This window comes from Nesoenas mayeri (genome assembly GCF_963082525.1).
Source record: "Nesoenas mayeri genome assembly, chromosome: 2".
NCBI lineage: Eukaryota > Metazoa > Chordata > Aves > Columbiformes > Columbidae > Nesoenas > Nesoenas mayeri.
This window is the reverse complement of record NC_137543.1, coordinates 117,209,834-117,281,922: the sequence shown is the minus strand read 5'-3', so window position 1 is coordinate 117,281,922 and position 72,089 is coordinate 117,209,834. Positions and strand designations below refer to the sequence as shown.

The 72,089-nt window shown below is 43.2% G+C and overlaps 1 protein-coding gene across 1 annotated transcript; it reads left to right on the top strand.

Annotated features, from left to right (window-relative positions):
- Positions 1–29,084: 29,084 nt before the first annotated feature.
- Positions 29,085–56,390, top strand: CDCP1 (CUB domain containing protein 1; the record flags this gene model as incomplete). The annotated part of the gene is made up of 9 exons (XM_080339601.1): positions 29,085–29,160; positions 43,175–43,378; positions 44,710–45,066; positions 46,396–46,764; positions 51,015–51,242; positions 51,972–52,352; positions 52,795–53,160; positions 54,417–54,498; positions 55,692–56,390. The coding sequence occupies 9 exons, from the start codon at positions 29,085–29,087 to the stop codon at positions 56,137–56,139; spliced, it is 2,511 nt and encodes an 836-aa protein (XP_080195727.1). The 3' UTR covers positions 56,140–56,390.
- Positions 56,391–72,089: the final 15,699 nt, after the last annotated feature.

The following is a 72,089-nucleotide window of genomic DNA, read 5'->3' as shown; positions in this document are numbered from 1 at the left end:
CATTTTGGACTGACCCAAAATCAAACACCAAAATTAGAAGCTGTGAAATGGTATTTCAGGTTAAATGAAATAATTTATAGAGCATTTCACAGAGGCTTTCAGCAGCTTCTGCTGCAGCCTGAGCAAGAGGAGGTAGAACACAGCTGAGAGGGAGCAAAGAGTAAAGGTGACATTCCTGTTTCTTTAAAAAGTTCCAAAATTATTTATATCCAGGAACAGCATCACACTGTTTGTTCTGGATGCTGAAGACTGACATAGTCATGGTCTTTCTTACCCCTTCCCACAAAAGCCCAGTATTTGAGGGATACACCCCAGATGTGGGAGGACAAAGTTGGACTTCCTCATCTCTGAGGTGAATGCTGTAGCTCCAGAACACATTTCTTTGAAAATACTCAAAACTACTTAAAATTACACTGAGCCAGCAACTCCATAACCTGGTGGTGACAGGCTCAGCAAGTGAAGGGCAGCTGGGTTCTAGTTCCCAGCTCACTAAGCAGTAAGATGTGGATTTTCCCACACCAGTGCCCAGTCTAGTGGGGGAGTTGATGCCACCAAGTGTTTTCCTCTGTTTACAATACTATGGCAGAATGAAACACCAAAAACTCAAAGTAAAATGATCTGACATTTTCTAAATATTTGTTTCTGGCTGAACTATTCAATAAATTCAGCGTGAAACTTTAATAAGCACAGAGGCTCTGAAAATGTCTCTCACTGACAAAAAAAATCATTTGCTGCAAAAATTAATTTAGGTACTTACTAACATTGAATGAGGCATGAAAAGTCTGTTACATTATCATACTGGAATCAGAATTTTTCAAAAAAAAAAAATCAGCATTACATGGTAATTTTTAAAAATAAAATTCTACCTGCAGGGCTAAAAGGAAATACAGGAGTTTTGAAATGTGAGAATCCTCAACCACAACCCCACTTCCAGCTTTTTTAGCTGAGCCCTGACTATTCCCCCAACCCCAGGGCAAGCAGTTCCCCCACTCATCGAACTGTTCTGTGCAGTCTCCTTCCCTGGCTGTGTCTGCCTGATGAAGCTGTGCAGAGCTAGATGCGGCAGGGACCCAGGTGGTCCTGGCTTGCCCAGAAGCTGGTTGGCTGAGATTATAGAAAACCAGGATGAAATAATACGCACAAAACTTTTGATTTCAATTATCAAAACATTTTTCATCTGTCTTTCCCCCCGCGTCCCCAATGACCTTTTTAAATGAATTCAACCTTCTTGGTACATTTAGTATCTGTGAGAAAACATCCTTACCTTTAAGCCTACCCATGACCTTTTCCTTCCTTTTTATGCTTTCTCTGCTTTACTCTCTCTTTCAAACCTTAGCAACCCTCCTATCTTTCTCCCTCTGTTGCAGTAAATCCCAAATCTGAACAGAAATGTGCCTCATTGCGTTGGTACAACTAGGGATCCCATCATTTACATAGACATAATCTACGGTGTCATTCAACACTGACACTCCTTTCAGATTAAAAAGTGATGCAAGGGGGGATGGGTTTCAGACCTTTCTGCGTTGCTATTTCAAATGATGTACATTAGGTTGGATGCATTTGCTTTCTGTTTAAAAATTCAGTATCCTTGCTTAATCCTAAAAATTACTGTCCAAACCTCCTTTCTACTTGAGAAAATTAAAAGCTGTGACTCAGGCTCATTTCTATCAACATCTCAAATCAGCCTGTAATGAAGAGAACAAGGATCTTGTCTCTGTTTTCACACAGGCTTCAGTTCAAAGTCACTTCCTTGAGGACAGCATTTAATTGACCTCAGTGATGGAGCACTTGCAGGATGCCTCTTGCCTAGCAACAACCTCCAGGTAGCAAAGCTTTAGTAACTGCTGGGATTTAGAAACCAGAGAGTGCAATTGTGCAGGAATGGTGGCTTCTGAGCAGCCCAAAAGTGAGCCATCAGTACAGGTTGGCTCCATTAATACAACCTTAGACCAAGGAAGCTGGTTCGTAGGTCATGATCTCCAGCATCTCACTGGCTACCCAAGCATAGTCCTGGTCCCAGGCCCCAGCAGCAGGGTCATCCCCATGCAGGGGTGCATTACTGGCTGTGTGAAGGAAGGTTGCTGCAAACATCAACAGGTTACCCCCAGATCTAATAGCATAGAATCATAGAATCATAGAATGATTTGGGTTTGAAGGCACCTTCAAAGATCATTGAGTCCAACTCCCCTGCAATGAGCAGGGACATCTTCAACTAGATCAGGTTGCTCAAAGCCCTGTCCAGCCTGGTCTTGAATGTCTCCAGGGATGGGGCATCTACCACCTCTCTGGACAACCTAGGCCAGTGTTTTACAACCCTCATTGTAAAAAAAATTCTTCCTCATGTCTAACCTGAATCCCCCCTCTTCTAGTTTAAAACCATTACCCCTTGGCCTGTCATAACAGGCCCTTCTAAAAAGTCTGTTGCCATCTATCCTATAGCTCTCTTTTAATTACTGAAAGGCTGCAATAAGGTCTCCCTGGGGGCCTTCTCTTCTCCAGGCTGAACAACCCCAACTTCCTCAGCCTGTCCTCATAGCAGAGGTGTTCCATCCCTCTGATCATTTTTGCACCATCCTCTGGACCCTCTCCAACAGGTCCATGTCTTTCATGTACTGAGAGATCCAGAGCTGGATGCAGGACTCAAAGCTGGGCCACACAAGAGCAAAGGAGCAGAATCACCTCCCTCGACTTGCTGGCCACGGTCTTTTTGATGCAACCCAAGTTATGATTGGCCTTCTGGGCTGCAAGAGCACATTGCTGGATCTTGTCTGACCTTTCACCCACCACCCAAGTCCTTCTCTGCATGGTTGCTTTCAGTCCCTTCATACCCCAGCCTGTACTGATATGAGAGATTGCCCTGACCCAGGTGCCAGACTTTGCACTTGGCCTTGTTGAACCTCATGAGGTTTGCATGGGCCCACTTCTCAAGCTTGTCCACGTCCTTCTGTCTGGCATCCTGTCCCTCACACATGTAACTGCACCACTCAGCTTGGTGTCATCTGCAAACTTACTTAGGGTGCACTCAATCCCACTGTCTATGTCATTGGTGAAGATATTAAAGAACACTGGTCCCAGTATGGACCCCTGAGGGGCACCACTTGTCACTGGTGTCCATCCAGATGTTGTCCCATTGACCACTACTCTCTGGGTACAACCATCCAGTCAGTTATTCATTCACCAAACAGTCCATCCATCAAATCCATACCTCTGCAATTTAGAGAAGGATGTTGTTGGAGACCGTGTCAAAAGCTTTACGGAAGTCCAGATAGACGACATCTGTAGCTCTTCCTTTGTCCACTGATGTAGTTACTCCATCACAGAAGGCCACTAGGTTGATCAGGCAGGACTTGCCCTTGGTGAAGCTGTGCTGGCTGTCTGGAATCACTCCCTGTCTTTCATGTGCCTTAGCATAGCTTCTAGGAGGATCTGTTCCACGATCTTGCAAGGCAAAGAGGTGAGGGTGACAGGTCAGTACTTCCTGGGGTCGTCCTTTCTACCCTTTTTAAAAATGGGTGTGAAATCTCCCTTTTTCCAGTCACCATAGAATTCACCTGACTGCTATGACTTCTCAAATATCACAGAGAGCGTCTCGGCAATTACATCAGCCAATTCCATCAGGACTTTGGGATCCATCTCATCGTGTCCCACAGATTTATGTATGATCAGGTTTCTCAAGTGGTAACGAACGTGATCTTCACTTATAGTGGAGGGACTTTGCTCCCCCAGACTCCCTCTTGCAGTTTATCCACTCTCTTCAGGTGTGGGAAGAGATCTTGCCCATGAAGACTGAGGCAAAGGAGTTGTTGAGCACCTTCAGCCTTCTCCTTATCTGTTCTTACCAGTTTACCAGTCTTTCTCATCAGTGGGGGTACACTTTCTTTGACCTTCCTTTTCTGATTGATATACCTGTAGAACCTATTCCTTAAGGAAAACAAAGGCAGTTCCCTTAATCTGAAGTTCATAATGTTTGCAGTAATTCAGCTACCCAAAACCAACTCCCCTCCCAAGTAAACTCAGTTAGAAAGGCAGAAAACAAGAGTCTTTTCCTAGTACTTTGCTATTTGATGACAAGTGCCAGCTCCATTTTCTTCAGGAGAAGACACAGAGGCTATAGTATGTGCATACCTTGCCAAGAAGGGATGGCTGAAAGGAAGGCTGGACTTGGGCTGAGGGCATTCAATCCCCGTTCTTGCATGGGCTGCCTGGTTGAACTCGAGCATCGCTTTGCTTCCATTCGCCATATGTCAGATGGGATTGTTGCTCCACTCAGGCACTGCAGGGGTGGGGTTGGACAGGAGCCTGTAGCAAGAGGAAGGCTCTCTGATCTTGCATATCCTGACATTTGTGCCTACACTGGTAATAAAAAGGCCACTGGTGTAGGTGGCTTTTTGATGTGGGAACGGGGACGAGACCTGAAATGAACTGAGGCCACATGCTTCTTCGCCTTAACGAAAGCAACTGAACAAAGAGTGGAGCCTCTTTATTTCTAACAGGTTTGATCTATGAATAAGAAGCCTTGTTCTATGAAGGACTGGGATTATCACTTCCCATTAACATTCATGCTGCTCCCCAATAATGCCTTCCTTTGTCTTTTGCTTGTGTCCTCCATTTTCCTCTCAATTCCCTGTTTCTCTCCCACTGCTCCTGCTTTTACTTTCTTCCTTTCCCTTCTTCAGTTCTCAGAGTTTTTTCAAAGCAAGCCTAACCAGTAGAATCACACCCTTCTTTCACAAACTGCGACTCAGGCTCTGTGCTCACACTTTAACCCAGATTTATTTTTCCCATTCTACCTCTAGGTGGTTGAAATTATCAGAATCCATAAACACACCGAGGAGCACATTTATAATGGGTAAGGGTGGGAGATTAAGGAAAATCAATAGCCCTGAGACTCCCAGGCATACTGGGAGTGGGCACTGCTCCTTTCCCACAGCACTGCAGGTACTGAACTGCCTAGTCCCTAATCCGGCAACTGGGCTCACACTGATGTGATGGTGTCTATATTCACACTGTAATCAGCATCCACCTCCTGGCTATATTTTAAGTTGAGTTAGGGTGTGAGTTTCCTTCTCACTTTACAATCAACATGAGCAAATGCTTTCTTCGTCAAAGCAATATGAGCAATGCATAATGGAAAGCACTGGATTTGTCTGGAACAATTATAACAATGGAATAGATGCATTACAATAATGGGAAATCTATTATGCTAAAAGCTTCCTTCAGGATCATTATCTAGAGACCTCCTAAACCTGTAATTGTTCCCTCAGCACAAGGATCCTCTTCAGGAAAAAATAAAGACCACAGCGGTCTGGTTCAGAGTATGAACAGTCTGGCTTGCTGGTGCTCTGATGCAGGCAGCTCCCCATGTGAACACAATGCTTCCCTCCCCTGGATGAGAAAATACAAATGAAGCACTTTGCACGGGGATTCTTTACTAGTGCAAATCCTTCTTGCTTAAAAACATTGAGGGAAAGATTACCTCCATGTCAAACAGTCTCTTTGATTTCTTTTTAACTAAAGGGAAGAGTTTTATCTAAATTAATCCCGAAGGTACATTTCTGAAGAATGAGAGACTGATTTCTATGTACAAATCAATAGCATCCATTTGTACAAAGCCAAGTATTTACTGTGATGTTTTCATAAAACTGTTGGAAAAAAAAAGTTGCTTGCTTTCTTCTCAAGGATGTTTACTTGTTTTATATATGGACAAGAAGTATTACAAATTAATTTTTGAATGAATTTTTCCTGGGCTTATCAAACAGTTCCCCTATAATCCCAGTTTTTACAATGTTTATGATTTTTTATTTGTCTGACTGATTTTGCTATTTAGAAAATGATTTGTATCAAGACACCTTATCCTCAAACTTCTTCACAAACTTGTTGCTATGACTGTCACCACATGCCTGGTGAAACAGACCCGTTCAGCCTAGCAGCAGACCTGGCTTGGTCTGAGCAGAGTAGGGACTGAGCCCTTGCTTTGTCTACTGCTGGTTGGAGGCTCTGCCTTGGGCTCAGTCTACCTAGGTTACCATGGAGGTTTGTCCTGCCTCTGCACAAGGTTACTCCTGGTCTGTCTTGGCTGCCAACTGGACCGTTAAAACTCTCGATACCTGAATATTATCACAGAAACCTCCTTTAGTTTATGTACTTACATACTTAAACAAGCATTAAGCCTTTCTTGTTAGAGCTTTGGCTCTCACAACAACACATGCAAAAATAATAATGAACCAAAATGAAAAAAAAAAAGAACAAATAACAGCAAGACAGTCAGACTTGCAAAGGAGATGATGAAGAGCCTTGCAAGGTTGTGCTGCTTATCTCCCATGATTAATCCCAGGAGGCACCTCAGTTAAATTGGATACCCTTGGAAAGGCAGCGTTGGGTGAATAACAGTTGGAGGAGGTGGAATCAGAGGGGAAACACTTTATCAAGCGGATATTTGAGTGTGTTAGATATAGAAGGGAAAACAAAGGCTGGGCAGGTGAGTAATATCTGTGGCAAAGCAAAAATCTGCAGAGAATGAAAAGCAGAGACGAGGCCAGGAGAGAGCTCTGCAGTGGTAGGAAAGGAGAAGCTGAAGTCTGGGTGAGAGCTCAGCAACCTGTGGCTCTTGCTTAAAATCCTGGCTTGAACACAAAGTGCCTGTGTGACACTGAGCTGGTTGTTTTGGGCAGTAGATTGCACTAACCATGGCAACCCACGAATCAGGGCAAAATCATCATTCTTTGAATGTCTGCCAGCCAGTGTAACGTCTCCTGGTGTATTGCTCCTCTGTTAGAACCTGTTCCAGCTGTCCTCAAGCCTACACCTGTAAATCAATGAAACTGAACTAATTTTGTAGCTGTCCTAGCTCTTTCAGAGTGGCAAAGCTTCCCACCACATCAGTAATATGTAGCATTCACAACAGGGAAATATATGGCATTGTTCTGGGCATGCTTTTGAGGAGATACTTCTTGGGCAAAGAACGTTTTAGTGTGTGGAGGGAGAGCTTTCGCCATCCACAGTACCTGTAGATTTCACACCAAAAATAGCTTTTTTGGTGGTATAGTTTTTAAAATTTCATTATATTATATGACATGACATGACATGACATGACATGATATTGATTGCATTATTATTGTATTATATTGGGTTGTATACATTATTTTTAGTAACATTAAGCATCTAAATGATTTAAAATCACACTTGAAATTCTCACAAAGATCAAGGGCTAATCGTAGTAATGATGTTTCTGCTTTTTGGAAATCCTAACCCTTAGGTTTCAAGGCACTGAGAAGGGATTTTATTGAGGACCGATACAACACTAAAAAGCTACTGTCTCTTAAAGACAGCAGAGACCTTGGGGAGCTGGGTACCCTTCTTCCTCTGATAAAGGCTGCACGCTGCTGCTAAAGAAATGTTGATTTTCCGAGCAAAGTAACCACCTGCTAAAATGAGCCAGGACTAGATCCATCTGCCTCTGAAGTCAAAATAAAAGCTCACATTAAAGCAGGTCATTATGGTCTGGCCACACAACATCAGGAACATAATTTTTATTTCTATTACATACTTTTTGCTGCTGGGAACTGAATAAAGAAGCTCTTCAATGCCTATCAGCAGGACAAAAGCATGTTGTTCATCTGCTGGGAATGCGTTAGAGAGACGAAGACGCCAGAATTTGGAGCGAATAATGTCTTTTATGTAGCAGTCTGATGCTGAGACCTGCATGCATCAGCTGCACTTGAAGGACTGGAAGAAGATGTACGAATAAAAAAACCACAAGCCAATATCCATTTGAATTTTAAATACATTCACTCTAGTTGTGCTGTCACGTCTTTTGTGTTCTTTTTCTCACAGATATGGGGGAAATGGTGGTTTCCAAATTCAAATAAACTCAGAAGAAAATTTTTAAAATTTTTGTGTTTGACTATTAAAATAACTAAGCATTACATTCATGTTTATGAACATTTGTACTGGAAGTGACTGCAGATTTATTCCACCAGGGAATAAAAATGACACTGCTTGATTTATCCGACCAGCCACTAGAAAACATTGTGCATATTAATAAATGTGAATAATTACTTAAAATTAACATTCAATCTACAGAGCAGTAGGATCATTAAGATGTATCAAATAAACTTAACTAAGGAATAAATTCAAAAGAAATTTGTGATCTTCTAACAGTTATTACATAAATGGGTGAAAAGACTGCATTAAATGTATAAATTATTCATTTTTAATTATTTCCTTGGCTGCAGTAAGTATTGATAATATTCTATCCCAGGGAGGGAAGAATAATGACAAACAAGTTTTGCTTATTCTACTCGCAATGGCAAAGTAAACAAAACTGAGGAACAAATTGAAAAGTCTAGGAGTGTTTTTATGTGCATTGGGGAGATCTTGTTCATTGTTTTGCCTTCTTTCTGTCCTCTTTCTATGCTTCCGCACAGCAGCAGTAAGCCCTCCTTCCAGACCTATATTTTGAAAACTTGACTGATTAAAATGTTGTTTGGAAGAAGAATTACACAAAATAAAGCAAGTTTTGATCCGTGGAAAGGTCAGATGATCCATGGCAAATATACTCTCTACAGAAAGCACACATATGCTTGGCTGCAAATTAAACTTGCAACAGCCTGGTGAGCCATTTTGATCCTCAGTGCTGTGCAGGTAGAAACTTTGTGTGCTTTGGGGATCCATGAGCATGCAGTAAAAATAAATTAAGATTTTTCTACTTCTCAATGTGTAACCTCCAGCTTTCCACAGCTGCCAATACGCAGTGGTGGTCCCCGAGCTCCTGAGACCTGTTTCCTGGAGCTGGTGTTGGGTGCAGAGGGCAGCAGGGATGGTGCTCATAGAAGTGCCAGCAGATCATCCTCCTGCTTTCTCCCCACTGAGATGGGCAAAACTGTGCGCCGTCCTTGCCGGGGAGGATGCTGGAGACAGGGCTGCAGACGTCCTCTGGGGATTTTCTCTGCTATTTGCTTCGGGATCTGGATGGATGGAATTTTCAGATAAGACAAACTTTTGCCAAAAGTGTTTGTTCTGCTGCTTTAGCCTGAGACACCGTTAGAAACGTCTTACCATGACTTACAACAGGACTGCCATGTCTCCTCCCTCTTTGCCTTTCACACATTATCTCTAGAGCTTGTTGCCACAAGCTTGTTGGCTCAGCAAACTGGGGCACCTGAAAACTACACGGCAGCAGCAACAGAAGCCAAGGAGCTTTCAGACTGCTGGAAATCTTGGAAAACTCCAGACAGACATGCTACCTCCACACTATTTCTAGTTCTTGCTACAAAGTGTGTGAACTGCAGAACTTTTTAGAGAAAAAAAAAAAAAGGCAAAAAAATGCTCATCTTTTACAGGTAATAAAATGATGATTTTATTGAATCAGTTCAATCAATTTGTCTAGAATGCATGCAAAGAATCCAGGTTGAAATACAAAGTTGGCATGAAAAATTTCAGCATGGAGAGTATGGTAAGCTTACAAACAATCAAAATCAATTCTAGAGGGGGAAGCATCAAGCAGTCTTAACCAAAGGTGCCATTTCCAGTCTATAATGGGTGAATATCATATACTCCATCAAATGCCATGTATGATATTATGGGTACCTCCTATGGTATTGAGTTGTTTACGATGAGGGTGATGATGATGATTATTATTATTTCCTTGCTGTACAGTTATACCTTCAGGTATTCAGCAAGCACTTTTATTAAAGAAGCACTGTTCCCCCATGCAGGAAATATGACCTTGGCAGATCCAGTATAAGTTTAAAGTACTGGTATAAGACTTTTGACTCTGCAAAGAAACGTATGTCCCAGTGAACTGTTGGGCACTAATTCTTTTTCTGCTTGCAGCTGTTATCAAGTGAGAAATAAGAAACTGGCTTTGCATTTAGCATAGTGTCCCTCCAAAATGATCAAGCCATCACTTTAGGTAAGTAATCACTCTGCTGACATAACCTGAGGGCCACTCAGCCTCCACACAGTGAATGTGGCATTAGGCAGAGCAATCAGTCTGAATCACCCCACCAATCTCTGTTCCCTTCCAGGAAACCTGCTGGCCTCACCGTTTTCCTGGAGACAGCGTATAAGAAATTACTGCATGATCAGGAGGCACCGCTGGCATAAAAGGATGCTGTAAGCTGTGACATCTTGTGTAGCACACAAAAAGGACATCCGACAGCACGAAGGTGTTCAAGAATATTTCAGGAGGCAGTTAGCATCTGTGCATCTCATACTCTCAAGTGGTTAAGCTTTAGGAACACTCACTAGGATTTTCAGCTGAGTGTGCATCCCAGCTCTAAACCTGGAGAGTTTTTTTTGCATTTGCTGCATACTGCTGGGAAGGAGGGGACAGAAAAGGTGTCTCATCTCCTTGTTCGTCCCTACAAACCTGCACTGAAAGCCTCTCCTGATCTGATCTGTGCATAGCTGGCTACCCCATTGTTCCCTCTGAGGACTCAAGGATGCAGCACCTTCTTCTGGGGCTCTTGCTACAGAACCTGGTGCCCCTCCACGGGACATCAGCTGTAACCTCTCTTTTGAACGCCTTGCAGAACCACATGTGCAGAAAGCCAGGAAAGTTTAAGCAGCTAAGCAGGGGATAAGTATAGATGTCATGCCAGGATGTGCCCCTACTCACTTCCATGAATGTGAAATTCCCCGACATAAAAAGCTGTCAGAGGGGTAAACGTGCCAGCAGGGAATAGGTTTGTGCATGATCTCTTGGCAGCAGTGACATTTGCACTCAGCTGCCTCTACCTGTGTCGAACAGCAGGAATGTTTGACAGCACAAAGGAAAAGTCAAATGAAACCACGCAAGGAAAATAATATAATTTAAAACATACAGCAAGGGCTTAGGTTTTGTCCTGTTACAGAATTAAATGGAGACATTTCGCACCTACTTTTCTCAAAATATTTCTCTGAGGTAGAAGATGTGAATTCATGTTTTAACAAAAGTAGAGTGAGAGCCAACTGATTTTTACAATTAATTTGTGGTACGGATGCAGCGTCCTAGAGAATGTGCTCTCTCTCCTGTTTTCTGTACAGCTTTGTTAGGAAGAAGGAAGCAGGCTCAGCCCATAAGGGCTCATTTGAGAGGGCTCGGTGCCCTCTGCTGAGCTTGAATGCACAGGCAGTGATCAGGAAAGAAAAAGACGTTAAGGGTTTTCAGGAAGGATCTTAAATTGTCTGCCACCACCAGTGCCTTCTCCATGTTCAATAAACTAGAGATTTGTAGAATAATTTTTCACCTAGACTGTGTTTCCCCTAGTGATTTGGTAAGCCTTTTTAGTATAAAGTAGATGTTTTCTGAAATCCAGTTCTAAAATCCTAGGAGAGAAGTTCTCCTTACTGTAGATATTATTTGCTCTTGAAAACGCTAGTGTCTGTTCCAGGTAAATGCATTCTGACTTGCAGATACAATGGTATTTGTAAAATCATCATAAGTAATGTGTGGCAATTACCTTCTGAGAAATGCTGATTTTCCTGTAATGACTGCTATCATGCCTTTCACCTGAGTTTTGGTCTTTCATGTACAAGTGTTGTGGCTTAACCCAGGCTAGCAATACAACCATGATAGGCACTCACTCACCCACCTCCTCACCCCCTCCCCAAAGAGGGGAGAGAATCAAAACAGCAGGAAGAAACTTGGATTGAGATAAACACAGTTTAATAAAGTAACAAAATAGCAATATACAACTAGTAAATACATATCTAAAATAGAAAGAGAATATAAAATAAAAGATACTCAAGGGAGTTCCTCAGGAATGATGCTAAAGGGATGGAATACTCTTATTGACTAATCTGGATGTCAGTCAAGCTCTACCTCATCTCTGCCCCCCTTCCTTGATGCCTCACACCTGTGGGCAGAGTGCTCAGAGTGTCCTTGGCTCTCAGGCCAGAGCAATTCAAAACATTCACTCTATCCTGGGGTGTTATCTCTTGTTCTCAAACTAAGTCCAAATAATGATCATGCTAGTTATGAAAAAGAAAGGTGTCTAACTACATGAAGAAGATGAACTCATTTTCAGCCAAACCAGCACAACAAACCTGGGGATTCATGAATGTATTGTCTCTGTGGCAGAAGTACAGCAGCATGCATTAAAAAGTCAGTACCCAAGAGAGCAGCAGATGATCTGTGGACACAAAAATAGAGCTAGACCTCACCCCAGGACTGTTTGTTCTTGGTATTAACAGGTTCTACAGAAATTTTCTGCTGATCTGTGCCCTTTCAGCACCCAGACTATCTGTCTTCTAGAAGGGGTTCAGCTCTTCTGAAACCCAACTCCTCTGCCCAGAGGGCAAAGCAGCCTCTTCTCCAGCTGCTTTTGAAAACAAGAGACCCACTGAAGTCTGACAGTAGAATTTCTCACACTTATACAATGTCCATTTCCACAGAGTCAGAGAACAGCCGCCTCCCCCCTGCCCCACCTTTTAAATGTATTTAATCTTTCTAAACACTGATGACAAAGGTGCTGCTATTTTTCCTTGTTAAGCATTAGCCAGCTGAGGCACAAGAGGGGCTAAAACTACAATGGTAGGACATAAGGCAGTTTTCAAACAGCAGAATCTAAAGAAGGTGACACAAAACCCAGTACAGCCCAGGAAGTTCTCCACATAGTTTGCTCACCCCTCTGGGAAACTTGGTGGAGCAGGGCTAATGAGGTGCAGAGCGAGGCTGGGTGGGAGATGATGGACAGATGTCTAATTATTGCCACGTGTAAGGACTGACTGCTGTGCTCCCATTCCCGAGCAGGTTTTTTAATATCACACTTTGCTCCTACAAACCTGAGTTAGGGTGCTGGACCTACACACCACGGATTCCTGGAAAAGTGAATTCAAATCTGAATGGCAGCTTCTTAGTTTGGCATCCTGTAGCCTGCAGAAATCGTTATAGTAACATCAGCAGCTGCTTGAACAACCAAGGTGTAAATGCCACATCATGGGAGCATCATGTCCAGCTCTTCCAGGCTTTGGTGACAACTAGATCTAACCACAAAATTTTCAGTTCAGACAAAAAAACTTTAACACTTCACATTGCCCTGTTGGGCTGAATTTTGCTTTTTTGATACATTCCATATAAGTTAAAATAGCCTCAGCATATGCTCGCTTCTTTCTCATTAAACATTTCCAGGAAAGTCTTAGCAATTTTACGAGTGGAATAAGAACTTTACTTCAGTTTCCTGGACAACCTGCTACAATTGCACATACATCATTACCACAAAATCTCATTGAAGTCCACAATTGTCTTTAATCACTGACATAGTCCTTTTTTTTTTTTCACCTTGTCCACGTGAGATGGCAAATATTTTGCCAGAATGGAACGAGGTATGAGTGACAAAAAAAAATCCTGGGATGCAAACCCCCCTGCTTGGGAATCTTTATACATCTGTGATGGAAAGACTGTCAGTGCCAGGCATAATTTTGTCTGTGTGAACTGGATCATTTCAATACCTAAACCAGCCCATTTAAGGGCAGAATATTATACAGGAGGCACCTGAATCACTTTCCTGATGAAGCTGTAGACCTTTACACAGGCACAGGAATGGTAGACCACAGGGAGGAAACCTCAATGTGTCAAGCTCTTTCCAAATTTCCTGTTTTAATCAGAAAAGCTAATAGTGCAGGCACATCATTAATAGCTCCCATATATTAAGGACCTATTACAAATATATCAGTGTGAGAGCCATGGGGAAGTGCTGGTCTTTCCCTGGAGTCCCTTACGTGACTCACACTGTCCTTGGAGTTGCTAACTACACATATAGGCACACATGTTATTTGGTTGTGGCATCCTATTCTACAAGATGTTTACCACACATACTATTTATATCTTTTGTTATCAGGGCCTGAACATCCGTATCAGAGATGTCTGTATAAACTGACAAAGAGATACATACAGTATGCAGTAAATAACCAATCCTTACGCATTAAGGAATGTTCCTGCTGTTAAGCTGGTTTGTTATGATTTCCCTTAGCAACAGATAAAGATGATGGAATATGACTTCTCCCTGACAAAAAATTGGGTTTCTTCCCAGAGGCTCAAAAATGCCTGAGCCTCAAGACTCTCTTTGCCTGTCTGTGTGATGTATGATGAGTGCTTCCTTCCTATACAAGCAGGTTACCCCTTTGAGGCCACGGTGTCGCATCTGGCAAGGCAATATGTTTTATGCCGAACCACCATATGGAAGCAGAGGGATACAAACCAACCAAACATCCACTCTTGTGTTCTGATGTGTTTTCTTCCCCTGCATTTTGCATAGCACAAAGCAGAAGAGGGGCAGGCAGGCCATCATAATGTCCTGCTTCTATTTCTTTTCCTGGTTAAACTTCCTTTAAAATATAAGCATGAAGAAAACAATAACTTTATACCAAAGAGAAATGAAATGCACCGGAGGCAGCAATTTCTCTCCCATGCTACTGTAACAGCACCACATTCTTTACACCCAGTTTCACAGGAAAATTGCAAGCTATCTGTTTATTGAAGCATGCTCGGGGATCAATCCTTGTCTTCTTTATGTGAATGAGTAACTCCAATCTGAATGAGCTGTTTGGCCAGGGGCAGAGTTACCATGCAGTTGGTGACCCACCCCCTCCTTTGCTCAGAGGGCAGCTTTTTGGATCCCCTCACTGCTTTGCCACTCCATCCTGCCCCTCTTGTGAAGTCTCAGGCAAAGGGCAAAAAAATTGAAGAATAAGACCTTTCACATGTAACTTGGCATCTTTAAGGTAAGCCTGTTTGTCTAATGACAAGCTACAATCCAGAATTTCCCCACTTCTATGATGAGAAAACCCCCACACACTAACTAATTGTCTGAAGGGTAACTCCAGTCAGCTCAGAGCGGCTTCTTTTGCAGCATAAAATCGTTGAACAAGCTGTAACAAATGTTTCTGTACTCACTGTGCCATGTACCTGCCAAGTCAAATCAGAGATATCAACAAGAGCATTATAAATGTTTTGGCGAGAGAAAACTTCCTTTAGGCTATTGGGGTACTTTGTGGGTGTATTTTCAGGTAACAGGCCTTGGCTCAAAGACCTGCATCCAAGCATCACTGAATCTCACTCATATTCAAAAACTAATCAGAATCTGTATTCAAGTGCTTCAAGCGGTCCCTGTGCTTCCTGCAATTAATCTAACCACCATGAATAACTTTGAAATAATTAAGCTTTTGACCAAAATTATGTTCTGCATGACTTAAGTCTATGGAGGACTGATTTGTTGACTCCAAAATATCCCACCCATCATTATTATAGCTGGGTCTAGTTCTTTCCTCCATTTTTTATGATCAGGGGTGTATATATTATGACAGATGATGCAGAGCTCTATTGCTTATTCAACATCACGTGTCCTTGCTAAACACTGTGATAGAGTAACTCCCAACTAGAGCGAACATGTTACAGCTGTAGCACAGATACACTTCAACCCAGGAAACTCTTTATTTCAAGAAAAGCCTTAAGCAAGTGCCTAACTTGAAAGTAATGGCATTTAAATACATGCAAATAATAGTATTTTATTGGGAAATTCTATTCTACCCTGCAGAGATGGGCTTAGCCCTTTGTCTAGAGGGCTGAGTGAACTAGAGCCAGTGTCAATATGGCATTGATCATGCTGACTACCAAATTATCTGACTACCTACCTACATTTATCAGAACGGCCCTGACTTTAATGCATGTTGGTATTTATGTTTACTCCCTTCCCTTGCTCCTCCTGAGTCATCTGCTTCCCCTGAGAAGTGACTCACCCAACCTGGTCAGGGGCACTGGGGCAGACTTACCCTGTGGAATCACTTTAGGGGAAGAATTTCTCTAGTAGAAGAACTGCTTTAGGAAGTTATCAAAGGAATGGAAATGTGCTCATACGGCTCTCACCTTCACAAACATGTAGAAAACTGCATGGGGCTGTAAGCCCTGAAGGCAATAAAAATCCCATCTCCTTCCATATTTGATGAGGTAGTCATGATACTCTAACTCCTCCTTCTCCACACAGCTGCCACACACACAGCAGAGAGGTGTCGCATCCCATGAGTGCCATGACAAATGTGCCGTATTACTCTAGCTGGATATTCCTGCTAGGATTGAAGGAGAGGTAACAGTGACTTTGATTCTCTTGAACAGAGACAAGGGAACATAGGGAAGACATTGAAGTGCTGGAGAGAGTTCAGAGAAGGGCAACAAAGCTGGTGAGGGGTCTGGAGCACAAGTCTGATGAGGAGCAGCTGAGCGACCTGGGGCTGTTCAGCCTGGAGAAAAGGAGGCTGAGGGGAGACCTTATCGCTGTCTACAACTATCTGAAAGGAGGTTGGAGCATGGTGGGTGTTGGTCTCTTCTCCCAAGTAGCAACTGGTAGGACGAGAGGAAATGGCCTCAAGTTGAACGAAGGGAGGTTTAGATTGGATATGAGGAAAAGGTTTTTCACAGAAAGGATTGTAAGGTGCTGGAACAGGCTGCCCAGGGAAGTGGTGCAGTCATAATCCCTGGAAGTGTTTAAAAGGCATGTAGATGAGGTTCTTAGGGACATGGTTTAGTGCCAGTGTTGGGTTAACAACTGTTAACCCAATGATCCTGAGGGTCTCTTCCAAGCTAAATGATTCTATGATTCTTGAGAAAGGATTCCAAGGGCAGACCTGTAGGGTCAGTGTACCTAAGCCAGACAGGTTACTGGGATCCAAGGAAGAGCTGGCTAGGCCTTCTCCTGAGCAACACTCACAGACATCCCTCTAGCAGGCTGAAGCACAGCACCACTGGTTTGTGATCCTTCTCTTCCCAGACACAACTCCAAAAGTCCCACCAGACTGCTGCAAGAGAAATAAGTACATGTGGGTCATTGCAAAGCCACCCATCTGGTGTGGGTCCAGTCCACTCCCCCTGCGTGTATGGACCCTGCAGAAATAGAAGCACACATAGCTGTAGGGGAAACTATCTCGCATGACGGTGACATGAAGAAAACCATACAGAGTAAGTATGAAAATTAAGACACAATTCAGAGCCCTCCTGACTGATCTGGGTCTTGCTTCCAACAATCTCAAACTTGTTACACAAGCATTTAGATGAAGATCTTAGGGACATGGTTTAGCAGTGGACTTGGCAGTGTTAGGTTAATAGTTGGACTCAAAAATTTTAAAGGTCATTTGCAACCTAACGCATTCTAGATTCTATGGAGGATGCTGGGCAGAGGAGCAGCAGGTGTTGCTGCGGTGGGCAAGGCTGCACATGAGGGGCTCTGTCATTCCCCTGTCACAGGACCACCACCTGGCAATGCAGAGGTGACAGTGCCCTGGGGCAGGATAAACAGGAGCAGCCTCCCATGTTCACTTCTAGAGCTGGTCTAGGGGTAGCCTAAGAACATCTGAGAGGAAGTACTTGAGGAGCCGTTGGAATCACTTGGTAGGGGCTGAAGGAGGAAGATCTGGATGAGGCTGCTGGATGTTCTCTGCTGCAAGGCCAGCTCCCAGCAGGGCCACCTTCCAAGCTCATTTGATGGACAGAAATTGTTTCCAGCTGGATAGCAGTGGCAAGATCAACTGAATGACTTCTTGAGGAGCACTGCTGAGCTCACCATTCTCATCCCTTGTGGATCAAGGAGCAGGGGCTGTAAGAACCGGGTTGCAGAGTGGTTGCGAGGAGGCCCAGTGCTTTGAAGCACACACTGGAGTCCTGTCAGACACGGGAAGGATCCTTGCCCCCAAGGTCAAGCATGCCAGGGCCATTTGGGCACTCTCATAAGGCCCTGAGATGGCTCCAAGTTAATGAAGAATACATATTCAGGATCTGATGAGCAAGACTGGTAAACTGGTAATAACAGAGAAATAGAAGGTTGAGGAACTCAAGAGCTGAGGCACACAAGTGAAAACACCATCACTGCAGAGCTCAGTCCTTCCAGGAAGCTCTACGAGCATGGTGGCTTTGCCTGTGTATTAGAGGTTCATGCGGACACAGTATAACACACTCATTTGATCTTTGCCTGCAGCAGAACAAGAATTTCAAAGGTGTTTGATAAGGTGCTTTTAAGACTTTCACAGGCCTATGTTGTCTGAAGACAGAGGTTCTACTTGTGAAGCACACAAGCCTGACTTTCTCCTAGCAGCCCTCTGGACAGGACCAGCCCAGGCAAGGGAATCCATCTCTAGCCTCACTCTGCCTGACGATCCATCAGAACCACAGCTGGAGATGTGAGAGGGTCTGTAGCTTCACATGGAGCTGGCACCAGAACACTGAGATTCTTTAATGGAACAGACGTAGGCTGGCAGCTTCCTCCACCCATTGCAGCTTTGCAGATGGATTCATTACGGGCATGTGCTAGAGGATTGGTTTTCACCTTTTATTTTGGTAACTTAAAAGGAAAAGATAAGAAGCTCCTTTGTAGCTGAACATCCTCCTCCATAATTTCATGCCACCACCATTCCCAGGTGGTTTCAGCCATGCCCAGTGCATGGCCACCAAGAGCAGGAACAGCCCCCTGACCTCCCTGGCACAGGGACAGCCTCAGGGCCAGCAGCACCCCAAAGGCTTCCTCCAAAGAGTGCTGGGTGGAGCGGCAGTGGGCGGAGTGTCACCTCCATGTCACAATGCGACCACCGGGCAATGCTGAGGTCACAATGCCCCGGGGCAGTATAAAAGGGAGCAGCGTCCCGTGTCTGCTGCCAGAGCTGGCCTGGAGGCAGCCTCGGGGCCAGCAACACCCCAAAGTCCTTCCTCCAAGGACTGTTGGGTGGATGGGCAGCAGATGGGGTTGGGACACTGGGGGCCCATGTCACCTCCATGTCACAGTGTGACCAGCCAGCAATGCTGAGGTCACAATGCCCGGGACAGTATAAAAGGGAGCAGCGTCCCGTGTCTGCTGCCAGAGCTGGCCTGGAGGCAGCCCGAAGACATGGGAGAGGAAGTCCTTGAGGAGCCGGTGGAATCCCTTGACAGGGGCTGAAGGAGGAGGACCTGGATGAGGCAGCTGGAGTTTCTCGGCTGCAAGGCCATCTCCCAGCAGGGCCACGTTCCAAGTTCATCTGATGGATGACCATCCTTTTGAGCTGGACAGCAGTAGCAAAATCAAGAGAACGCCTTCTTGAGGAGCACTGCAGAGCTCACCGTCCTCATGGACTGGGGAGCTAGGGTAAGCAGCTGTAGGAAGTGGAATGCAGAGTAGTTTGAAGGGGGCCCAGTGCTCTCACGGCCACCAGAAGGTACATGCGTCCTTCCCACAAGGTGATGGAGCGAATGGCTAAGCTGGGCAAGGTTGCAAGTGTTTGTCAGGGATTTCCTCAGCATGTACTGCTAGTGAAAGTAGGGGAAAGGAACAGAAGGAGACGGAAGAGGAAGAGGGAGAGGGAGAGGGAGAGGGAAGAGGCGAAGAAAGAGAAAGAGAAGAGAGAGAAAGAGGAGAGGAGAGGAGAGGAGAGGAGAGGAGAGGAGAGGAGAGGAGAGGAGAGGAGAGGAGAGGAGAGGAGGGGAGGGGAGAGGAGGGGAGAGGAGAGGAGGGGAGAGAAAGAAGAGAAGAGAAGAGAAGAGAAGAGAAGAGAAGAGAAGAGAAGAGAAGAGAAGAGAGAGAGAAGAGGAGAGAGAGAGAAGAGGAGAGAGAGAGAAGAGAAGAGGAGAAGAGAAGAGAAAAGAGAAGAGAAGAGAAGAGAAGAGAAGAGAAGAGAAGAGAAGAGAAGAGAAGAGAAGAGAAGAGGAGAGAAGAGAAAAGAGAAGAGAAGAGAGGAGAGGAGAGGAGAGGAGAGGAGAGGAGAGGAGAAGAGAGGAGAAAAGAGAAGAGAAGAGAAGAGAAGAGAAGAGAAGAGAAGAGAAGAGAAGAGAAGAGAAGAGAAGAGAAGAGAAGAGAAGAGAAGAAGAGGAGTTCAGGCAAGACATGAGGAAGAAATTTCTTACAATGAGGGTGGAGAAAGTCTTGAACAGGTTGCCCAGAGAGGTGGCAGATGCCCCAGCACTGAAGACATTCAAGGCCAAGATGGACAGGGCCCGGAGCAACCTGACCTAGTTGAGGATGTCCATGCTCATTGCAGCGGGGTTAGACTAGATAGTCTCTTTCAACCCAAACTATTCTATCATTCTATCATTCTATCATTCTATCATTCTATCATTCTATCATTCTCCTGGAGGCATGACCAGCCTGTGGACCAAGGAGTCAGGTCTTGCTCATATGCTCAGGGAACAGCCGATCGCCAGTGTTGGGTTCAGGAAGGAATTTTCCCCCGGGGCGGATTGGCCCTGGTCCCCGGGGTTTTTTTGCCTTCCTCTGCAGCATCGAGCATGACCACTTGCCAGAGCTCCTCTGTGCCCTTCAGCTCAGTTCATGCCCACTGCTCTTGCCCTCCAAGGCACCACTCATGCCCTGGCTCTCTCGGGCTTTCTTGCCCAGAGCAAGTTTGCAGCAGGAGCCAGCTCTGCTCTTCCCTGGGCTCCATTTCCCCAGGGGTTCTTGCTTGTACAGAACAACTCATGCTTGGAAGGGATCCAGGCTCATTGCACCATCTGCAGCTGCCACTTATCTGCTCTCCCTGCGTGCAACACAAGCACTGGGCGGGCAAGATAGTGCTGCTGCTTCTTCCTCTTCCTCTTTTTCTTCTTCTTCTTCTTCTTCTTCCTCTTCTCACACAACAGAACACCAAACATACATCACACAAAACACACTACACACAGCATAGAACATAACAGAATACACCACACAACACAGAACCTACACCACACAACACAACACACTATACACTAGAGCGTATAAAACACCACACACCACACCACAGAAAACACATAAAGGAACACAACACAATTCACGTAACACCACACAATACCAAATATAGCACAACACAAAACACCCCACCACACACCACAGCACACAACACAAAGCAGCACACAGCACCTCACACACCACAACACAGCACACCATAGCAAACATAAAATACACCACACACCACCACACAATACACAACACAGCACATGACACAAAGCACCACTTCATGCCACACACCACACCAGATTCAAAAACACCAGGAAGCACACCATTCAACACACAACCCAACAAACTGAATACAGCACTAAACACAAGTGCACATAAGACACCACACAGAACACAACACAGCACAGCATACAACAAAACGGCACAACATAACACACCACATACCACACCCCACACAACTCCAAACACATCACACACCACACAACATGACACACAGCACACCCCACACCACAGCACACATCAAACCACAAAACACAGAACACACCACGTAACAGACCACAACACAGATGACACACAACATGCCTCACAGTACACAACTCAACACACCACACAGGACAGGACAGACAACACACCACACAACACATACCACACAACACTCCACTTCAGCTACATTGAAGAATTCATCAGCCTGCTCCTGGCTACACACGGACATTGTGTTAAGGCTTGTGAGCTTTGGCTCTGAAACAGACTTGGAAAAATGAAATAACACAACACACAATGCAAGATGGGACACAACACACAAGATGGAAGACACCACACAACGCAACACAAAACATAACCACACAGCACACACCACAGCACACTACACAGCACACCATTCAACACACACCACACACACTAAAATACAACACACCACATAACACAACATATAACACACAACTCCACACCATACAACACAATGCAGCACACCACACACTAGAACACTCACAACAACATTCAACACAGTACACACATCACCACACAAGAAACCACACCACATGCCACATCACAACTCGACACACACAAAAACCCCACACCACAACACACCACATAAGGTAACACACACCACACCACACATCACACACTGCATCACACACCATACCACACACACCACACTACACAACATGCCACAAGACAAATCCACACCACAGCACAACAGATACCCCACCATACTTCACCCACCACAACATACACAACATACACAACATACACAACCAAACAGAAAACATTCCACACAGCACAGACACACACCAGGGCAACACACATCACGCAATGCACGATGCAACCCACAACATGCCACTCACCAAACAACACACAACACAGCACAATGATAATAAAATTAAAAAAAAGAAAAAAAAAGTTTAGAAAAAGATAAAAAATAAAGAAAAAAAAATTAAATCCTGCTTCCACTTGTTTAATTTGTGATATGTGTCCGTGAAATAGGTTTTGGATCTAAATTGTCTCTGGCATTTCAGTCAAATAGTCACATCTTTATTGGACTCGTGAGTGTACAGCACAGAATAGTGTACTACCGCACAGCATTGTTGTGCGACAAGTTGTGCATGGCGAGCTCTAAGGAGAGCCACTCCAGGAGATGGGGCAGACACAGGCACACACACCTACAACATGGCTCAGGCAGGACCGCAGGCCCCAGGCTGAGCTGAGACACGTCCCCTGGGCTCTTGGAGAGAGATGGTGGGGGTGAGGGTCCCAGGGGAGGCCGGTCCCAGCCACTGAGGCCTGTGAGAAGCCCCAGGACCCTGGCAGAAGAAGACTGGCACTGCTCATGTGCTCTCCTGTACACATGCATGGTTGGCAACCTTGGAGACTGAGTATTGGGCCAGATGGACCTTCCCTCTGATCAGTACTCTTGTTCTCAGACTCTTCTGTTTAAGTACATTTTTTTTCAAGGGAAAGAGCTCAAGCATTTCTAGAAATGAGCACAACAAGAAAAAAAAATCTCAGGGGAAATGAACAGTTATTGCTCATCTGAAAAGGATTTGCAATCATTTAGCTCAGCAGCATGTGCTGCTCCAGACTGAGGGCTTGATCTGTGGGGCTGGCTAGTGTGAGAGATGTGGGGATTTGCCATCCAGTGGAAACCCAGCTGAACCAGTTGAACAGAGACAACTTTCCAAAATCACTCCTCACACTTACTTTTTGCACATTTGTGCAGATTATGGCCATCCTGAGTGCCATCACTCAGGTCCTGCAGGCAGGTCCTGCTTGACTAACCTGATCTCCTTCTATGACAAGTTGACCCACTTATTGGATAAAGAAAGGCTGTGGATGTTGCCTACCTAGACTTCAGTAAAGCCTTTGACACTGTTTCCCTCAGCATTCTCTTGGAGAAGCTGGCAGCTCATGGCCTGGATGGCTGTACTCTTAGCTGGCTAAAGAACTAGCTGGATGGCCAGACCCAAAGAGTTGCGGTGACTGGAGCCAAGTGCAGTCAACAGCCGGTCACAAGTAGTGTTCCCCAGGGCTCAGTATTGGGGCCAGTTCCGTTTAATCTCTTTACCAATGATCTAGACAAGGGGACCAAGTGCACCCTTACTAAGTTTGCAGATGACACCAAGCTGGGTGGAAGTGTTGACCCACTGGAGGGTAGGAAGGCCATACAGAGGGATCTGGACCAGCTGGATCATTGGCCTGAGGCCAGTTGTATGAGGTTTAACAAGGTCAAGTGCCGGGTCCTGCATTTGGGTCACAACCACTCCAGGCCGAGCTACAGGCTTGGGGAAGAGTGTCTGGAAAGCTGCCTGGGGGAAAAGGACCAGGGGGTGTTCATTGACTACCAGCTGAACATGAGCCAGCAGTGTGCCCAGGTGGCCAAAAAGGCCAAGAGCATTCTGGTTTGTGTGAAGAACAGTGTGGCCAGCAGGACTAGAGAAGTGATTGTGCCACTGTACTTGGTGCTGGTGAGCCCTCATCTCAAGCCTCGTGTCAGTTTTGGGCCCCTTACTACAGGAAAGACACTGAGGTACTGGAGAGAGTTCAGAGAAGGTCAGTGAAGCTGGTGAAGGGACTGGAGCACAAGTCTGATGAGGAGCACTTGAGGGAGCCTGGGCTGCTTAGCCTGGAGAAACGGAGTCTGAGGGAAGACCTCATCGCTGTCTACAACTACCTTAAAGGAGGTTGTAGCATGGAGAGTGTTGGTCTCTTCTCCCAAGTAGCAAATGATAGGGCAAGAGGAAATGGCCTCAAGTTGTGCCAGGGGAAGTTCAGATTGGATATTAGGAGAAACTTCTTCATAGAAAGAGTTGTGAAGCACTGAAACAGACTGCCCAGGGAAGTGGTGAATTCACCATCCCTGGAGGTGTTTAAAAGATGCATAGATGAGGTTCTTAGGGACATGATTTAGTACCAGAATTAGGTTAATGGTTGGACTTGATGATCTTGAGGGTCTCTTCTAACCAAAATGATTCTACGATTCTAAGTTCTTTGGATTTTCCTTAATATTAACCTGCTCTGCCTTAATTAGTCTGCTAGGATGATGCAACTACTGTACAAGGGAAATAGATCACTTTCATAAAGCTTGGTAAGTAAAACCAGCTTTAAAAATATGTGCTATTACATTTTCCCATGCGTACCTCAGTCAGGAGATAGCACATTCAGTATATTCCAGTAACAGGCTTGAGATAATGAAAAAAAATATGCCCGGAATTTGCTAGGGTTGAAAAATGCAGTATTTCCTGTGCTCTTGCAAGAAATACTGTATTTCTCACCATTCTCCTACCACACTGATCTGAGCTTCCAGCATGGGGAAGCAGATGCTGTGTATCGTTTCTATTCTCAGCTGCAGCAGAACTGGAGAGCTAGCGCATAGCAATTACCCCAGTATGTCAGATCCCAGTAAAGCGAAGCTACACTCACCCCAGTCCACTGCACACAGACACCAACAGCCCTGGGCTCTGCTCCATCTAACACATCCTCTTCTCTGTTATGGGCTTCTGCCACCTTTTGCTTATGTATTTGCAAGCTCTGTGGCGCACAGCTCGCTCTCAGCGTTGGCTTGGTGCCTAAGCTGTCACTGGTAGGTATGGTCTCTAGGCATCACAACAGTATATAGCCATAAAGCAGCTACTCAGTCTGATCTTTTTAATAACAGAGAGATGAAATACTTGTAAAGTCAGCTAGAATACCCAGTGAGTGCCATATTTCCTACCAGCGCTGAGTACTCTAGTACCCTTTGGGCAGCTGGATGAGTGACACATAGCTGGCTGAAAGCTGCTTGGGCTTACACAGTGAAAGCAAATGGTATCTCATACAGCAGCTGTGTTTCAAGCATGATGAACTGCATCTTGATTACCCTCTTGGAGGCTGCATTGCCTCTTCTACAACCTGCCTCATGGACATCTGCACTAAATACACACCGCATCGTTCCAGGATTTGCTGAGCTTGTTTTGCTGTTGAGAGTCAGAGAACAGTAGAAACCACCAACCTAAAAATTACTCAAGTGAATTTTGTCTCATTAAGACAAAGATCACTTTTACCTGTGTCTCCATCTGAGGCTATTGAGTACTTTCTCAGCAGAATTTTCCCCAGGCTGACTTTGGGAGTCTATGCCCATGTGCTGCGTGGGGTTGTTACTTTAATGATTTCATTCTAGGTGAAAAAAAGTAGGGAGCAGAATCTCTCATTAACAACTATGTGTAGGAACAACATTGGCTCAGTCTTTGAGGTGTTCATTTAGCAATTGAATGTGGGGATAAAGGAGCTGAAGTGGGAGATTTGTTCCTCAAAAATAGTATGGTTTAGAATTCATGTGGTTCAATTTATAGCTTTTCAGTGTTTTCTTGTAACTTGCTCTGTGTTAGTCTATAGGGCATTTCCAGGCAAAGGTTATGATTCCCATAGACAAAAGAGAGGAATAGTTTTGACTAACCAGCACATGCGTGGTTTTGTTTGTTTGTTTGTTTTTTTCTCATTTTATCCATTTTTCCCTGGTTTCTCTGGCTAAATTCACATTTCCAAGATGATTAATCTCAGCTCTTCCTCAAAAGTGTATCGACACCGCTGTGGTCAGCTGGTCAGTGAAACTCACCACTGAATGACGATACATGGCCCATGTGAAAGAGCTACTCCAAAGCACTTCAAGACTTGCTGAAGAAAAATACCATAAAACCAACAAATTATACTGAGGATTAAAACCTCTGATTTTCTACACCATTTCCAGCTGGACCAGGGCACTGTGCATTAAGCTAATGAGAGGTGAAAGCCGAATTAGCCAGTTTTGATGAAGCTTTCATTGTGTGTGGGCACACTCTGACTGCAGATGCAATTATTTCTCAATCCCTGGGAGCTTCAATCTATAGACTTTCATACTACATTAAACTGATTCAGTAAGGCTGGCCCCCACATCTGACCCCACTGACTCCTGTTCTGAGCAAATGACTGTGGAGTGGGAAGGAGGAATGTAAAATGATACGTGCTGCTTTCACTCACCTCCAGAATGAGATAGAGGTGAGAGCTGCCTGAAGGATGGTAGGTCTGCATACAGACACTTTCACATTCAACTCACATTAGAACCAAATCAGAATCCTTCCCATCAGTGTCACTATACAAGCACAACTAAAAACAGAGGAAAATCAGAAATATCTTAAGCACAGAGGAAAAAAAAAAAAAAAAAAAAGACAACTAAAAAAAATTCTCTGTTTTCAAGAAAAAGACTGATTTTGGAAATTGTTCATCAGCTGCATCAACCAAAATAAACACATGATCGAATTGACAGTTATGACAAGAGTATTCACCTTCTCAAGAAAATACACTGAAGTGCAAGTCCATAGCTATTTCAAAGGAAATTCTGGAAAAATGTGTGAAAGGATGAGGTTCCTTACTCTTCCTCTTGTTTTCCTTCTTACTTAATTTTAAAGACAAAGTTGAAGCAATTGAAGTCATAGCAAAGTGTGCTAAGTTACTTTTATTCTCAGCAGATCAACTCTTGTCACTAGAATGACATTTTTTCACCTCTGGTCCTCACTCTCTGCAGATGGAAGGAGAGAAGTCTGATTTTAGTCGTACCTGCACTCACCTTCATAGCATGCTTTCTTGCCTCCTGGATGCTGGAGCATCATCATGGAGAGTGGTACCCCTCCATTTGCAGCGTACTCTGAGGGTCAGGGATTTTCGAGGTGGACATATGAAACAACTCTTTAGCTTTAACCCTGCCAGCCCCCAGGACTCCTCTATCACATCCTGTCATGTCTAGACAAAAAGTTTTGATGGAGGTTGACTTCTTAACTGTAGCTGATACTACAGGGTTGCTACAGCTGTAAGGACGTGCATTGTCTGTGCAAACCTTCATGAAGACAGCGGAAAATGCCTTCACTTTGTGTTGGTGTTTTTTTTTCCCATGGAGTTAAGTGTACAGACAGTCAATGTTTTCTGACTTGTAGTGGTCATTTCTGTATGCTTTCCCATGCCAAATATTTTAAGCATCTTATTCCAGCTATCTACACTGTTTATGCAACAGCAGATGTCCAAAACCACTAGGAAGTGACTCTCATAAGTAGCCGGTCTGTCACTACACAGCCCTCTCAAACCTATGGAGAAGCATTTACTGTCCTGTCACACTGGGGAACTCATAAGGGCTGTCTATCTCTTGGTCCATCATCTCCAAATCAAAGGAAACTGAACTCAACTGTCTCACAGGAGTGGTGTTAGACTGGCTGGCTGATGTTTAGAGTTTATGAAGGAAATTAGATGACGATGTGCTCATTTGGAAATGCTGGTGACCAGAGGGGTGGCTGAGGGGAGCATAAGAACAACCAGACAGGAGGTGATTTTTAGTTCTGTGTTCCTACATCAGAATGACAAACAATAGAATACTGTTAAGAACTATAATGGACATAAAGCCACATCTATTTTGGCAAGTCTACCGATGTTTTCATCTGGAAAAGAGCAAAAAGGAACTGCAAGGTAATATGAAGCTGAGAAAATAATTACCTTCAGTATTGAAATTTATGACAGTGTGAAACTTGATAAGACACAACTAACACAAAGTGAAAGCTATGAGTTAGCCGAAAGTCTTCCTGTTTCTCCAATAGGATAAAATAAAACCCTTAGTCCTTTCTTATTTCCTTATGTTAATGAAGTGGCATCAGAACTGATTTGTCTAAGACACCAGTCTGTTTCTCCTCATAAGGCTGCAAAATGCCTATCCATTAATTCCTCTACAGATAACCACTTAACTACTTTCTTATTAACAATTAATTTAAAATTACTTATTAATTTCCATTCCTAAAGACTTAATTTTTTTGCCATGTACATTTTCTTTTAATTGCATATTCTTCATTAGGATGAGTAAAAAGCTGTACTATGCAGAAGACCACTGAACAATAGATTTATTTATAAAAGACGTGTGAAGATCTCCCAGGAGACCTGAGTGTGTCATTGCCAGCTGAAATCAACAAGGGCAAAGGGTTTCCAGTCTTCTCAAAAGCTTGGTCTTAAATCTGTATCAGGTCTTGAACTTCTGACATAGTTTGGACTTTTCTCCTTCTTTGAACATGAGTATTCTGTGTATGTTTCTGTAATAGCCAAGTGCTGTTGTGGGCTAGTAGAAACATACTGGATTTTTTTGCAATGATATTGCCAAAGTAAGAAATGATCCAAAGCAATCGCATAGAATTCCTAGGAGATGAGCTGTCCCATGCTAGTAAGCTGGGCAAACATCTACTCCTGACTATGTCACAATGGTTTCTGCTCAGAGTTTTTTATTGTAAAGACACCAAACATTTAATAAGCATGATACAAAACACTGTTCACAGGGAGGAACCTAATTCTGGGTAAAATGTGGCACTTCCAAACATCAAATCATAAAATAGTTGAGGTTGGAAAGGACCTTCAAATGTAAAAAGTTCAAAGCTCTTTAGTAGGAGTTCATAATGTCGGAAATGTATATAACAGCAAAAGGAAAAAATTCTTCCTAGAAAGGGCTGTCAGGCATTGGAACAGGCTGCCCAGGGCAGTGGTGGAGTCACCATCCCTGAAGGTGTTTAAAAGACGTAGATGAAGTTCTTAGTGACACGGCTTAGTAACATGTTAATGGTTGGACTCGATGATCTTGAGGGTCTTTTCCAACCAAAACGATTCTGTAATATGATTCTAAGTAACACGGCAGCAGCAGCACGATCCCTCTCCCGGACTGCGACCCGCACCTCGCACGTCCCCGCCTAGCCGCCCGCATCCCGCCGCGCCGGGGCGGTGGCAGCGCCCGGGGCCGCCCCCAGTCGAGCCCGTCCCATCCCATCCCATTTCACCCCCGCCACCGCCCGGGAGGAAGAGGAGGACCTTCACCTGCCCCGTCCCGCCCCGCCAGGTGCGAGGTGGAGCAGGAAGCGACGGCGGCGCCGGAGAGGACCCGCGCCCGCCTCGGCGCCGGGCCCATGCGGGGAGATGGCGGCGGGCCGGGCGCTGACCGCGCTTCTGGCCCTGCTCCTGGCCGCCTCGGGGCAGATCCTCCAGCGGGAAGGTAGGGACGGGGCTGGGGACGAGGCGGTGGCCCCTCACCCTCGGGTCGCTCGGTGAGGCTGCTCGGGCAGGGGGGGACCCGCCCGGTGTGAGGCTGAGCCCTCACTTGCTTCGCTTGGCCGCACCGTAGGCGAGAGAGCGGTGACTGTTTAATCTCTGTGTGCTCATTTAATAACTATTAGTTACTAAAAGAGAGGGGGGAATAGGGTCGAATCGCATCTGTAATGTACATACGGTGCTTTTTGGCAGTGGTAGCCGTCGGTGCTTTATGGGAGGCGTGGGGTTTGCATGTGCGGTGACCGGTCTCCTTCCCGGACGGAAGATTCACCGCGGCGCTGCCCGACTCCCCGTCCCGCGGGTGCGGGTGGTGCCCGGCAAAGGCGTCCTGCTGTGCCGGGGTGCTCGGGCATCGCTGATAAATAACGTTGAGACAGGGACATCTGCTTTCAGCACCTCTGCTTTGAGCATTTCTTTTTCTTTCTCTATGGAATAAATGCTAACAAGATAATTGATTTGATCTTTACGTCCTCGCTTGCTAGAGTATTGATTACGCGAGTAACTTCACAAAGTCCTTTTCCCTAGATGCCAGAGAGGCAGCTGGAGTATCTGTAAGGGGCTCACAGGTTTGTGCTCTGTGTCCATCATGCAAGCCTTTAGGCAAGGGAATGGTATTTATGTAGAGCAATGGATGAACTGTGTGTGCAGGGAAACAGAATGGTTTGTACGTGTATGTCCACGCGTGTTGGAAAGTTTAGTGGCAGACAGCTGCTCACAGCCAGCTCTGAGGCTCTTGTCTGTATGCTTGATGCAATCCTGCGTATATAATCCATGAATAATTTTCTTAAATCCTGTCTGTGACCACAAAAGAATTCTGTTTATGAACACAGAGACAGCGTGGAGGGTTTTACTTAGTTTCCAAAGCTGCTTGATTGCAAAAAATGTAAATCTGCAAATTTTAACAGTCATTTTGTAGCTACTGGTCCTGTTAAAGACTCCTGAAGTATAACTCCTTTTATACAAAATAACTACTGAGTTATTTGCTGTGACTATGAAAGAATCTGATGTGGAATTCCTGCCTTTTTAATGTTTCTATTACCTTTAACTGTGTTGGTTATGCTGAAGTGTGGCTTGTGGCCATTGTTATTACAAACAATACAGTTCAAACCTTGGCTGTGAAATTGGACAATACTGTGGTTTAAGTTTCAAGCTATGTAGTCTTTTAACTAAAACATTTGCATTTAATGTATTGCCTCTGGGTCAGGTGAATGGCAGCTATTTGCCTCTACACCTCTTCAAAGCAAAAAGGAAGAATATTATACTCTGGTTAACTGTGTGTTGTTTTCAAAGGAAACAAACTTTTAAAACCTTAGATGGGTTAGTGCTAGAAACAGAGGAGCTAGACTTTCCAAAGATCTTGTATTGTTATAGTAGCAAAGGAAAAAATCCTCGATTTTATCTTTTTTCATACATAGGTCTAGACCTTCACTGGCAAATGCAGCAGCCTGTTAACCATACATTCTCATATTCCTCACCCTCTGGTCAAACTGTGTTTTCAAAATATCAAAATCCTTTGTTCCTTTATTCTCTTCCTCCTCAATCTTCTTGATGCCTCCCATTAAACCCCCCAGACTTGCTTTTGAGGCACAGTGCAGCGCTTCTTGAGCTAATGACTTTGGTTTTTTGCTTATTGTCATCATCTGCTCCAGCTTCTTCCCATCTCTTGTGCCTGAAACATCCAAACAAATTATGCATCCATGTTGGTATTTAAAAAACAAAACAAAACACTTCATACTTGCTTTATGGAAGGTTGAGACCACAGCGTTAGTTTGTTTGGGTGTAGTAGTGAGCAGGACACCAGCCGTGTGGTGGCAGTGGGTGCAGGCTGTGTCCTGCAGAGCCAAGCAAGTCTGCTTTGTGTGTTACTGTAATAGTTCTTGTCAGGAAGGTGGCAAAACCAAATCAGGTGAGAAGGTACAGGAAATGGAAGGAAAATGGTAAGTCTGATGAAAAATATCTAGCCTATCCTCGTTGTGCAAACCTTCCCTACAAACAAGATGTCTGTGTGGTCTGGATCTTTCTTAGCTTCATCTAGAGGAACCAGGAGAGTTCTCCTCTGCCAGTGACCTTGGCCTTGGGCAAACTATGAAGTTGCTCTGTAAAGCAAAGTTAGAAATAGTGAAGTGGCAGAAAACACCACTGGTAGACCCAGTGATTTGCTGCCATTGATGGAGGTCCTTCTTCTTACCCACTTCAGCCCCTTCCTTTCCAACGGTATGTTTCTGCCCGCTTGTCTCTCTCCTGCACAAGCACCACCACTCCTGTATGCCAGGTGCTCTGTCATCCCATCAGGCTCACTAACGCAGTGCTTTCCTTCTCTTCGTGGGCCCCTAGCCCCCTAAAAAAAGAGGTGGCTCAGCCTCAGCTGCATTAGTGGCATGGGTTGGCAGGCTGGTGGTTGCAGTGCTATGAGTGGGACTGGAGAGGGGAACGGTGCCTTCCCAGGTTTGTTGGCAGATCTTGTGTGTCTGGTATGTCCTTCATCCCAGTGGGAGTTGCTGTTGTTATTGCACAACCAAAACTGTAGCTGGAATATTTCTTGAGTAAAGGCTTCTACTGAAAACCCGAGATAGTTCAGGCTAAGATTTTTCCACCACACTCCTACGTACGTTCCGATTTTTAAGGAGTTCCCCTTGCCCTGTGTTGAGGTTGGTACTGGCTTTGCTGTTGCCATATTTTGGCTGCAAATGGCAGCAGTCTCACTTTTGGTGAGGCCAGGTTTAGGCTGGGTGTGCAGAACCACTGACGAGGTGATCATGAGGGACACGCGCTTCTTCTCAGGGACTGGTGGTGCTCTGATGGGAGGGCTGCAAATCTTGATGTGCCTGTTTCTAAAGCTGTCTCTTGTCATCCTTGATGAAGTCCTTTGTTCTCTCACCTCCTCTTTCTACCCTTTCCTGACAGGTACAGTATTATAGTGTTGTCCTGACTGTCCTGTAAGAACATGCAGGTGAAGCATGGAGGGTCACATTGCCTTCAGAGAAGGTTGTGGTTCTTCTTTAGATGCAACTTTATGCATAACATACATTATCAAATGAAACATTGGTTAACTTGTAGATGGAAAACTGCAGAAATAAGTATTTAGTGTGATAGTTGTGCGTAGACGTGGGAGTGTGAATGAAGCATCGCATATCTGACCTTTGAAAATGTGTTTTTCAACTAAGAATGTGTTTCTTTGAAACACTAATAGTGAAGTTAATCAGACTTTTATGACGTCTATGAAACATAAACAAATATTTCAGATTTAAAGTATCCTTATGTAATAAAATCTGCATATGTATTTTGGGGTTTATCTTTATAATGTCATTGTTATAATAAGTGAATTTGCAGATAATGCTGTGCTGTTTTTTGCTCTATCCTCCAGTGAACTTTTTCTTGGCAACTGACTGTTTTGAGTCATGCATCAGTCTTGACGTGCAAAGCTGCTTCTTTTAATATATATATATATTTAATGAGGTGCTAGCAGGGTCTTCTTGCTGTTCTGACAGAATATAAGTAACCAGTCTTTGTGCTGCTCCCAAAGCCAGCAGAAGCTGGATTATTTCCATTCTGAATTGCTGTCTGCTCACTTGATCGAGACCTCTCCTTTTAAGATCACAACTAACGTGCATGAGTAGTCAGCTGTACCTTTGTTTGCCTGGTGGTTGTTGTTGTTGTTGCTTGTCTGATGCCATTATCAGCCTGCAGTGCTTACTTTTTACTCTCTAGAAAATAATGTGTGTGTAATGAATTACTTATTTATCATGTACCTCGGCTCTAGAGCTACTACATTAAATTTTCCACCAGAAAATACACTTTTTTTTTTTTTTTCCTCAGTTCCATTTTTTGGAGGTTTGAGATGTTTGTTTTTAGCAGGTGGGCATTGTGTATGTGTGGTTTTCATTTGTTTGTCTTTTTTAAGTCTTAAAGGATGCAGAAGTAATGTGACAGTCTAAGTGGGAATGGGAGGTGGTGGGAACATGAAAATATTTGAGGATTAATACACTGAATTGAACTTGTTGTTGATAGCAGCACAAATGACCACCAGTTTGAGTGTCCCCACCAGAGATCCTCAGATAGGGTTGTGGTCTCTGGAGTCATCTGTGAATGAAGTTTCTCTGACAGCCATGCTCTTGATCATGGGGTTACTCCTACGCAAAACTGAAAACATGAACAAATAGCAGCCATTTGGATAAGAAGTGAGGCAGGAGAGAAGAAAGGTGATGTGGTGGGCCAGCTCCTGACTCCTTCAGTGGCTGGTGATCCTTTTGTGCCTGGAGTCATCATTTAATGAGTGGTAGTAGCTCATCGGCCAAAAAATAATTAAGGAAGAACAGGCTAAAGATAATTATTTTTTTAGCATTGGCTCAAGGCATGGGCTCAAAGGACTTGTCTGGAGAGAAACAAGGGATGGGAGGGTTGGAGGCTGCTGAAGCTTATGTCCAGGGTACCACCATGGACCTGTGACATGGAGGAAACTGTTCTTCAGCTAGAAGATTATCCTCTTCTCATTTTTGTTCTGAGTTGAGCGCATTGTCTTGATACCCCGTAATGGGAATTTCTAGACAGAAATCAGGGCTTGCTTTATGAAATAAAGGAAGAACCTTTCCCACCTGATATCAGGTATCCTTTGGGTCAGTTGTGTTCAGGCTTGTTAATTACTTAAAGTAATTAATCTTATCTATAAATAATATTAGATTAGTAAAGAAAGTAGGAGGAAAGCTACTGAAATAATTAAGCTTTGACTCCTTGAAATATGTAGTAGCAATATTTTCACAGATAAATATTGCTGGGGCTTGGTTTATTGGTGTAGCCCTTATCACCCAGCTTAAGTCATATTTCTATATATGTGTGTAATACAAAAAAGCTTTGGAACCCACGTCAGGCTTAGATAGAGGCTAAACATCCTTGCACTTTGTTCATTCCAGAAATATTTCATATTAGAAACAGCATGACGAGCCATCCTTTGCTGAGGACAAAGTCAAGATGCTTTTGGTGTTACCTGTGTTGAGTGGAACAGTTATGTATGACAGGGATATGCTGTGTTTGCAAATTACTGTAGATAATAGGGGAGTAACTCATCCTTCTTCGCCAGTGTCTCCTTATTGATTTGATTTTCCATTTGCTTTTAGTAATTGCTGATGGCTAAACGTGGCCTTCTTCAGGTCCTGGGCAGTGATAGACAAACACAACCTGAGAGCAGTGAACGTGCATGGAGATGTACCCCTTTGCCTTGTGACCTTGTGGTGCTGGGTTGTCACTGGGGCGGTGTGGTGGGAAGCTGAGTGTTGCTCACCGCTGTCACGAGTGGGCTGTTCATCTGAACTGACTGGCGATTTTTCTTATTATGTCTGCAGCAAGGACCTCCCACTGTCTTCTGGGTGCTCCTTTGAGGTTTTCCTTTGGATGCTTTCTGGTCTTGGTCTCCACACAAGAAAGACTTGCTGCAGCAAAGTGTGTTAAACTGGAGAATATGGGGAAAAAAGGGTCTTGGTTGCCAGTTTTGATCTAAACTGACTCTTTTTGCATAACTCTGTGCCCTCTCCACTTGCTTTCCTTAAATTTCTGTTAAAATATTTTTTACACTTATAGATAATTTTTAAACCTTTAAATTTTTATAGATAATTTATAAACCTTTGCCTGACTAGTATTAAAGACTAAAGATGTTATCTTAACAGAGCACTTCCAGCAGTTTCTGGGACATGAGCCATCTTATTGAGGCTGTGTGAGTACCCTTGTCAAACCTCAGCTCCGGTGCGGATAAACAACCCGCTTCATTGAGTCCAACCATTAAGAAATTCCTGGAGAGCACCTGGTGACTTTTGGTGCTCTCTTAGCATAGGATTCAGCTGATAGAGCCTGGGCATCATCCCTCAACTTAGACTTCTCTAATCTGATGGAGGTGTGACCATACAGATTCATCTTTCTCAACATTTGCTTGTGCCACTAGGGCATGAAGGGGAGGACGTGCTTTGTGCTGTGCTTAGTAAACGGTTAACTGTGGGCTGTTATGTCAGAGCAACATTTTCTGTTTCTGTATTAGCTGGTGACAGAAGTGAGGGTTCTCTGCCTGTAGCTGAATGTACCCCATGTAGATAGTATTGATGGGACCTCCTGGAAGACCTTCAGGAGGAGCTAGCTGAAGAATCAAGTCATAACATCTGGTAGATGTGTATTTCATGTATGTTAGTAAGGTCTCAGGTGCTTCTGAGTGCCCAGGCTGCCTGTACTGTGAGAAAACAGGTTATTATATTTTATTTTTTACCTGTCTCATATAGTGAAGGGCAAAAGTCTTATCTGTGCCTGTTCCATTGGACAGCTTTTAATGACCATCCTCAAGGATGCTATGGGACAGCCTGCTTTGAGCTGTGCCTTTTGATTTCTTGGGGAACAAAGTGAGTGCAGTTACTTGCTGTCAGAGCAAATGCTTATTTTGAGAGGTACAATCACACTGGCATTTGGGAGTTGGCCCTGGCTCTTCTCGGTCCGTGGGTGGAGCTGAGAGACAGCAAACTGCGAGGAGTGAAAAGGAATGATCTGAAGTTCCTCAGAAGTCAGAGGCAGAGCTGTTGTCAGGGTATCTGGCATGGGAGGGACCGCGGATTGTGAAATACACTTTTCTACCTTCGTTAACCAGAGCCAAGACTGAAGAGCTGCTCAGACATGCTCCAAGATGCTGTCTTCTCACTGGCTTACATCAAGGTAGGAATAAACTGTGCAAGCAAGGGAGGCTTCTGCAGCAACTTGTGTGGGGTTAGTGTTCCTCATGCCAGCGTGACGTTTTCTGGTCAGGCTCCACAGATCCACATACCTTACATTTTGAATGTTGTACTTGAGTTGGCAGTCAGCTTGCCAACGCCATTCACTGAGCTCTGTGTCTCTCTTCTACAGGAGCAACAAAACTTCATACCTGTAAAATATTAATAACAAAATGTAAAAGGCAGCCCAGAGTCAACATTCTCCCTTCTGTAATTACTGCTAAACTTGCCAAGCCCTGAAATGTCTTTTTTCCACACTTTTGGTGAAAAAAGCTTCTTTTAAAAATGTTTCTTACACACATAATTTTGTGAGTGTCTTAATTATCCTCTAAAAAGGTTCCAGAGAAAGTGGTAAAAGTAATTAAATTTATAATTAGGGCATTTTTTTAAAGTTACTGTTATTCTGAAGAGACTTTATTCCTTTGAGGCATTACAAATTAACTTAATGAATTAACAAGTTTTGAGTGAACAACCTTGTTGACCTGGAGTACTGACAGACATTCTGTTGTGAACTGTGCTCTGATGGCTTGTAACATCGTTACCGCAGAATTGTCCACTCTTCTTCCCTGATGAGGAGGAGAATGGGATGTATGACACCTCGCCTGCTTCGCATCCCCATCCTGGATATCAGTTTAAACCATCAGTGAAGATTAGGGGACTGTCCTGTGGTGGCTGAGGAATGGATATTCTGCCCCAGATGCCCTCTCCCAAGATGTGGGGTTTTACCCTGGCATAATAGTCATTGGCAGCGTCTATCTGAAAGTGTTTATAGCCCTTGCAGATTTTAAGCTTTAATTTGCTGGGTGATTAACTGAAAGCAATCCTTTCACAAAATATGGGCCTCATATCCCAAGCAAAGGTGGTATTGGAAGATTGGTCCAAACGTAAGGACATCATTGAGCAATGAGTACATAGTTTACATTTTAAATGTAAACAGAAAAGCTGTTTGCTTTATAAAGTTCAACAGGATTTCAACAGCTTGCAGCAAGCAGGGTTGGCTGTAATTTGTGATTGTGCTTGTGATCACTGTTTGCTGCTCAAAGCACCGTTTAGTAGGAGAGAAGAGTGTAAACGGTGTATAGGTCCCTAACTAATGTTGCTAAGGGCTTGAAGAATGTGAAGGCAATTATCTGGGTGGGCACTGAAGGTGGAACTGGAGAAATGGATGATGCTTGGGCAATTGTGTGCTGTAATTAAACTGAAGAGTTGTTGGACTCAAATTGACAAAGAAATATTCAATAAGATACCAGCAAAGGTCAGCAAAGCAGGGAGACATTTACTCTGTGAAATATTCTTTGACCTGTTGTTGGCAAATTTGAGTCAACTGTGCAAGAATTTGTGTTGGAGGTGATGGGGAAATGGATTATCAGGTGTAGCATTGCTGCATCTATCTGAAAGAAGGTTGTAGCATGGAAGGTGTTGGTCTCTTCTCCCAAGTAGCAAGTGATAGGACAAGAAGAAATGGCCTCAAGTTGTACCAAGGAGATTTAGGTTGGATATTAGGAAAAATTGCTTTGTGGTTGTCAGTCATTGGAACAGGCTGCCTAGGGAAGTGGTGGAGTCACCATCCCTGGAGGTGTTTAAAAGATGCGTAGATGAGGTTCTTAGGGACATGGTTTGGTGTCAGAATTAGGTTAATGTTTGGGCTCAATGATCTTGAGGGTCTCTTTCAAGCAAAATGATTCTGTCTCTTTCAGCTGAGCCATTAGGGCATTTGCTTGGGATGCGGGAGCTGGAGCCTACAGTCTCCATCACACAGGAGACAGCCTTGAGGTCCCCTCACTAAGCAAAGGGTGTTTTGAATGGATTACTCTGGATGTGTCCTGCCAATGCTGCTGTCTCCTGTGCTGAGGCCATTCATTACATCAGCAACAGGAGTTCACATGGCTTGAAAGTGAAATCATCCATCTTATGGTGGGATCACTGCATTATTGAGTCATACTTCTTGCTTCCCACTATCTTGCTGTGACCTTTGCAGTAGGTTATGGGTGGTGAAACAACCATAGCAGGCTACAAGCATGCCTGTGGGCCAACATCCCTGCAGGGGCTCAGAATCTGAGATGATGAGCTCTCCAGGAGAACCTACCAAGCTGTAGAGGCAAACAGCACTGCAGTGCTATCCCTGTCCTGAGGCGGTGGCACCAAGCATTGCGGTGGATGAGCCTGTTCTCTGGAGAGGTGTTTTGGATGTGTGGTTTCAGATCCCCCTCAGGCAGAACAGAGGTTTGGATCCAGGTTCTTCATATCCGGGGCAAGCGTTGCCACTACTCGTCTCCTGCAGCAGCCCGTCTCCTCCAGCTGCCGTCAGCTCATGAGTGGTGTCTGAGTCAGCCCCATCCAACTGGTTTTTATTAAAAATGGCTGTAGTAGAACAAGCCCACGATTTAACCAGAATTAGCAAACCAACAGTTTTTGTGGTTTTTGGGGGAATAAATTAAGATCTGGGATTTTTTGTTGTTGTTGAGAACTCTCATGGGGTTTGGTTTCTTGATCTGTCTGGAGTGGTTTGATTGTTTTAATCCATCCAGTGAAGCCATGAAACAGTTTGTAGATCCTTATGGATAAATTGCTGCAATAAAATGCAGCTCTTTAGCCAAAACTAGTTGGACTCTGTTCTTACTCCTGATTTGTTTAGCAAGGCTCTGTACATAGCCATAAAAATTGCAGTCCTGCCAAGTCCTTGCCTTGTACACACATATGCATGCTCTCTGTCCCTCTGTCTTCCACATTGCACTCCCTTCTTGTACAGGAAAAATGTCCTTTTGACATTTAGATATACATATTAAAAAATACTTGGGGATTAGTGTCAGGTGCAACCACAGTAGATAAACTTGGGCCATACTCTGAGGAGTAATATGACTTGTTTTAGACTATGCAGTTTGTTTCTAACACAAATTGGAGAGCTCTGAGCGATAAAATTGATGAAAGGTTTGGAAAAATCATGCTGTTGAGAAAAAGCTAGCCAAGGCGCATTTTTGCAGAGAGGAGTGTTACTGAGTGATACAGGGATGCTGAGATGAGACAACTGTCACAAAGGAGCAGTCTTAAGGATGAGCAGCAGTGAAATCCAGTTGTGGTAGGGAAGATGCAGATGAGACTGGAGCAATAGAAGAAATAGCCAAGGGAGGCTGCAAAACTGTAATTGCTTAGACGAAAACAATTTAGGGTGACATCAGATGTCTACATCAGCCTGTGAACCAGCTGAGAACTGAAGGCTTCACCTCTGACATCTTCCAGCCCAACATTTTCTTTGTTGTGTAGACAGAGACTAGATCCAGCTTGGCAATGCTTCCTCTTGTTGGTTTGGATATCCTGTGTGTCATCCCTGTGCAGCATAATTGAGGAGTGGAAATTCCTCATTTACCAGAAACATGTATAGTTACTGGTAATCCTAACAAAAGGCATGCAGTGGGAATCGTAGACAATGAGAGATCAGTGTGAGTCACCAAGAGACTCACTCATGTCTATAAAAGCTGTGCAATAAAGGTGATATTAAGTAGCCTACTGTGCTGCATGTGTGTGGCTATAGTTTTGGGGATGTTAGCAATTCAGTAATTTTTAGTGTCTTTGAGATCACTGGATATACTTTCTGCTGATTTCCGCCCCGCCCCCCCACTATGATTTGACAGCACCTCTCTAGCATCTGGCTGTTGTTGACATCGCAGCATTGTTCTCTTGTTTCTTTGTCCAAAATTATTATCTGTGGAGTTTCATGAGGCTGGCTTTGTGAACACCATAGGCAACATTGCTTTATTTTGTCCATACCTGCATGCCTTTTCCTTGCAGCTGAGAGCAAGGTCAGTCTCTCCTATGTGCTGTCGGGAGCCTTGTCTCACCTGCCATTGCCTGACGTTCTTCTTTCTTGCAGGGAGATCAAATGAATGTTTACATGGTTGTGAAGTCTGGAAAGGGGTTGGGGGAGGCAAAACCCCAGGCAGCAGTCAGATCTTTCAAGGGCTGGGGAACATGATGCTTTGTTTTGGCCCTTTGTAGGAAATATTTACTCGTTTGTTTCAAAATGTCATTCAAAATGTCTGTTCCCTGGTTTCAGCTCAGGATGTGCATTAGTTTTGTTTTGAAGCTAGCCATGTCCTTAAGGTTATGCTTAAACTTAATCCTCATGACTAAAAATGGTCATAGAGCTGTGCCCAAGCATTTGATGCAGAAGTACTGGTTGTTAGTGTCCCCGGTGGGTTTCTCCAACCTTCTGGGTTGGCCACGTGTTTGTGCTGTCCCAGGGGTGGGAAAAGGAAGAGTAATAACTGTTTGACAAGAAAGTGAGGAACAGACTTTTCAGTCATTACTTATAGGCTGTAGATGGGCGTGACAATTACCATATGTAAGAATGAAGTGTCTTTTGCCCATAGCTATTAATTTTTGGTATTATGCTATTACACTTCATATCTGGATGACATAAACATCAGAATAATTATGACCATCAGGGTCAAAGGATATTTTGTGCACTAAGTATAATAAATAATAAAAAAAAAAAACAACCAAAAAAACAACAGACAAACAAACACAACAACAACAAAAATAAAGCCCTAAAGCTTCCAGTTATATGGAAAACAAAATTCTGGACTAGGCTGGAAGTAGTTGTTTCAGTTTGTGTTTTGAAAACTTCTTCCTGAAGCAGGAGGAGGAGCAGCCCTGGTCGTTGGTGCTACTTTTCTATATTCCCCACCCCGTGGACGTTGCCCCTGTGATTGTCCCTTGTTTGTTTGGAAGGTCATTGCACAAGGCAGTTCCTAGCCCGTGTGGTCTTTTTTTTAAATTATTTTTTAAAAACTCTAGGAAAACCCAGATTGAAAACCTCTATGAAAGCATTTCCAGGGCAGAAACACAGATGTCAGTAAGTGCCAGCTATTGGAAGAGGTGAGGGAATTTAACGTAGACCTTCAGGGCAGAGAGTTGTTCTGTCACTTGAAAGCTGTAGGAAAGTTACTAAGTGACCAGGTTCCTACTAATGCTACAGAGGATTGGTAAAATCATGTTACAAGTATGTGCGAAAATTTGGAGAGCCTCGTGATGTTCAAGGTTTTCATTTAAAGCCTTTGATCCTGGTGGCAAATAGGTAAGGCAGTTTCAAGGGCTTGCTGAGTCTTTTGACTCCAAGATTGTGAAGAAAAGCCGAAAAGGCTGGAAAAAGGCTCAAGACCAACAAAACTCAAATAAATGCACAATGGAGTATCTCTTTGTATACTTTCTTCTGCCCTGCTCCACCCAGCAGTGAGATTTTTGATGCCTAGTGTTTGCAAACCTGGAGCTGCAATGTTCACTGTGGCAGGGAAGGACAATAGCCCATGCTGACTGATCGGTCCCTGGGGCTTTTGCAAAACATTGCAATGAAAGACAGGCCCTGCAAAACCATGAGATTGCTGTAAAAATCAGGGAGGCTTAAAAATGGGACAGGCGTGTTTTTTTGTGGGAACACAAGTCACTAAAACTGTACACTTCTCTCTGCAGCTGCGACACCTGAAGTTTTGAGTTGGGTGGGTTGGTTGAGGGTCTCTGGTGTGCTCATCTCCCATGAGAGAGCTTTTCCAACCAAGGGTTCCCAAGGTGTGCTCAGCCCTGTTCCCCACAACCCTCTCCAGGTGAGCCCCAGGGTCTCTGGGCTTTGGCCAGCCTCTTTACCACCACCAGGGTGACAGCAGCTGGCATTGGCCAGGGTGCATGTTTAGGATGGTGAGCAGTTGGGTAGAGCCTGGGGTGCCCTGCAGATGTGCATTTCTGAGTCAGCCATTCTCTTACTTTGCTGGCACGCTGCCTGGCAGTGGGAATGGCTGCAGGGGCTCTCCTGGGGTGCTGCACTGCTGGGTTTGCTAGGGTGAATCTCCTTATTGCAGCTAATGAACAAGAGAATTCCCAACCTGGCATATGGGCAGAGATTTGTCATGCAGCCCTGCATGGTGTCCCACTCAAGGAACAGACCTTTTTGAACAGAACTTGGGGTTACTTTATTTCTAGATCTTTCTTTATATGTGTATATATAAATATATATATATATGTATATGTTGTTTTTTTTCCATAAACACTAAAAACACGAGTGCTGTAGACACTGATTGTATCTTCTGTTCTGTACAGTGAAATAAGGAAGGGAGAGTAGTGAAAACCACTGGCAGAAAACTTGCCAACTGGCCTTTCTCAAATTTTCACCTGGGCCTGGTATACAGTTGACCTCAATGCAAACTGTACTTGCTTCAGCCAGGGCTGGGCTCAATCTTTGCTAATAATTGGATTGATGCTAGCAAGTTTTGTAGGCTTCCTGAATGTCCAGTTGCTGGTCCTTTGTGTCTTTTGTTGCATGTTGTTTTTAGAAGACAGTCATATTTGGTCCATTTTTTGTTACATTGCTAGTGATTCAATATGAGACGATTATTCAACAACTGGTTTATTCTGTGGCTCCAGTATTTCCTGTGGGAGCTGCTCCTGCATTTGGTAGTGCTTAAGGATGTGTTGAAATCTGTGAAGATTGCTGAGACCTTTATGTATTCCCCAAAAGCAATAAGTCTATGATGGTCATGTCAGGGATGGAGATGATGTATCCAAGCACACATGGTCCATCCCAGGCTACAAATGCCTTCTGTGCTGCTGAGGGGTGTTGATGGATGTCCTGTACCTTCAGGGAATTAGTTGTAAAAGGTGGGAGCAGGTCATGACCACATGTCTGTTGGTATGTGCCTTTGGTATCGGTGGAGTACCTAGTCTGGCCCGGAGCAATTGTTGAGATATACCCAGGGATTCACCTGTTACTGTCATGTACAATTTAAGTTGAGGATTCCTTTGTTGTTTGGCTGCTGAATAAACCTCCTGAATTGAGTCACAACTTGATGGCTGCATTCAAAAATGAAGCAGGCTCTATGATGAGCATAAAAGACTGAAAAACAAAGTCTGGACAACAAAAATTTGAAAGAAATAGTTGAGCTACTTCTTAAATGTGAAATAAATAACACCAGTGGAAGTAAACTGCAGCAGAATTGGTCCTACACAAATTCCATGTACACCTCTCTCTGAGCACATGCAGCAAGTGGATTTCTATATTGTCTGTGCTGGCATGGAAGAGCCGAGGCATTTTCTATAAGTCCAATGCCAGGGCCTTTTGGGAACATGGATGCAAATATTCTTTCTGACAGCATCACATCTGTGAGATATGTGGAGAGGCTGGTGATACTCGTACATGCTTGTAACAAAACATGTCTATTTATTTTTCTCTCTTAGCTTCCTTTACGATCTCTCTTCGTACGGTGGACAACATCACAGTTATGATTAAACTGAGACCTGGTATTTTACCAATCTGCCGAATTCGTGTTAAACATGCCATCAGCTTTGAACTCAAGATAAAACCTGGGGAAAATGTAACCTTTACCTTCACTTGTAGTACTCCAGAGAAGTATTTCATCATGGAAATTCAAAAAAATATTGGTAAGATACAGTTTTGAAATTTTCCTCCAGTAAAACCACATACCTCTTTTTCCAGTTACTGTATTAAGGTATCCCCTATAATCTTGGGTAAGAAGAAATCTTTGGACACTGATAAATAACCTTGAGTTACTGAAACTACACAAGTTAAAGAACTTTCTATTATGGCTGGCAGAATTAATGTTACTTGGCTCTTTTGGAAACAGTTAAATGATAGTTTGTTCCATAAATTCCTTGCTGCCTTCATTTCTCCCACAGTTTAAAAACCCATCGAAGAATATTTTTTTCCTTTCTGAAGCTTCTAAGCACTGATGATGATGTTACCCACATTATTTGTTGAACAGCTTGATTGCATCTATAAGGGCAACACGAACATTTTAGACACATGTGTGTTTCCTTATATTTAATGAACAAACATTATTGAAGTCAAGAAACTGAAAATTTGGAAGTTGAAACTAAACCTTCATTTGATTTGAATGTTATCCCTGATGTATGTATGTTAATGTACTCTTTAATTGTATGAACATGTGCTACTTCTCAACAAGATTGGGCATTCAGTCTTTGGTAACATCCTTCCTATTTTTGGGGTGGTGTTCAAGGATAGTTCTCTTCACATTTTGTAGTTTTATTCATATGGTTCACGCAAATAGTAATATTCACAATATTTCATGATATATTTGTAAGATGTACTTCTGATATTTCTTCTTTTAAACTGGAGCCTAGACATAGATTAAAGTATGCTTATTTTTAGTGTCCAGCTTGAAATATCGATAATTTGGATTTTTCAGATAAAAGTTTTCCAGGTTCTCCCCAGAATTCTGCAGTGGCAGTTGTTACTCATCACTTCTGCAAAATCCAAGCCTCAGATTGTTTATCTGGGCACCGAGGAAAAGATACAGTTCATGGCAAGCAGTAGAAAATTTAAAGGTGAATGTTTTGTCAGGAATTCTCCGAGTGAGAAGTGATGAAATTGATTCTCTAGATCCATGATTTCTAGCTCTCCTGATGCTTAATTTTACCCTTCTGTTCATTTAGCTCTCTGCCCTGTTCAGTAAATACCTTCTAAATTCTTCAGCAAACAAGGCAGGAGTACTACAATGAATCCCTGCTATTAGTCAGCCTGACTAAAGCAGGTTTGTCCTGTCTACTCTGTGGGCAAAGAGTCCTGTATAGTGATAACATGTGACCATCTCATAGGAGTGTCTTTTAATGCATATAGAAGTTAAGTGCAATCTAAAAATTGTGAAAACAGCAATGAAGAGGAAAGTGTCGATTTCTTTGTTAACTTGAATGCTTTCCATAGTGTATCACAGCTGTTCTCTCTCTGCATTTAGACTGTGTGTCAGGTCCGTGTCCCTATGGAGATGTTCATCTTTACCCACCGGGGCTACCTCGCCTTAACAGGACTTTCATCTGGGATGTGAAGGCGAGTACAAAGGCTGGACTTGAACTGAAATTTTCTACTCCGTGGCTAAGACAGATTGAACCAGGAGAGACATGCCCAGATTTTGTTAGCTACAACATCAACAGCTGTATCGATAAGGCCACAGTCAACATTGGCACCTTCTGCAGGAACGGCTCAGTGTCTCGGGTCAAGCTGCTGGGAGGAGTTGTCATGTCTCTGCACCTCCCATGGGACTCGCCTCTCACCACCTCGGGCTTCAACATAGCTAACAGGGCTTCCATAAAACGTATGTACCAGAGTAGTGTTTCCTCGCCTGTAATCGCCTCCTGCAGAGTGCAGGAGAATTCTTTAAACCTTTCTTCTTGGGTAACCTTCTAGCTTTGGTGCTGCCACCCCTGACTCGCTTCTACTTCATCTGTTGTTGTGTGGTTTTTAATTTGGTAGCTGTTGGTCTTCTAGCATCACAATATCTTAGTTTGATTGGCTAACCTAATAATTATGAAAACTTTGCGAAGCTGCTTTTGGTGCACGTTTCTCATTGTCAATTTCTTTTAATTTCCTAAAACTTAAACATACCTGCTCTGTTGCTTTTATTCTTTCAGCCACATGAGCCTAAAAGGCATAATTAGTATGGGCCAAGAAAGTTATTTGCTGCTTACAGTGTGTAGTTGGGTTTGTTTATTTTTAAATAAACGTTCCTTGCCTTGCTGGAGTCTCAAATCAATGCCTCTCTTCAGGAGAGAAAGGTGAGCAACAAGGAAGCAGTACCTGGAAGGCACATGAAACTGCTTAAATACAGCTGTCTGTTTCAGCCTGCACAGTAACATAAAACATTGTGCAATAATATTCTTCAATTCCTGGACTATTATATAGCAATCAGTGTGTTACTTCATGATTTTGTGACAAACCCTCTTTGGGAAATGTTCTTGCTCTTTACTTGAATTCTGCAGTTGTTGCCATCAGTTATAGAAGGCATCTTGTCCAGGTTCGAGCTTCTAGAACATGAATTTTTCTAAGTCCTGGCACTCCTCACAGCTGCACATCCTCACCAGAGTGCTAGAGCCAGACCATAATCTCTGTGTACAAAATTTCATGCTGTCAAGGATCATCCAAGCATGAAGTGTCTTACACAGTTGCTCTACTCATGTTTTATCATGTGTAGTTGAGGCTCTTTGCTGAAGTGCTTTTGTTAGATCTGGGAAGTTTTTGGACCATGCTGATATAAAAGTTCACATCTTTATTTCCTAAAACCCAATGAAGCAGAAGCAGTTGTCAGGTTGCACGTTTCCTCTTGTAAAGCCAGGATCAGAAGTAGGAAATAGGTTATTTCCTTTCCAAAAAACAAAGGCCTCTCTGTCTGTGTGTTTGAAAGATAAACCCACTAAACTGAAAATATGGCATAAAAATATCCCTTACCTTTTATGTAATTGAAGACAAAAACATCAATGCAAGTATGTGTTTTAGTCTGAGGGTTTTGTAATAGCCTAATCTATAGCTCAAGTGGCTGATCTCACTGTCAAAATAAAAGTACTCTGCTGCTAGGCTGCTACACATGCCAGCATGTCACCTTTAATTGCAATTTGTTTTGTATGTTGTTTTTCCTCCCATATTTTAGGGTTATGCATTATCGAATCCATTTTGAAGGGGGAGTCTTCAATCACCCTGATGTCCCCAAACTACCCGCTGGGCTTTCCAGAAGATGAGCTCATGACATGGCAGTTTGTGATCCCTCCCAACATGAGAGCAAGCGTGTTTTTCCACAACTACAGCCTCTCCAACTGCGAAAGGAAGGAGGAGAGGGTGGAGTACTACCTCCCTGGCTCCTTCAGCAACCCAGAGGTGTTCAAGTTGAGCGACAGCCAACCTGCCAATATTGCTGGCAGCTTCAACCTGTCCCTGCAGGGCTGTGATCAGGATGCCCAGAATCCCGGCATCCTCCGCTTGCTCTTCCAAGTCGTCGTTCAGCACCCCCAGGTCGATGAGAGTGAGTACCTGCCTGCCCCTTCCAGGGCTTTTACTTACAGACACCTGGGCAAAACACCACAGGGAAGAGAAATACTGGTTTGTTTTTTTTTTTTGTCGTCATTTTTCTTTAACTTTGGTCCCTCTTTGCATTTAAGGAGGTGGGTTGCCAAGCAACACTGAGGCCTGTTATGCTACCCTGGGTACCACTGGCTGTCATTGTGGCAAGGTGGACAGCAATGCTAAAATTTGCAATTTGTGATGGAGTGCAAAGCTCCATCATAGATTTTACACTGTAACTTGTAAACGGAGATTCCTATCCTTTTCCAGCACCTGCATCATGTAATCGAAAAATGCTTTTAACACCTGTGGTATCAGGTCTTGCATGTTGTATAAACAAAACCGGCTTTTCCTTGCAACTTAGTTCCCTCTGGGCCCTGATCCAGCTGTCAGGCAAGGATTATAAGCTGGATCAGAATTGTCAAGGCTCACATGTTACTGCCTTTTCTCCAGTACAGAAATAAAGTTCAGGCTTGTTTGGAGAATTTAATTTTCAGTTTTAAGATTCAACATTTTAAAGGTAATTCTTAAAATGCGAGCCCAAGTTTCTGCTCTGTACATAAGCAGTTGTGCTTAGCCAGGTGAAACCTGCTGTCACGGCTGGTCGGGATCCATAGCATGAACTGGTGAAACTGGAGATGTAAAATTGTCTTCTTACTACTAATGGCATCAATATGCATTTCTTTCCTTCCTCTGAGTTTTATTTTGCTTCCTAGGGAAGCCTAAACATCTTTTAGTGTGAAGAAGTCACATTAGATATGAAAGGTGTCAATAAGATACTTCAATGACAATATGCCCTACACATTTGGTTCTTCATTAGTTTTCTTGTTGCTACACTATGCAATCTTTTTTTTTTCTATTTTCTGGCCCCAAATTCAGACAGGCTTAACACAATGACATGTAGTGCCATGGTATCTATCTAAAACCAGAAATAAAAGACCTGGCTAAGTAATGAGATATGAAAAAAGTGATTAATCCTCTGGCTTCTTAGCTCTGATCTCAGTTCATGGTGGAGGTTAATAGTCAAGGTACCTCACTGCAGAGGAGCAGGGGGAAGGAATTCCATGCTTTGGACTACCGCTGCAGCAGGAGCTACTTAGAGGCTTTCTAAGTCATTTTAAAGGGGATGAAGTTTGAATGGTATGGACCTTGAAGTCATGTATCCAGAAAGGGTCTACAGCATCTCACCATTGTAATTCTCAGTTCTTTGCCTAATCTGGCTCCGTTCATGAACAGCAAATCCTCCTGAAATTGTTGTTAATCAAATCATGTTTGCTTACATTTATTGTGTGTTGCACTTTGGAAGCCAGACAGAGAGAAAACATTGTATAAAGTTAATCAGCTTTATCTCCTTTCTACTTTGGAAAGCAAAGATGAATTTTAACATGTTTGTGGGCCGTAGACAAGAGGATAATCACCTAAAAAATAAAAAACAAGTTGTCATTTATTGAGTGAAATGCAAGTAATAAACCACTTGGATTTAAGAGACAGCAGTGGTTTCTCTAGGGATTTTGTGGGATATCATGAGTGATTTTGTAGTTATATTCGTTCCATCAAAGATTCAAATTCAGCCCTCAAGACAGTATTGAAACTTTTATTAAAAAAAGGCATAAAATGCCATCTGCAGTGTACAAGTTAAACATAGCTCTTATTAAAAATGCATTGATATCTGCATATTCTCAAAGCCTCCCAAACATTTGAGTAGTCCACAGCTGCCTGTGATGCTTATCATTAAGTAAGAGGAAAATATAGCTCTTTCCAGTCAAAATAATTTATTGATCTAACCCTTTCTGTGTTTAGCTGCAGCAGAAAAACAAACCTCTGAAGAATGAGTAACCTTGTGGTAGAAATCCTAGCTTCTGTGCTTGGTTGTGGCGATGACTTAGAGATTTCCACCTGACTATTTGCCCTTTTGTGTGTGATTTCCCACACAGGTGAAAGCTATTTTATTCACCTTTTGTTTATCCCTTTAAGATCCATAGCTAAAAACCAAAAATTAAGAGTAATCATGTGTGTGTGTGTATATATATATATTTATTTATTTTTAATCTGGCCTTTATAGAATCATAGAATCACAGAATGGTTTGGGTTGGAAAGGACCTTAAATATCATCTAGTTACAAGCCCTCTGCCATGGGTAGGGACACCTGCCACTAGATCAGGTTGCTTTCTTTGACATCAGAGACACATGCTCTGTGCATCCGATGTCTTTCTTTGCATGTGATAGTTAATCTTTGTGAACTAAGCTATGGCCATAATATTCAATATTTTTTTCCTCTTTGTTTCCTCTCCCCCTTCCAGATGTTCCAAGTATTTGCAACTGCCATTAGCTTATGTGGGAGAAGGTGTTTGTCATCCCTGCTTATCCCTGTTGTTCCAACTTGCTGTAGCAAGTCATCTAGGATATCACAGATTTACAAAGTGGCTGAGGTTGGCAGAAACTTCTGGAGATCATCTAGTTCCAACCCGCTGCTCAAGCAGGGTAAACCAGAACAGGTTGCCTAGGACCATGTACAGTTGGATTTTTAGTCTCTCTGGAGACTTCACAAGTTCTCTGGGTAACCTCTCCCAGTGTTTGACTTCCCTTGCTTTTTTGGTTTTTTTAAAAATGTTTAAGCAGAATTTCCTGTATTTCAATTTGTGGCTCTTGCCCTGTCACTGGGTACCATTGAGAAGAGTCTGGCACTGTATCATTTACACACAGGTTCACACATCCTCCTGAATCACCTTTTTCAGCTAAACAGTCCCAGTTCTTTCTGTTTCTTCTCCTGTGAGAAATGCTCTTATCCCTTAAGCGTCTCTGTGGCTCTTTGGCCTTACTCCAGTACATCCACCTCTCTTTTGTACTGGGGACCCCAGAACTTGACCCAGCACTTCTAATGTCTTGCCAGTGCTTTAGCAGAGGGGTACTCACCTTTCTCAACCTGCTGTTGATGCTTTCTAGCGCAGCCTAGGAGGCTGTTGGCCACCTTTGCCTCAGCAGCACACTGCTGGCTCATTTTCCATTTGGTGTCCACTAGGATCCCCAGGTCTTTCTGCAGAGCGTCTTTCCAGCCCTGCTCTTGCAAACTTGCTGAGGGTGCACTCTGTCCCACTAGTAAAAGCAGTTTTGGCCTCAGTATGTGCCTCCTTAAGGAGATCTTTGAACTGAATATAGGTTTGAGAGAGGCTGCCAGGGATGATGGTCACTGTGCACCTGAGCACCTCAGGTCCAGCGAACTCAGAGGGTGTTACAAGGCTTCCTGCAGCAGCTTGTGTGCAGTCCGTATGGCAAAAGGGGTGGACAGCAACAGAAGTGGTGGCTGGTGTTGGGGAAAAGGAAGGTGCTCTTTACTTTTCAGAATTAACTCTGCCAGCTCTCTGATTTGCATTTTAAAGCAAGTCAGAAAAAATTCTGGAAGAATGATTTTGATCAATTAAATGGAAGGGCAGTGTGGTAGTTCAGTCATGCTGTTTGAAGGAAACAAAGCAGTCTAGCAAGGCTTGGTCCTCAGCCTTCCCACCGGCATGGTGCCAGACTTTGATAATTTGTGACATCTCTGTATGTTTTTAACTGCCAAACAGAAGATGCTTTTAGAAAGCATCTTTGAAGACTCCAGTGCCCCTCATGATGACTGCCAGCACTCAAGCCAAAGTACGGCACTTGGCATTTTTTTTTCACTTTTGAACTATATTACTGCTTGCATTTAGATTAGTTTAATTTTTAACTGACTCCAGACAACCAGATGTGCTTAATTACTGACTTTGGACAATTTTCTTCAGCTTGGCTCTTAGAAACCTAAACTAACAAAAAGTTAGCTGAGATGGCAGTCTTGCAATAAATACGAAATTTGAGAATGGAGAAGCTTTTTCTGATCAACTGTTGTGTGATCAGTAGAACATGACATCTTAAGGAAAATGAATCTAATATAGTCAGTTCAGCTCCTTACATTATAGCCTAACTTATTCAAAAGGGGCTAGCACACGTTACCCTGTTACAGCTGAAAAATAGTGGGGAAATGGGGTTTGCATGTGAAAAGATCCAAACTTCTAAATTAGAAGAGTGATACAATACTGCCTGAGTTTGTATTACACTAATGGAAACAAGTAAATGATGTTGTCTGAGGTAATATAGAAATAGCTATGACAGCTGCTCATCTAATGGGGTGAGACCAGGAAGTTCTGCTTCACACGCATCTTGCCAGTAACTGCTCTGGGGTGTTCTTCGTTGCAGATGTCACCCATTTGGTCGACCTGAGCAAGGAATGGAACATGACTGTAACAATACACTTCGAAGGGTGGCCCAACCGCGTCCCACTCATGTCTGAACCGATATGCCTGATCTGCAAGGATCCTCGCACCTGCGACCGTGTCTTGACTTTGGTGTCTGGTGCCATCTACAAGATCTCCTTTCTGTGCAAGGACTTGTCCCGTCTGAGGATCACAGCTGAAAAAGGCATAAGTATGGCAAAAGTGCCTTAATGTTTTTTCCTTAGGGAATGCTTTTGCATGCTTTTCCCCAGTGTTCAGCCAAACCTTCTCTCCTGCTTGGCCTTCAAATAGAATGGGGTTGGAAACCAAGTGCTGGCCAGCTGGGAGATGGGTAGTATGAACTTGGAGGTGACCTTGTTATTTGCTACGCCATTCTACATTTTTAAAAATAGAAACTGTGCAGCTATTCTTAGAAGGGAAAGGACAGAAGGCATCTAGGAATCCTCTTGGTGAAAACTGTAAAATAAGGAAATGGAATAGGAGAGCCGTGAAAATTCAGGACCAAGGTGGCCACCAGGAATGCGTCTTGTGCTGCTTGCATGTCCTCTTAGTATAGGATTTCCCCAAATGCTTTCAACTACCAGTAGAGTTTTAAAATATGTATCTGGACCTTGACTAGGCTGCAGCTGTGGCCAAGTCAATCAGTGATATAGTAAAAGTGCTATCTTGAGTGAGAAATTTTGAATGTGTTTTTGTCTGTTTGTTTCTTTGATGTCATGCACCCTTTTAAGGAAAGCTCTTTACAAATGGTACATGCTTGGGTGAAGGTTGCTAAGAGAGGGTATTTTCTCACACAAATGCTTTTCTGAGTCTGTAACACAAAACTGACGGTACTCTGGTACACAGGAAAACTTGCTTTTCCTAGATATTGCCTCTGCAAGAAACATACAACCCTTGGGACTTGTTTTTGTGACTGCAGGCTGTGTCGATCTTCGGTGGTGTGAGAGGAAGATATATTCCCTGTTGGTGCCCAAGGTTATTACCCAGTTGCCAATTCGTCTGCATAAGTTTATTTGGAAGCTCTCAGCTCCTGATCTGATCAACGTAGAAATTACTTCTCCATCCTTGAAACTTCAGCAACACCTCCCAGAGCAGAGGTGCAACACAAGCTACAGTTACAGCATTGTTAGTGCCACCCCAGAGACAGAGTTGAATGTTGGTGTATTCTGCCCTGGTGGATCCATTGAAAAGATTCAGATGCGGAATAATATCACCATATCCTTAAAAACATGTGGTAAAGGATTCCTCAATGACTCTGACCACCAGGATCTGAAAATGTCTTTTGTGCCACATATTAAAGGTAAGGTAGTGGTTTGTACTACTTTGTTGTACAGTGCTCTTTAGAGCACATATGAATAAACAGAGGTAAGAATTAAATTCTTTAGAGTCTAGTCTTGGAGCTATTGCTAGGATCAATCTGAATCGATGAAGTGTTTTTTCCTGGAAGAAGGAGGAAACTTTCTACTCTATGTGGCAATTAATTGTTTGTAGGAAATTCTGCAGATGTATCTGTGCTAATTGGGATAATTACTGATGTGGAAGGGATGATACATGAGTTGTATTGCTAGTACTGAGATGCAATTGACTGTATAAATTTGCTGGTCGCAGGTGTAAGTGACACTTCTTTGTTATGTAGAAGAAAGACCAGATAATTTTACGTGTTGAAAGAGAAAGTTTAAAAATTAAAACCAAGAAGTATAAAAACTAAGTTTTAATTCTGTTATTCGTTTTCTTTACTACAGATGAGAGCACTTTCACTGTGAGTCCAAATCCAAAAGCTAAAGTTTACTTGCAGACTCCCAACTGGCCCTATGGTCTACCTCCTTATGTCTCCATATCCTGGTATGTCGTTGTGCCCAGCAAGCAAGTTGCCCGCCTGGGGTTCTCCAAGGACCGCATGGGCATCATGTGTGAGACAGGCCGTGCCTATGTCAACATAAAGGAAGAGACGCTAGGGGCAGAGGAAATTGTGCGCCGTGAGGATGAGCTTCTGCCCAAGCCCCGAAATATGTATCACGACTTCTGGGTAAACGTCTCCAACTGTAAACCTGTGGATAAGACACAGCTGACCTTGCAGTTCTGGGTGTCTTTAGCTGACAAGCAGATAGGTGAGTCCTGTGAGGCTGTGGTGGTTTGCTTTCTGCTTATTTCTTTGCTTTTCCTTGGGGGAACAGTAATGGATGCCAGTCTACCTTGGGTGTGGGTTTTATGAAATCCTTGCTTTCAGAAATACATGTCCCACAAAAACCTCTGAGAGTTACATCTGGGTGCTCCTAGAGGCTGGAGAGGAAGGATGGTTTTTAGTGTGTTTGGGTGGGTTTTTTTTGAGACAGGGAACTGCAGGGCCTGAGGAAGTAAGTCTGGATTTTATTTTCTTTATTTAATTTAGCTTCTTAAATTGGAGATCACAGCTAGAAGGTGTTAGAAGATCGAGTAATGTTTTTTCACTCCCAAGGTCACAGACCTGGTGAACAACCTGGGACTTGATTATGCAAACGTGTTCATCCAAGTAGTCTCTACTTCATGTTAGCAGTTAAATTAGTCTTAGTGTTCACATGAGCAAATACTCATCCCTGGGACAGGTCTGATCATTCAGTGGAGATTGTGCTGACTACTAACAGCAAATTCTGCATTCTTCATGTCTCTCATCTCTCTGAAACATAAATAATTTTTTTAAAATGCATCTTTAGGGTAGCCTTTGCTTGTACAAATTTGCTTCACATTTGCATTCCTCTTCATCTGTGGGACACTGCTCCCTTTAGAAGTATTGGCTACACAGGCTAGAACTGAAACAGTGTCAAATTAATTTATCTTTTTTTCTTTTTTTTGGTAATGTATATTTCTTTTAAAACACACAGCATTTTTCTTTGCTCACACGTGGACTTTACTGATCAATTTTATGACTTTTAGAAAACCCTAGGTCAACATAATCTGTGTATTTCAGTGGAAAGGATTGTATTGAGGAGAAGTTGGTGAAATGTCACTGTTTCCTTTGTTGAATCCCTCTCTGTCTCTCTCTGCACTTTGTTCTCTTCCCTGCCTATTCAGCCAGAGGTATGCAAGACGTTTCATGTAAGTTTAGCAGCCCATCAGCTGTGTTGAGTTCTCAGAGGTGGGCTGGTGGGCTGGTTGGGTTTTTTTGTCTGTGCTGCACTGCTAGCAGTAGAAGTTTGTTGTCGCTTGGCCTCCAACTTCTTGGAAACGGCTTGTGTTACCCCATGGTGAGCACACCTTGGAAACTCCTGCTGCACAAGCAGCTCATACACTTAGAAACTCTTGAGGAGGTTCAAACCCAACTGGTTTTTAAGAAAAGACCTGAATGATTTCTTTCTCACTCAATGTCCTGTACCTTGTCTGTTTGCAGACCTGGGAGTGATACTTGCTGTGGTCGCTGGAGTTGGAGTTCTCGTGGCTATTGGACTCACTGTGTGCTGTGTTAAGAAGAAGTAAGTTCATAATTTGGCATGTTTAACTTAGCGGTTCAAGAAGATGTTTCATGAGAGCTGCTGGGGCCTCTGTTTCATGTGTTGATATGGGTCCCTTGAGCAAGGGTCTGAAGCATGAGGTAGGCAACACATTGCGGGTTGAAGTAGTGTGCCTCCAAGAATGCTGCTTTACTCTAAATTGATTGACTTCAAGAGTAGAGCATCATTCCTTGAGTGTCCTTACTTTCACCCCCAGTGCATTGCCTACTTTGGCCTTACTTAGCATGGACTTCTGGCCGTACTGGAAGTAAAGTATTTGGCTTCATCAGCAATTCCTGTGAAATGAAATCACAATGAATGTGACTTCTGTGCCTCTAAGTCAAGGCTTTGTTCAGATAAGCTGTAAACTCACTGAGATACACTAAGAGCTATTTTTCATCTGCACAAACTCCAACAGCTTCTTCTGGAGTTTGCACACCAAGTAGGAGCATTTTTCTATGAGATGATCCCTTGAGAAGAGAACTAGGTTGTGTAAAGCAAAAACATATAGCCTTACTCATGCAAGCAGAGTCTGAGGTCACTTATAGCTTGGGGTTTCTCAGTGCTAGTAGGGCGATTGGGTCCTGAAGCTGTGGAGCTGGAATGAATTTGTGCAGTATGATAACTAGAGCAGTTATGAGCACATTTTTCTACCACACAGGAAGGACTTTGCAAATACAGGCTTAAAAATCTACATTTCAGCCTTTGGTCTTCCCACTCTTGGGACAGTCACTCCAGAAAGTGCAGTCATGAAAAATTCATTCAACTTTCATAGAACACCCACTGTCTTATTGGTTTTCAGCAACGCTCAGCTGTGTTTTGTGAGGATCTGATGGCCTCTAGATCCTATTAATGTCTGTGGATGTAGGGAGGCTCAGTACACTGCACAGCTGGACCTGTACTTAGGAGGCTGTTGGAGTTAATCTTTCAGACTTCAGGGTCAGCAGAACAGCAGTAGGTAACCAAATATTGCGAAGTTATTTTCTTCTCTGCCAATAAAAGCAGGTCTAGATTCGAGAGTTATTTTTCCTAAGGTTGCAAGTAAAGCCTTCGAACCAGATAGGTTGCCTGACCCTGGGTAGGTGGGTTGGGTAAACAGGAGCTGCCATTATTGAGTTCAAATGCAGCAGCCACGTGTTGTTTCTGACCTGTTAACAATTCCAACTCTGTAACAGGAAGAAGAAAAGCCCAAATCCCATGGTGGGAGTGTACAATGCTAATGTGAATACCCAGGTGCCTGGAAAAAAAGGCTTATTCACAAAAGGGAGGAAAAACAATGAGTCTCACGTCTATGCAGTTATTGATGATGCTATGGTCTATGGGCACTTGCTGAAGGAATCCAATGGCACTGTCACTCCAGAAGTTGATGTGTACAGGCCTTTTGATGGACCCGTTGGTAGCTTGCCACCTTCTCCACCTCCGTTCTCCTTCAGAAAAGACGTTAAACATTCTCCTAACAATGAGGAACCTCAACCTCTGACAGACACAGACCATGACACTTACACATTTGCCCATCAGAAATCGGGGCAAACAGAGGACAATGGAGATACAAATGAAAAGAATAATGGAGATACGACCACGTCCTTGATGGAAAATAAGGAACAGGATAGATTAGCAGAGTGATTTTACGCCAGGTATAGCAGTTTCCTGTGGAAATACAGGTTACCTGTAAGGACAAGTGTCTAGGGAAGAAAACTGAAGAGGAGTGTTATTTTAAAATGTGTTGTGATGTTTTGCGTTTGTAGTTTGTTTTGTTTTGTTTTGTTTTTTCATTGAGCTGTTGATAGCTTTCAGTTTTATAGTTAATATCTAGCGAACTCAAAAACAGTCGAGACACTCCAGGACTGCATGCACTTCTGGTTGTGAAACAGGTGGCAAAGGTACGTTCCTGCTTTCTATTATACAGACATCAGGAAAATGAATTCCTAACTCCTAGCTTAAATGGAGCGGGAAAAGTGTTTTGTCCAGTATGTCCTCGCTTCTCTCTCACAAGTTATTTGCTGCTGTTGGTCGGTAACTTCTCGAAGGCATAGGCTACATTGCCATCTCAAGGCAGCTCCAGGTTGCACAGATGTCTAAGGAAAGGAGGCGACACTGTCATTTTCATCACCTGCTACTTGAAATTTCATTGTATTTAGCAGACTGGTGGCAATGTAAGTGTAGTGAAAGACCACATATGCTGCCTGGGAGAGCTCTGTGCCTGTAAGTCAGTGAGAACGCTCGAGCTTGGGCTCTTTTAGTTTAGAAGTAAAGTTATGGGTTTTCTCTAGTTTCCAACAGATGTTACAATACTTGTGATAGCACTGTGTGAGCCTACACCAAAGACTATTTTCTTTACTTTTTTACAAAAACAGTTTCAAAAGTCTGAAACAATTTGCGATTCTCTTCAGATGCCTATAGCATTTACACTTTGCACTTCTGGCTCAAGTAAGAGTAACTATTCAGTAAAGAAATAATGATTTTGTTATTTAATAATTATCAGAAAAAAGAGTAAAGAAAACATTTCCAGCAGGTAATTTGTCTGAAATGCAAAGTATGAGAGTGAATTCATAAGGAAAGCCTAGAATTCTTTTAATTGTTATTATTTTTATTTTTTCATCAATCTGAATTTAACAACCATGTTGAAATGATGGTGGGGACAGCTCTTGGTTTCTAGTGGGACTTATACTTCAGTCATCGAGCTGCCTTTGAAAGCCACCTCTTGAAATCAGGTAAACAGTAGGTCTCATTTTTAAGTGCTGTAGTAGCACACCCCTCAATTTCTGTGCCTTTTAAAACTTGAGGGTCAGATCTTCATGCAGAGGACTACAGGTATATTAATAAAGTTGCCTTTTTTATACAAACATCTGGCTTGTCCAGGTGTGCAGTTACTGAGGGTGTTTCCAATTTTGCATGCAGTGTTAGACCAAACGACTTGAGAATTTCTCTCCAAATGTCTTATTGTGATTTTTTTTTATTGCCTAAAGATACACAAAGGTGCCATTAAACTTTTACACAGTATTGCATGCAATAATACTAAACATATAATAATGTCTAAAATGAAAATGTTTTTACTAAAAACCTTACTGTTTACATCAAAAAAGAATGTGGATTTCTTCCTGTGTTAACCATGCTAGCATTGCAAATTGACTATTTATATGATCAAGTGTGTGTATTTTAAAGTGTATATACCATAATACTGCTTGGACCACTGTAAGATTCAGTATAATGTCATACCTGACTCAGTTTTCTGTAGCATATAGCAAAACATTTGCCGTCTAAAAGTGCCTTTTAATTGTTTCAGGTATTTTCCTGATTATGTTTATCACTTTTAATATAGAAATGTGTATTCCTAGATCTCTGGCTAGTCACTGGGATCACATATTTCAATGTGTACTGGGTCATTTTCATGTAATTTGAGAACTTAAAAAGGTTTCTGCAATACCCATTTCTGTTTTTCTCAGGTAACTGAATTGCCACAATACCTTTTTATCAGGGTATTCCAGTTGTGCTTTCATCCAGTCAATGTTTATCACTTCTCCTTTATTGAAAAGGAATGAGAAGTCTATGAGAGAAATTCAAGGCTGTCTTATCCCTCTAGCTCAGTTTCTGCGTTTTCTTAGATGAAATTTTTTAGGTCATGTTCTTTCTAACCATCTGAAAAAAATGTAATGGAGGTCGGGCTTTTGTTCACAAGCTCTTGATCTTTGAAGGAAGAATATGATGCTTGTTGACTATTGTTTTTATTTGTTCTATTTTAACTCAGCTTTTGTTATGGCAATACGAACCTTAGTTTACAGTTGTTTCCAGTCTAAGGTTGACTTTAACAGTGCTTACTTTGGTATGTTTAGAGTTCAGGCACAAATCTGAGTTTGGTTTTCATTAAGAGAAAGTTGTGACTTAATTTTTTAAAAAAAATAAATAAAATATAATTATACTACCAGCTGGAGTAACTAGCATATGTCTTCCTCATGTGTGTAAACTCAACCTCGAGTATTTCTATGTCTGGCTGTTGGTAGCTGCCCCATTGCTCTAAATCGGTTTCTAGAGAACCAAGTTTCTTGGGATAATATACTGCTGACTGTGCTTATCCTTTTTCTTGCATAGCCAGTGATATGCTAATAATTTCTTGTTTAAAAATCATGTGTTTAGATTGTTGGTGAGAAGGATTGTAAAATATTTGAAGCTTTCAATATAAAAATAAATAGTTCAGCAGCTTCTCGGTAGGGTCATGATGTTTGTAATTTATTCACGCCCAACTGACACAGAATCACAGAATGTCAGGGATTGGAAGGGACCTCGAAAGACCATCTAGTCCAATCCCCCTGCCGGAGCAGGAACACCTAGATGAGGTTACACAGGAATGTGTCCAGGTGGGTTTTGAATGTCTCCAGAGAAGGAGACTCCACAACCTCCCTGGGCAGCCTGTTCAAGTGCTCTGGCACCCTTACTGAGAAGAAGTTTCTTCTCAAATTTAAGTGGAACCTTTTGTGTTCCAGTTTGAACCCATTACCCCTTGTCCTACACATACAATTGAATTCTAAATTAATTTCTTTTCAGGGATAATACCATAAAAGTATGTTTCAATGCTAGTCCTTCAGCCCAGAGGAGACCCTTTTGAAAATGTGTGAAGCCCTTTTTTATTCTAAATTAAAGTGTTTGGAATCAGTACATACTGACTACTTTCTTGGTTTTTGTGTTGTTGGCTGGTTTGTTTGATTTTTTTTTAATTGTTTTGAGGCAAGTTTAATGCACATAGAGAATTATGTTTGAAATTCTCGTTACTGAGCATCCCAGTAATTTCTGGGAATGGATCCTAGGCTGAATTAGATCTACTCTCAGAAGGCATAGGAAACTCAGCAAAGATCAACCAGTCCTTAGTCTCCAAAACTGCCACTTAATATGAACATAAATTAAGGTACTTATCATTTGGATCTCCACTGAGATTGTGCCATCCTGGAGCGGTTCCCGTGCAGTGGTCTTTATCTCAAAATGAAAATTTCTAAGTCTGTTTAACCATTAATTGAAAGATTTGGGTCCATAGGAAGAGAGCACTTCAGAAGCACCTGGCCAGGATGTAATTTGCTTTTGAGGAGCGGAGGGGTTTGTTGCCCAAAGCAGTAAAGCTGAAAATATACTTCTTTCTTCTTGGGCTTGACTCGGTGAGGTTTGGACAATTTCAGTCTATCAAAACACTCTTTATTTTAAGCTTATTTTAAGTGCTTTATTTTAAGCATGTATGAGAATAATCTAGTGCAATTTCCAGACAAATCAAGAGCCTTTGGATTAGTCTTTGGATTACAGCAAAAGTTGTAGAGCACCAGTAAGAAGTGAAAAAGTGGTTTCATCAGACAAATATGGACACTTCAACACCTCAACCCTAGCAGAAAAATAATGATCCTGTTACTCTTAAGAAATTACCCTGGGATACCGTTGAGTGTGACAGAGAATAAATGTAAGTATGAGAATTTGGTTTTGGTCAGGGAGGAAGCAAAATGCTCAATGACTCTCATCCACGTGCTCATCGTCACCAGCCAGCATCTATCTAATTGTGGGCTGCAGCGTACACAAAGGTGGGAGCAAATCTGTCTCCCCAAAAACTCTGAAGCGAGAAACTAAAAAAAAATAATTATAGGATTTATTCCTTTAGTCTAAATGGCATTCTATATCCAACCTAGTGACTGGTTTCTTTTTGATGAAGTATAGCTTCCCAGCAATTAAGTGAGCATGGATTACCTAATTTTCTTTGAAATCGCGGAATTCTGGTGCGGAAAACTGATCCAGCCTGGAGGAAGGGACTGTCTTTTTACAGGGATTTAGAAACTTCTGGCATGTTTCTTCAGCAACATAAAAGAAGCATGCCAAATTGTTTCAATTAGCAACACTCCTAACATTTAAAAAGAGGTTTGTGTGTGTGTGTTTTGGGCTGCATCCCTCTCTTGTATGAAAATATTGCTACGCTGCTGCACACAAGTCAGGCTTTATGCTTCTGGGCAAGATGAATCTTCAAAAACTTGAAGGAGCTGTTTCGTTTCTTGCCATATTCGTGTGTGTGTTTTATATATAGATATGGCGGTTATTTTAATCCTTGTACAACTGCTACAGTCACTCAGCTGTATAAAGAGTGCCATGCTGCATCCTGTCAAAGGTGCTCTAACAGAGCAATATTCTGTCAGCACACAGAACTTTTTTTAGACAGGAGGCTAGAAAAATGACCTCACTTTGTGTAAGCTGTTTTCTCAGAAGAAAATGGAGGGGGAAAAGTTCTAGTGATATCCTGTCATCTTTGCAGCATTTTTTTTTTCTAACTGGAAATGATTTTATTTTGGGAAGTATTCTTTAGAACAAATGACATGTTCAATGTAAAGTATGTAGTCCCCTTTTTTATTTTTATTTTGTTGTCAGCATAAAGCATGATTTTGATATTGCTCACCAAGGAGAATGTCTGTCCTACACACATGGCTGCAAATCCATGCTGAAAGGAATGGTGATCTGCTCATGGGGTGGAGGAGAGTGCTTTTTGTTCTGAGGTGGGTTTTTTTGTTTGTTTATGCTGGGATGGTTGCTGGTGTTGGTTGGTTTTGGTTTAGGGTTGGTTTTGGTTTAGGGTTGGTTTTGGTTTAGAGTTGGTTTTGTTTGTTTCTTCTAAATGCAGAAAATGAAAGCAAGTTTGTGAAAGGTCTAAGAGCTTCATGGTACATCAGGGCCCCTACAACTTCAACATATCTGCTGTTTTTCCCGGCAAGGTTTAAATACTGATTTTTACTGCAGTACTTGCACAGCCACAGCCCCTCCATGAAAGGAAAGGGAAAGGGAAAGGGAAAGGGAAAGGGAAAGGGAAAGGGAAAGGGAAAGGGAAAGGGAAAGGGAAAGGGAAAGGCGAGGGAAGGGGAAAGAGGAAAGAGGAAAGAGGAAAGAGGAAAGAGGAAAGAGGAAAGAGGAAAGAGGAAAGAGGAAAGAGGAAAGAGGAGAGGAGAGGAGAGGAGAGGAGAGGAGAGGAGAGGAGAGGAGAGGAGAGGAGAGGAGAGGAGAGGAGAGGAGAGGAGAGGAGAGGAGAGGAGAGGGAAAGGAAAGGAGAGGAGAGGAGAGGAGAGGGAAAGGAAAGGAGAGGAGAGGAGAGGGAAAGGAAAGGAAAGGAAAGGAAAGGAAAGGAAAGGAAAGGAAAGGAAAGGAAAGGAAAGGAAAGGAAAGGAAAGGAAAGGAAAGGAAAGGAAAGGAAAGGAAAGGAAAGGAAAGGAAAGGAAAGGAAAAAAAGAAGCATGCTCTGCGTGGCTGAAGTGCACCTCGTTGCTGGACTTTGAAACTGATTTCTCCTTGGGGCATACTTGGGCATTGCCTCTGCTGTTGCATGGGACTTTTTCCTTCAGAAATGCTGACTTTTTAGTGGCCTTAGGCTTCCTGGTAGTGGAGGGTGTTGAAGCTCTCCCACTTAGACTGACCTTTCCCCATTATTTTTCAGAGGCCTTCGGAGCCATGGGTGCTCATTTCTGAATGTTACTTGAGGCCATCACTGGTGCCTGCTGAGCTGCATCCAGCTCTGGAGCCCTTAGTACAGGAAAGATATGGACCTGTTGGAGAGGGTCCAGAGGTGGCCACAAAAATGATCAGAGCTCTGATCAGAACACTTCTCCTGTGAGGAGAGGCTGAGACAGTTGGGGTTGTTCAGCCTGGAGAAGAGAAGGCTCTGGGGACACCTTATTGTGGCCTTTCAGAATTTAAAAGGAGCCTATAAGAAAGATGGGGACAGACTCTTTAGCAGGGCCTGTTATGACAGGACACGAGGTAATGGTTCTAAACTAAAGGAGGGGAGATTCAGGTTAGGCATGAGGAAGAAATTTTTTATGATGAGGGTGGTGAAACATTGGCCCAGGTTGCCCAGAGAGGTGGTAGATGCCCCATCCCTGGAGACATTCAAGGCCAGGCTGAATGGGGCTCTGAGCAACCTGATCTAGTTGAAGATGTCCCTGCTTATTGCAGGGGAGTTGGACTAGATGACCTTTGAAGTTCTCTTCTAACCCAAACCATTCTATGATTCTATGATCCTGTAAGGTCAGAAAGGCTGCTTCCTCCAGTGGGGTGGTTTGGGTAAATACTGGGAGATGTGAGGGGATGTTTCAATTTCAGGGGGTACTTCAAGTGAAACACGGACAAGTTTGGGTGTTCTTCTTTCTCAGAAGCCCTGGATATGGTTTTGCCTGAAGGGTGGTATTAGGATATTCTGAACCTTTGTCATTTGCCACCATGAGAAAAGTATCTCTGTCTTTGATCATTATTTTAAGGGCTAAAAAACAACAGATAGATCCTATACAGATGACTTCCTCCCTACATGAGATTAATCATAGCAAGACATCTCTTAAGTATGTGTGTATAAACCTAATTTTCTGCACAGAAGAATCTGGCCTTAAGTGAGATTCACCCCTTGGTCTCAGGAGTACGAACTGCAGCCTCCCAAGCCCAAGCATCTGTTTCAAATTCATCATTACAAATCCTTTTATTTAAAAGTTTCAAGTTTTATTTTGTTTTAATTAAAAGAGAAGCAAATTAATGGGGCGTTTCTCCTCTCCAAATGCTGCTTTAATTGCTGGATTCTGAAAAAAATAACATGAAAACAAATATGCATAGATGTTGTTCTGTAACATATGGTAAAGTACAGAGGCAAAAAAGTGACTGCTTTACAGTTTAAGCTGCCAAGTAGAGTTTTGTTCATACTAAACACAGCATTTGCACTTCAGGGCATGATTTCATGAAGCTTTCAACTTTGAAGGCCTGCATATCCACCAGTGCCTTCCCACGCTGTAGAAACTGTCAGTTATGCTACTTAGAAAAATAATGCGAATTCTGATGCCCTCAATAGTGAGGGCTTTAACGATAAATGCTGTGATAAATGTTTTTGTATAAGAATAATAATCTTAGTAAGATGCGAACTCAAAATCTTGAATCTTTATGGATTTCACATTTCCACAGTAAATTAAAACTGTTCTACTTTCTGCCAAATCAAACTTGTTTAGATACTTGGTAATTACCTTCACAGCTTAATGCTTTACCCATTCAAAAGTTTGAAAAGGTTCATGTGTTTTCCATTCATTTGTTTCCTTAAATTAATGAGAGTTTATTTGATAAGTGGTAAAGCCTAAAAGGTAAGCAAAGACATAATGAAATCTTCTAGTACAATTGTTTGGTAACGATCTTATAGCTTAGCCTTTCAGAGCAATTAAAAAAAAAAAAAAGACAGCAAGCCATTAGATCTTCCTATCTAATTTATTTTATCTGGATTAACAGACAAGTTTCTAAATATCTCAGACCAGCCTAGGAAAGTATATCGGTTCATGCATATGTCTAATATTCCAGTTGACAATTTAAATTTTTCCTTACTAGTCAAACATCTGAGGAAAATGGGCATTTTACTTTATACTTGTGTGTTCTGACATTTGATTTTTTTTTGGCTGATCAGTTCTGCAGGTCAAACTCCTACATATTCTCCTTAAGTTTTTGTGGCTACACATCTGGGTTAAAATAGTAGATTCAGCTTCAGCTGAAAGGAGATGCTGGATTTCTGTACAACACTTCCTGATACTACCCATGGGGCTTAGGTCTCAAGGAATCTGTGCCCAGGTTACAGCTGGAAAGGCAGCACTGCTGGAAGACAACTCAACTGGAAGAGATTGAACCATATGTCAATGAAGTTGCTCCAAGAGCCAACTAAAAGGTGGATTTTTGTCATCACCCCCCTTTCTTTTCCTATTGCTATATTTTCATGTCTTGTTTTCCTTTCTCCCCACACACCCAATCAGATGAATTCAAAACAGAAGTCTCCAGAAACTACTTTTTTGGTGAATGTTCTCTGAGATTTACAATCATCAGCTGATGCTGAGGTGAAATACTTTCAGCCTCTCTCTACAATGTATTTTTCACTCTAGCCACATCTGAGCTTGCTTGGATTATGGCAAAGCTGCTGGGTGAGATTTGCTACAGCAACATCCCCAGATTTTGCTGCCACAAAGCTGGTTCAGGGTTGAATGAACTGGCATTACTTGAATTGTTTACATCTCAAATAGTTGGAGAAGTACTTGGGAAAACATTAATACACATAGGGAGAACTCAAATTGTTCCAGAAACTATTGCTTCTCTTGACATGAATGACCCCTTGTGTGAGTAATAACTAGTTAGACACCAAATTAGATGGAAGTGCGCAGAATAAGCCAGGTCCACAAACAGTGCAGTGAACCATGTCGCTACCAGTAACCTCTTTCCAAGAAAAGCCTTACAAAATCTCTAATTGCTTCACTAACATTTACCATAGTAAAAATGTCTCCACCAATCCACAGTTTGCTTTAGGTGATGCAGTGGCGATGACTCTGTGGCTTTCTGTCACTGATCAACAAAACAGAGGAGCTGTTCCCCTTCCTGCTACCTCAAAGTAGAAAAAGATGGTGAGAATAGTGCATCCCTTCACCCTTGGAGGCTCAGATACCAATTTTAACTTTAATCATCAAGGTGAAACTGACCACTTATTCTAAGGGTAGGTATTTTCCTGTATGTTTCCTTTTGGACTAACTTCACCTCCTTCTGGTATTTCATACTGTTAACAATTAATAATGTATGATGAACTTTGCGTTGTCTTATGTCATCATTGTGAGGATGAAGATGCAAGAGGAGGATCCCATTAGCTGTGGCAGGAGCTGTGAATTATGCTTTCTCTGTTCCTGGAAAAAATCACAACCACCACTCTTTCCTACCAATATCCCTGAGATGCAGTGGGTAGGCAGGCTGGGCTGGGTTTTTGGGGATGGTACAGACCAAGTGTGCCTCCCTTGGGTGTTCCCAAGCCAGAAGTTGCTTTTGATGGCATTAGTTGAAGTTAGTACTCCTCTGGCTATTGAGTCTCTGCTCCTAGCCATGATTTAGTTGAATCACTATTCTGCACTAACCTTTGCCAGCAGAATGTCTTTAGGTAACTCTATACAACAGTAGGAACATGAGATATCACCTTTACCAACATTAATAGTGGACCCTAACCCTAATCCTTCAGGTTTTGGCTAAAAAAATGGTCACATCTAGGTCATGGCCTGGGAAAGTAAGGGAGGGAGGGAAGGAGGAGGCTGCTTTTCTGCCTGGGTACTTAAATTTCATCCTTTTCCACAAAGCTACTGCTGTAATAGCATTTGCTGCGGTTACTGCTGCTGTCATGCTCGCAGTAAATGTATTAACCCTGCTATGAAATTACTGGTACAGGTAATGAATGATGATATAATTGAAGTGGTTTGTGTCAAGGTTTCCAGGTGACCTTAATTTTCACATATTCCTGAATTTATTTTTTTTTTTAAGAACTGGATGCCTTAATATCTCTTACTTTGTGTGTGTGTTATCCTTCATTGTACAGGATTCAAACCTGAAGTCACATAATAGCAATGTCTATAGTACTCAACTGCCTCCTGCATCACGATCACAACCCTAAGACAGATATTTCTGGGCACTCATGGAGCCTGGGTACCATGTACCCAGGAACCCTGCCTCATCCCAGCCCATGCCTCTAAACCAGCTTCCCACAGTGATGCCTTTCCTGATGAATTAAAAAGCATTAGTGTCTCTGGGACACAACAATGGCAAAGGGCTGGAACATAGATGCTCTGATCAGGGACCTTATTGATGCTTGTGTCACAGATCTTATTTATGCTTATAAATATCTCAAAGGTGGATGTCAAAACCATGGGACCAGACTCTTTTCAGTGGTGCCAAATGATAGGATGAGGGGCAGCAGGCACAAAGTTAAACATAGGAGGTTCTGCCTAAACATGAGGAAAAACTACTGTGAGGATGCCAGAGCACTGGAACAGGCTGCCCAGAAAGTTTTTGGAGTCTCCTGTCTCCTTCTCTGGAGACATTCAAAACCATGCTGGATGCCTTCCTGTGCGATCTGCTCTGGGTGGACCTGCTTTAGCAGGTGGGTTGGAGTAGGTGATCTCCAGAGGTCCCTTCCAACCCCAACCATTCTGTTTGATTCTGTGTGTGATCTGGTAGTCTTTTAAATTTTGCCTCACCTTTGACAAAGCTGGACTTTCCCTGCAGCTCTGCTGAGAGCAGCTGAGGAATGAGTCCATGGACACTTGTATATGAGATAAGCAGGCATGAGAGGATCTGGCTGCTATAGTCCCTGCCTATTTTATCTGCCTGGTAAGGCTTGAATATAACTGAGAGCTTGGTTCCTGGACCAAGCATGGCTTAAGGTTCCAGGCATGTGTAATTCCTCGTTGCTCCCATTAGCTGAAATCCCAATGCTTCGCTTGTGCACCTCAACACTACACTAAACATTCCAGATTGCTCCGTGCTTTGGGGATGCAACTGAAGAAGTAGTTGGATTCCTGCAAAATACAACATGTGCAGATAATATCTGATATACTGTAGTTCCTGCAGGTGGATAACTGGTCCAGAGACTAAGAAACTGTTAGATTATGTGTTGGAGCTGTTTTTAATAGACAATTTTTATGCAACGTCATCTCCCTGTGCCTGGAACTATCAACTTTAATGCCCCAGGAGTGTGATTTTAAGGAACTGGGAAAGGGGAAGGACAGCAGGAAAGGAATGGTAACCTCGGCCCCACATCTGTTAGATGCTGCTTCTCCATGGCGGAACATGAGAGTACAGGTGCTCACACAGCAATATCTCAGGACCACAAGTTCTGCCTCAGACCTTTGTATGATCTAGAGCCAGAGAGCTACCACCTCTGTGTTGTTCTCCCCCAAGGGAAGAGGGTTGGCTTCCTGTGCCTTGGGGCCATCCATCTGCTCCAGGGATTTTGGCAATGGTCAGCTTGCTCCACCATGTGAGAAATGGTAAAAGAAGAAACCAAGTAGTAGATGTCTCAGGAGGGCCTGGCAGCTTATGGACACCTCTCCTGTTGATCCCAAAATAGGAGGGGAACAAGAAAACTGTCTTACCCCTGATACGGCCAGTTCCTGAGACTCAAGATTGTGATTTTCTATGGACCTCCAGGGTCATCCAAGTCCCCTGACTAGCAGATGAACCAAAGGCTTAATCTTTGCTTTTGGATACATGTACCGCTCACTGCAATTGGGCCTTCAGAGCTGTCTGCTCTCTTTTTAATCACTTGATAAAAGCCATGAGGTAGTTTTATACCTGACTGTGGATGCTACCTACATCTGAAGTTCCAGCAGGCTTAAAAACAAGCTACTTGTATAGACTGACGTAACAATTCCTGTGAATGTTTAAAAGAAGGAAAAATTCTCAGTAATGATTTTTTTTGTTTTGTTTGGTGTTCAGACTTTCTACATTGTATATGTAAATTGGTTTGTTGTTTTGTTTTTCCCCCAGTACTGTGCTTTCAGGATTGCTTATCTTTCTCCGGTGATATGCTATGATTACTCACTGTGTTTGCGTTCGTTTTGGGTGCGTACATTTTAAATCAGGAATAAAAAGTACTGATTGTTATTCTGCTTCATTTTTCAAAGGAAGTTCAGTTTCTAGGCTGTGTAGAAAACTGTCAGTCTTTGGCTGTATACAGGTACATAGCACCCCACCCACACAGCTCCTTCCAAGTCCTCGCTCTTCAATGCAGCCAATTGTTTGACCATGTTAATAACCAGTGCTATTTCTGGAGTGTTTCCTAAAGGTTGACTGGTTTAAGGTCTACCCACTTGAGGGTTTGGCTTTCTGCTCTGACATATTATAGAACAAAGTGCAAGAGCCAACCTCCTGTGCTGTGTTGCAGCACCTCTGAGCTGGTGCACAGGCAGGTGGGACCTGTGGCATCTCCCATCTCCTGAGGTTTGGATTTCCCCTTGTCAGTGTGGCTCAGGGTTTGAGGGGGAGGGAGGTGGGTTTGGATCCAAGCCTTCCCAGCAATGCAGCAATGTCCAGGTTGCATATGAATCTGGATGAACTGGACGCTGCCCACGGGCCAACCTGCTCTGACAGTAAAGCAAATCTGTCACTGTGGTTGCACTGATTCACAACTGCATCTGCCCACTCATGAACTTTGTGTTTAGACTAATCATTTAATATATAAAAAAATATATCTCATTTGCTTTGTGGTGCTTTGGTGGAGTTTTTTCAGTTTACTTTCTGTTGAATATGAAGTTGCAGCTCTTGTCTTCTGATCACACTTGCCAGAGCAGTAAGACCTAATAAAGAGCTCTGACAACACTACAGTGAAGAAATAATCTCCCACAGGAGATTATTTCATCAGCTTTCATGATAACCTTTCTATGTAGGAAGGCTTTTACATGACAGCTCATCCATCAGGTGCCTGAGGTCATCAGGTCCCCCTGAAATGCTCATTTCTCCCTTGTGAGTGTAGAAGAGGTCCTGGTTACCTAGGCAGGATCCCTTGCTAGGTCTCTGTGTCTTCATATATCAGCTGAGGTTGGCAGGGACCACCTCCTGCTCAGAGCAAGGTCTTCTGGAGAAGGTTGTCCAAGGCCATGTCCAGTCAGGATTTAAGTATCTCCAAGGACTGGAGACTCCACAGATTCTCTGGGCAACCTGGGCCAGGGTTTGACCACCCTCACAGAGAAGAAGTTTTCAGTTTAAGCAGGATTTCTTGTATTTCAGTTTGTGCCCATGGCTCTGTCTTCTCTACTTGTTCCCATCAGGCATTTAAACATGTGGATAGGATCCTCCTGAACCTTCTCTTCACCAGGCTGAGAAGTCCCTGCTCTCACACAACAGCTGCCCCAATCCCTTCATCATCTTTGTGGCCCTTCACTGCTCTGGCTCCAGTGAGTCTATGTCCTCCCCTGTACTGGGGAGCCTGAACTGGACCTGGTGCTCCAGATGTGGCTTCACCAGTCCCAAGAAACACAGAAACGTGGTACAATATTGAACACCAGAGGCCTTGCTTTTGGGATCCCTGTTGATGGGTGTGATGGAAATAAGAAGCATTCCTGTTTCTGTAGTGGGAAACTAAGCTGGCCTCGGGTATTTCTGCAAAGCAGTAGGTGGTGTAGGTTTTATTTCCTCTCTTGCATTTTTTTTTTCATAAGCTGTAGTGCTTCCCAAACAGCATTTGCTACACATAGCTTCTCAAGACGTGTTCTTTGTTGCTGGCCTGCAAGGTTGGCATGCAGCTTATGTGTTTCATTCTCCTTGCCAGGCTCAGGGTTAGCTTTCTAACAGGGCTGAAGTGAGAGCAAATATTTTCCGTGATTAGCAGCTGGCCTCACCTCTTGGCAGCGCAGTCATCTGTGGGTTTCTGTCTCCTTCCCAGGGTGAGGCTGGACACTGAGTGTACACCCAGGCTGCAGGCGCTGGGCGCCCCATGGTGCCCAGTGTGGGTGCAGGAGGTCGCAGGGAGGTGATGCAGCCACCAACCTGTTTGCGCAGCGCAGGACAGAGCGGCGAGGCTGCTGGGTGCGAGTCACGGCTAAGGTGTTTGTGATTTCATTTTTAGCTATATTTGCAACAGTCCCCAGCTGTTACCTTTGGATTCTCTCCAGGTTCTTCTAAACTGGAGATGCTTTTGGATGTTGTTAGGGAATAAAGCACTATGTTTTCATTCTGTACACCATAGTCTGATACTTTCTCAACCCCTGCTTTATCTTCTGCCTACAAGGAGAGTATTTTTATGCTCTCCATCAGTGTAGTGACCCCTAACTCTTTTACATTTATGCTCCCAGTGGTCATTTGGCTTACCATTGTTTGCTGAGCCTCACAGATCTATGTTTCTTTCCTGCCTATGGCGGCTTCTGAGCTGAAGAAATGTAACTTTAATTTAACTTTTTATTTTATTTGCAAAAGGAGAGACCGAGAGGTCAGGTACTGAAGTGGGGTTCAGAGCTTAAGTAAGAGCGGGATCAAACAGTAAAGCCTATAGGAATAAGAAGGCTCAGTGGGGCAGGGGAGGAGGTGCTCCTTCCCTTTTGACATGTATCCTACTGATGGTCTCATCCCACAGCTGGACATAGGAAGTGCCTTCCCCTTTGGGCAGGCAGGAGCAGAAGTGTTTGGGACCTGCTCCTTGCAAAAGACGATGGAGAGAGACTACATGTGACAAGGTGAGTGACTTGGGTCTGAGTAACTCTCAGGCTGAGCAGACAGGCACAAGGAGTAGAGGTGTCAGGTTCAGTTGCTTGTTCTGTGTAGGAATTTTCTTCCTCTCTCTGCTTGGGGTCCCTTTTCCCATGTCACCAAACTTTCTTGATCTGAATTTACCTGGGACTGCTAAGGATTGAGTCCCATAAAAGTGTTCAAGATTCAAAACAAGCTTTCGGCTTGTGACTCCCAAATTCTTGCCCAGCTTTACCTACCTGTCCCTTTTACTGACCAAAGCCAAAAGCAAGTTGGCCAGGGTGCTGACAAGTGTTAATAGTTTGCTGTTCTGGTCCTTGCTCAGAGGGATACTTCTGAAAGATATTAACTGTTTTATGGTTAATTAACTGTTTATAGTTAGCCATTTGGTCCTTTGCCTGTACTTCAGGACCTTGGCGAACTGGGTTTAGGGCAATCAGCTAGATAAATGAGCATCGTTCTACTGAAGTCAACTGTGGATTGTGTAGTGCTGGGTTAAGGCTTTACATGGGCTCACCCAGTAACTTGTCTTCTTTTGTTTATATATATACATGTGCATTTCATGTTTCATCTTTGCTCAGCCATGTTACAGAGCCACAGGCAGCCAAGTGGCACAACCAGTGGCATAAGCTCTTACACAACATCTCCTATTTTAATAACACAAGGTTCATTTGAGATTGAGGACATCACAATATGTTGGTTCAGATGTGGTCACTTCCACATTTCTTTTTCTTGGGGAAAAGCTGAAGTTTCTTTCCACTAGTCTGCATGCCTTTGTTTGGGATCACACTTTGTTGACAGCAGATGTTCTTCTCTGGCTTGAGTGCCAGAAAGATTTAATAGAAGATCAAAAAAAGTGATGTTTGTCCCAGCCCCCAGCAGATGGACCCCATCAGGCCATGCTGGAGTAGAGGCAGCCAGTGTCCCCCATTCAACCTCTCCACCCCGGCATCCCTTGTGAGCACAAAACACGGGGTTGGTCACAAACAAATTAAAAAAGAGTGCTGTGGTAAGCAAGGATAAGGACTCTTCCAGAATTTCCTTCTCTTTGGCTTTTAAAAGAAAATCTGTAGTTCATAATATACAGTAAGAAAAAAACATGTAGAAAAATATTAAAATCATAAACGCAACCCTGAAGCTGCAAAGTCAGTTTTGGCATCCTGGCTCCAACAAGTAGGGCAGGAGCAAAGCCACCCCTTCCCTGCGCTCCTCCCAGCTTCAGAAAAGCAAAACATCTACAAAGAATGGGGTTGGTAGGAGTGTAGTTGTGTGAAAATAGAAAGCGACAGAGATACAACCAAGAACTCTGCTGAGAGCAACTTGTTATTCTCTGGATTTTGACAGATTGACCCCTTAATGTCCTCTCTGGGAATATCCTTTGGCATGGACCTCCACAGCTGTTTTTCAGATTCACACTCCTTGCAGAGAGATGGTTTGGCTACACCACCCTCATCTTCCCCAAATCTCAGCACCGCCAGGGTCTGTGGCTTTTATTGCACCCCTCTTTAGTTCCTGGGCTCCTATAAAATCCCTCAGTTTATTTCTCTGACCATGAATTTGTGTTTTAAGAC